Source organism: Dipteris shenzhenensis, chromosome 12, assembly GCF_047967505.1.
Source record: "Dipteris shenzhenensis isolate YYH24624 ecotype China chromosome 12, Dip_SZ_1.0, whole genome shotgun sequence".
In the NCBI taxonomy this organism is placed as follows: domain Eukaryota; kingdom Viridiplantae; phylum Streptophyta; class Polypodiopsida; order Gleicheniales; family Dipteridaceae; genus Dipteris; species Dipteris shenzhenensis.
This window is the reverse complement of record NC_141607.1, coordinates 49,207,124-49,279,212: the sequence shown is the minus strand read 5'-3', so window position 1 is coordinate 49,279,212 and position 72,089 is coordinate 49,207,124. Positions and strand designations below refer to the sequence as shown.

Below are 72,089 nucleotides of genomic sequence, written 5' to 3'. Positions count from 1 at the left end.
TTCTAAAATTTACAGAAATAAATATACATAAGGGACTATTTAAAATAGTTTTGGAAAAAATTTACAGATTTGTATAGAAAAGGGGTACATTTTATAAATGAAATTTTTTACAGATAAGGATTTTAAATATAGGCCTTGAACGCACGTGATATAGAGGGTTTATACATAGTGACCCCCCCGAGGCCTTCATTACCTCAACAAAGATGATTTACGTTCCTTTTACACATGCATGCACTTTGTTTGCTTACCACACTTAAGCCTACGTCTCTCATCGGAACACGAGACTCAAGGTCCTAAGCTACACGTATACTACAATCGACAACTCTAATATATCTGTAGGTGACAAAAAGCCTCGGAACCTTGCAAACATAGAATACCCAGCTCTTCCTACGAAAGTAGTAGGAAAGAGCCAACATTTGGCGCCGCTGCCGGGGAGACTATGTCTCAAGTAGTGAGTAAACATACGTAGGTATGTGTAAAAAACAAACTACTTCAAACTTTCATGAACATAACACTCAAGGGCAAGGAGAGTAAAATTTTTTTTCCATTTACAGCCAAACATATCTACCCCAAGCATCAACCTTGGGATACTACCTTAAGAAATTTTCTTTATTTCTTAAATAGAAGCCAGATGATAAACAATCAGGCTAGGTAGTGGACATGAATGCGTAGAGCTTGCAATTCGATCATTTCACCTGTTTGCAGAAAAGCAAATTGAGCTATCCATAAAGAGTTATGGCTTGGGAAGAGTTTAGGATTGAACCCTAAACCTAAACCCTAAATCTAAACTCAAATCCTCTATAAAACCCACTTCACCCCCTCATTCTTCATCTTTCACTTTTTGCCTCCATTCTCTTCTTCATTCCGAGCCCTACGCAAGACAATCCTCCCTTTCCATCGACCACCACCTTACTCCCATCCTCACATTGGTAGTGACTTTGAGCCCATCTCGCAGCAATAACCCAGCCATCCACCCACCGTCCATTGTTCCTCAACAATCCCGTTACATTAAGAAAGACTTGGAGAGCGTTCACGTGACCACCTCTCCCTCCCTTTTGATTTCCGTCCGTCAAATTTTTTTTTCTTCTCTTTCCCCCCCCCCATTTCACCACCCCCTCCCCCTCCCCCCTCCATTTCCACCTCCCCCTCCCCCCTCCATTTCCACCTCCCCCTCCCCCCTCCATCTCCACCACCTCCCCCTCCTCCTTCCCCCTCCATTTCCACCTCCCCCTCCCCCTGCCCCCTCCCCCTTCACCCCCTCCCCCCCCCCCTCCATTTCCACCACCCCCTCCCCCCTCCATCTTCCATTTTCACCTCCCCCTCTTTCTTCCCCCTCCCATTTCCACCACCCCCTCCCCCTTCCCCCTCCATTTTCACCTCCCCCTCCCCCCTCATCTCCATTTTCACCTCCCCCTCCCCCTTCCCCCTCCATTCCACCCCCCTCCCCCCTCCATCTCCCCTCCCCCTCCATCTCCCCTCCCACTCCCCCTTCCCCCCTCCATCTCCCCCTCCCCCACTCCCCCTCCCCCCTCCATCTCCACCACCCCCCTCCCCCTCCATCTCAACCTCCCCTCCCCCTCCCCCTCCATCCTCCACCTCCACCCCCCTTCCCCTCCAGCTCCCCCTTCCCCCCTCCCCCTCCCCTCCCCCCTCCACCTCCACCACCCCCTCCCCCTCCCCCTCCATCTCCACCTCCCCTCCCCCTTCCCCCTCCATCTCCCCCTCCCCCTCCCCCTCCCCCTCCCCCTCCCCCTCCCCTCCCCCCTCCATCTCCCCCTCCCCCCTCCCCCTCCCCTTCCCCCTCCCCCCTCCATCTCCACCACCCCCTCCCCCTTCCCCCTCCATCTCCACCACCCCCTCCCCCTCCCCCTCCATCTCCACCACCCCCTCCCCCTCCCCCCTCCATCTCCACCACCCCCCTCCCACACCACCACCTCCCCCTTTCACTTTCTCTCTTTCTCTCTCTCTATCCCTCCCCTTTCTCTCTCTATCTCTCTCTTTCCCCCCTCTCTTTCTCTCTCTCTATTTTTCTCTCTCTCACTCTCTCTAATTCTCCTTATCTCTCTCTACCTCTCTCTCTCTCTATCTCCCTCTCTTACTGTCTCTCTCTACTCTCTCTCTCTCTCTCTCTACTCTCTCTCTCTCTCCCTCACACTCTCTCTCTCTCTATCTCCCTGTCTTACTGTCTCTCTCTACTCTCTCTCTCTCTCTCTACTCTCTCTCTCTCTCTCTTCCTCACACTCTCTCTCTCTTTTCCCCCACCCTCTCTCTCTCTCTCACTCACTCTCTCTCTCTCTCTCTCTCTTTTCCCTCCCCCTCTCTCTATTTTTCTCTCTCTCACTCTCTCTAACACTCCTTATCTCTCTCTCTCTCTCTCTCTCTCTCTCTCTACTCTCTCTCTCTCTGTCCCTCACTCTCTCTCTCTCTCTCTTTTCCCCCACCCCCTCTCTCTCTCTCTCTCTCTTTTCCCCCACCCCCTCTCCCTCTCTCTCTCTCTCTCTCTCTCTACCCCTCCCCCTCACCGGCCGCTCCCTACTCTAAACTAACTCAACCTACCTACTAACTAAGCAAGGGCCCTTAGGCCCTTGCTATCGCGTGCCAGCGCCCACAGTGGCGCTGGGCGCCGCCTGCAGCATCGCCCACAGGGCAGCACGGTGCCCGCCCCACCTCCTCCATGGCACCAGCCCCCACCGCCAACCATCCCCACAGTGCTGCCCCACAGTGCCCCCACCCCCCACCTCTCACCCACCCTCACCCCCCGTCCCCCACCGCCCCGCCCCCCCACCTCTCACCCGCCCTCACCCCCCGCTCGCCACCCCGCACCCTCCCCTCTCACCCCCCCACCCCCGCCTGCATCCCGCCCCCCTCTCCCCTCCCCCCTGCTCAAAAATCCCCTCCCTTTTCCCCCGCGGCACCATCGGGCAGACCCCCCCCCACACAGTTTTTTTAAAAAAACCAAACCACACTACACTAACTCTAGGTTAGACTAACCTTGGTTAGGTTAGTTATGGTTAGGTTTGGTTAGACTACGTTAGTTAGGTTACTTAGGCTAGGTTAGGTTCGTTAACCTAGGCTAGGTTAGGTTAGTTTTAATGTAGGTTACTATTGACCTCGATTAGGTTAGTTTTGACCTTAACTCAGTTAGTAATCACCTTAGCTAGGTTAGTATAACTGCTAGTTAGTTACCCTAACTAGGTTAGTTGCACTAACTATGGTCAGTTTAACATTAACTAGGTTAGGTTAGACTAATTGTTAGGCATCTAACTAGACAACTAGGTTAGCTAACCTAACTGGATTAACTTGGTTCCAACCCCTCAGTTGGAATTCAAGTCAAATCACACCACCTTTAGGACCCCCCCCCCAAGGTCAATTTTACCTCTACATTAACCCCTCGTAACTCATCCACTTGGGACCCAAACTGAACCCCGTTTGCACCCAGATTTCACACACAGAAACATCACACTACGGGGTATTTTTCCAACCCATTGCACACCATTTTGGCATCCCTAGCACACGTTCATTCGTGCCCCCGTGTGGGCCTCACTTCGCACAAATTTGTTTGTATTTTCACGTCGTGAATTAACTATCCGTCTGCACCAGCATATTTCCCTACACACATAGGACAATCTTAGGCACTTTATTAACATGATGGTCACTACAGAAACTAACACCACTCTAACCCTCCCAACAACACTACATCCACACCCGCACTTGTGGCAGAGACACCCTTGGCAAATCTCGCCCAATCTGCATGCAACTACGTTCCGGCCACTGCCTTCGACTCTAATGCTCGCCACATCTGCATATAACTCCATTGCAAAAACCGCCCTGCCAATCCTCTACCTCGAATCCCCCCCTGAGATTCAACCACTGCCTTTAACTCCTCCACGACCCAACATGGCTGGATGCCATCATGACAATGATGGGGATATCGAGCTCGATGCAAAGGCTGATAACTTCTTTAATCGAAGAAATAACAACAATCAAGGCCGACGCCCCTTGGGAAAACTGGAACTTCCCAAATATAATGGTATGGGAGACTCAGTCTAATTCCTCCAGCATTTTGATGCTGCATGCCGCGCAGGTGGAGATCAATCCCATGAAACCAAGGTGGCTTGGTTCCAATGGCCTTAACTGATGAAGCGTCTGAATGGTACCTAGACCTTCTCATGGAAGAATGCGCCACATGGGACCTACTTCAAATAGAATTCAAATGACACTTTCAAACAGAGAGGCTACAAGATGATCTCGCTCTCCAACTAAGCAAGCTCGAACAAGGCCGGCGAGAAGATGTACGTACGTACCTGGGTAAGATGAAGAGATTAATCACCAAGTCTAACCCACGCCCAAATTCAAAGTACCTCATGGCATGGTTCATTGCAGGACTCAGAAAGAAAAGCCGAAAGGATATGAAAAAGATAAGCAGCTATGAAACGTTTAGTGCTACTCATGCGACAGCCATTGACATCGAGGATGGCATGACTGACTCAGACACTAGCAGTGATGACAACAGATCTAATACCCGAGATAAGCACTCAAAAAAAGCAAATCCAAGTCAGTTGCCGAAACATCAAATGAAGATCGCCTAGAGGCCATGACCTTGAAGCTGAAAGAAGAGATGATGCAAGCCATGGATCGAAAACTTCACTTGTCTTAGCCACCAACTCAAACATATCCACGGCGAGAGAATGTCTGGTGTCCACACTACATGGCAAATCATATAGCAAATGAGTGCCTAGTCCTAAGAGCCAGGATCATTACACAAGCAAATCCACTACCAAGGTTGTGGTGCCATATTTGCATCGTCGGTGGCCATGATGAGAACAGTTGCATCTTCAACATGCACAACAATCTACCTCGATCTCCACAGTACCAAGCGGCACCCATGCCAGTATATAGGCAACCGGCACTTGCACAAGTGCCCCCAGCTTCGAGGCTAAATCTTGTTCCCATTCGGACACAAGTCCCACAACTACTCAAGAATCTAAATCCACGTCCATATCCAAGAGCACCAAATCCTGCTCCTCACACACAGTTCCAATACATCAATTACAAGCCGAGGAAGTAGACTCGTTATTTGAGTATGAAGTAGAGTACCCAGTGTACTATGTAGAAGGTGCCGAGGGTCTAATAAAAGTTTATGCAAATCAAGTACGACCCAACACATTTCGAGCACCAATCAAGTGCTACGATTGTGGCGAAAATCACCGGATCGCAGAGTGCCCTCATCATGGTAGCCCAGCTACTTTCCAACCACTCTATTAAGATTGTGGCATAAGACATGCTTGGATGGATTGTCCCATGAAAAATAAGGTCCCAGAACAAACAGAGGTTAAGCCTGACATCCCAGTCGACATCATTGGGGTGGACCATCAAAGTCTAGGTCCGGCAAGTGTAAAGTCACAACCTGTTAATGTAATTACATGCCAATAGAAAGAGGCCACCAAGGACCCTAACATTGCAATCCAACCAAAGCAACTTCTGAAAAAGAAAGCACAAGTGCCTCCACCTCCACCAAGCAATGAGCAGCTGAGCTCATCCACATCAACTCCTGAACCTCAAATAAAAGAAGCTCCATACCCAAATGCAGAGGTGGAGAATGCTCGTTTTCAGGTACTTCAACAATGGGTCCAAAATGAACAAGCTCAATTTGAGGCTAAGAAACAAGCTCAAGACCCAATCCATGACTTGGCCCCACAAAGTATTGATACTATACTCGAGCCTTTGTTCCAACAACAGACTCCACAATAGAATGTACCGCCACGTCAACTTGAAGGAGCCACACTCTCTAGCATCTTGAGTTGCCCTGTGTCAATTCCCATCGGAATCCTCCTACGGAACTGTCCCAATCTCTAGGAGAGTTTCAAAGGATGGGTTGAACTCACAAATCCCCCTCCACCTATGAACGACATTGAAGATATCCCTGTGCGGATGGGTGAGAGAGATGACATATGCAACATTACTGTGCCTTTGATCCACAAGGCATATAATGAAGTCCAAGCCATAGTGGATGGTGGAGCACGTGTCAATGTCCTATCAAAGGAGCTCTACGAAGGATGGGGTCTCCCACCAATGCAAAAGGCTAATTTCAACATATGCCTTGTCGATGATTCACAAGCTAAACCCTTGGGAATAGTGAATGGCGTGTCCACAAAGATCGCAGGAGTTCGCTTTTCCCTTCGATTCACAATCTTGGATCTCCCCAAAAAATCCTATCAAATCTTGCTGGGATGTCCTTAGTTACGGGAAGCATCAGTCCTCCATGACTGGGGAACTGATAGACTGACAATCCAGAATTGAGACACTGCAATCAGGATGAATGTGGGGATAGGAGCTATTAAAGCAATTGTGACTAGAGCATTGGATGACACATCTTCAACAACAATCTCAAGCAAAGCAGCTCCCCTGCAACACCATGCCATAGCGGGTGACTCGCAAAACAATGTCAATAACTGGATATAAACATTGGCAACCATCGACAACTGCCATTAGACCCCATCTTCTCACAAATCGATGCTAAGGTGCTACAAGTCAATCCTTCACCGACACATGAAGAACCAATAAATCTAGAGATGCCATTCGTTGAATGACAGCAGAAGATCCCACAAGAAAGCTAAAGGAGGAAATCGCAGAAAAGCCAAGGCCGAGCACTTCAATGAATTCAAATGAGTCCAACCAAGGATTGTTGAATTGTACCTTGCAAAGTCAACTCCCTCAAAATCAAAACCACCGCCTCTTGAATGGGGTCCCCTGAGGGACTGGAAGCAATATGTGCAGCACATGAACCCTTACTTGGAAACACCTTACCAGTGGAAAAGTTACCCCACAGTTCCCAACGTAAGAAGTTTTGGAACAGGGTTGAGAGAGTTAAGTAGGAGTTCCAGGGTTCAAAGGGGGTTGTTAGGTTTAGGAGGAGTCCAAGGTTGAGGAGTGGAGAGCTAGTCTCCTTCGCGCAGATTCGAGGGGTAAGGGTTGAGGAGGAGGGAGAGAGGAGGAGGGAGGAGGGAGGAGGAGGAGAAGGGAGGAGGAGGAGGAAGGAGGAGGAGGAGGAGGGAGGAGGAGGAGATGGAGGAGAAAGGAGGAGGGAGGAGGAGGAGGAGGAGGGAGGAGGAGGAGATAGAGGAGAAGGGAGGAGGAGGAGGGAGGAGAAGGGGGAAGGAGAAGGAGGATGAGGGAGAAGGAGATGGAGGAGAAGGGAGGAGGAGGAGGGGGGAGGAGGAGAAGGGATGGAGGAAGGAGGAGATGGAGGAGGAGGAGGAGGGAGGAGGATGAGGAGGAGGAAGGAAGAGGGAGGAAGGAGGAGGAGGATGAGGGAGGAGGATGAGAAGGAGGAAGGAAGAGGGAGGAAGAAGGAGGAGGAGGGAGTTCAAGGGTAGAGAGTGCAAGGGTAAGGGCATGCTAGAACATGATAGTGTAAGAGAGCATGGATGCAATGGAGATCAATCGCATGAACACAATAGTGAGCCTGAAGACTGAATCCCAAAGAGTAGGAGCTTCATTCCATTGAGAGATATTTATACATGTTGGTCTCTCCACTTTTGGGGGGGACTTTTTGGGTCTCTACACAAAGTGGGGGGACCTTTTGGGTCTCTACACAAAGTGGAGGGACCTCCGAATGTGTAGGCTTTTAGTCTTTCTCTCTCTAGATTTAGTATTTCTCTCTCTAGATCTTGATTTTGCAAGTATGATTGGATCTTTTCTAGAGAGGATTTGGGCTATCTTCATCCTTTAAGATTAATCATACTATCTTTTAGGCTCAAGATAAGTGGAGCTTTGCCGCTACTCTACACACATGATGCTCTCATAGTTGTTGTCCTAGATTGCACTTCTGGCTCTTGTTGCCACAATGTTAATAATAAGACCACCTTCACAACCGAATGGGGTGTATATGCAGCCAAAGTGATGATATTCGGATTAACCAATGCCCCTACTACCTTCCAATGTATGATGATTTTACGGTATTCAAGGGATATCTGAGGGACTTTGTGGAAGTCTTTTTTGACGGTATCTACGTGAACTCAAAATGGGATGACCACATCAAGTATCTCAGGCTCATCCTCGAGAAAAGCCGCTTATACTGCGTATCCCTCAACCCCCTCAAGTGCCAATTTTGGGTCAAACATGGTGTCATCTTGGGCCACATAGTGTCCCGGAATGGAATCTCTATGGACCACAATAAAATCAAACTCATCTTGGAGTTACCACCCCCCACCAAGGTCTTGCCATGGTCTATGCAGTAAAGAAGTTCAGGCACTACTTGTTAGCTAACAAGTATATCTTTTTCGTGGACCATCAAGCATTGCTATACCTGGTCAAAAACCCTCCATGATGGGATGCATCACTAGGTGGATGTTGATCCTGCTAGAATTTGACTTCACAGTCACTGTGCTAAAGGGTAAAACCCACGTTCTGGTTGACTACCTATCAAATATCTCAAATGGTGAGGCTCCAACGGGAGTAGAAGATGATCTCCCCGACACTTCTTTCTTCTTCCTCGATGTCATTCCCGAATGGGCCTCCAAAATCGGCCACTACCTAGCCAACGGGCTACCCCTAGGCCAGGACCTTAAGAAGGATAGAGCCCGTAAACTCATTAAGGATGTAGCACCATATCAGTTGATAGCAAGCCAACTATACCACATGGGCAAGGATGGCATACTGCAAAGATGCATGTGCAAAGATGAATACATCAAGGTTCTTGAAGAGGCCCACTCAAGAATCGTAGGAGGTTATTTTGCCACTGATGTTACAGCATGTAAAGTGCTGCAAGCTAGTCTCTGGTGGCCAACGCTCTTTGGAGAAGTGGCATAGTTCATCAAACGATGCGATCCTTACCAACGTATCCAAAACCCGAACGGTGCAGAGGGGACCGATGCACGATACATCATCTTGGCCACCGACTACTTCACCAAGTGGGTAGAAGGAAGAGCCACGATTAAGGCTGATGTAAGATCCACCGCCAAATTCCTATATGGACACGTCATTACACGGTTTGGATGTCCGTTGGAGTTAGTTAGTGACCGAGGAATTCACTTCCTCAACGAAACCATAGTGATCCTAACGAGTGAGTTTATGACCATTGCCATACTACCCCAGAGAAAATGGCTTGGCTGATAGCTCCAACAAAACATGCTATAAGATCATCACATGTACAGTAGAAGCCAATTGTACTGATTGGGAGCATAAGCTCATAGTAGCGTTATGGGCCTACATGACCTCCTACAAAGTGACAAGACATTGTACCCCCTTCAAGTTAGCCTTTAGGGTGGATGCAGTAATGCCAATGGAGTATGTAGTGCCTAGCCTCCATCTTGCTGTAAAAGAAAGACTCACAAAAACGCGCTAGCTAAATGGCTAGTCGACCTTGAAAAGTTAGAAGAGACAAGGTTGCTACTCTCTCCGGGTAGAAAAGGCCCGACGTAAAAAGTGGTTCAACCACAACCTCAAGAACAAGGACCTAGCAAAAGGAGATTTAATGCTCCTATACAATGTTTGCAATACCAAACATAAGCTTAAGTACCAAGGTATGGGTCCTTACCGCATAGTGAGATCACTCCCCATGGATCATGCCGAATAGCCACCCTAGATGGAGCAAAAATGGATGGCTACCTAAATAGGAGCAAATTGAAAAGATACTACGGACCACTCACTCTCTCCACCCTTCAAGCTGAGCATAGAAAAAAAGAACTCAAGGCAGAGGTGGCCCAGATGAAATGCCAGGCCATCGAGGAAGCCAGAATTCATAATGCTAAGATCTAGCAGTGTAGACAAATGACTTGCTTAAGGCAATGATTGAACAAATGCAACAAACGGATGAGCTAATAATAGAGCCAGCTAGGTTGCTTATTCAACTACAGGTTTCGCACATGCGCATCAAAGCACTCATGGACCTAGGAGCGAGCCACAATTTCCTCTCTCGAGAGGTATGGGAAAATCTACAAGTATCATCGCTTCAATAAGAGCTATAAATGGCCAACTTCTACAAACCTTGGGTTATGTAAATCTAAATCTAATGGTTGTTTGCCAAGCTGTGGATATATGCTTTGTTCTCCCTACAAAAGCAACCGAAGAATAGATTATTCTATGAAGAACCCCATGCTACGCTATCAACTGTCAAATCGACTGGCGTGCCCACACTGCTTTGCTCATTGAAGCGATACAGCAAGGCCTACCAAAAGCCCCAGCCTCAACTAGCACCGCACTTAAGGTCCCAGCTCGAAGAGAGAAGAAAGCTCGCCGCAGTGGTAAACCAATGTCATTGTCTGCTCAACCGACGCCACCATCCTCCACCCAACAAATTCGAGAGCTGCAAGTACAAGATGCTATCCTCTGTGCCCAATGTCACTTCGATCGAAACCGATGCCTAGAGAATGGTAAAGCAGCAGCAACATCTCCGATTGCCCCAAGAAAGCCTCCCCCAAACCGATCCACTACCAAAAGAAAGGTGCACTACTTGTCTGTGCCCCCGCCTCATCCACTGCCACACACTGCCAACAATTCGATCAACACCACCCGCTTGGGCGGCCAAGGCAAGAAAGTTGCCTAGGTCCAAATATTGATAGTGCAAACCCTGAGGGCGTCGAAGGCAGCACCACAAGAACCTATCTTTTCGAGATACGGTACCACGAACCTGCCGACAAACTGAACGAAGTAGACCAACCTCAAGGTACCGAATATACACTAGTGCCATGGGTGGTCCGAGTTAACACAAGTATTGCCACAACCAGTCCAGGAACTCCGTAGCAACTGAATTCCACCCCATGGAGAGTTGCACAAGAACCTCTCTCTAGGGACAGACACTCGAAGGTAATGGCAAATGTACCCCCTCCAATGGCACCATCCTACTCATCATGAAAGCAAGGTTCGATCCCATAGGTAGACTCATGAAAGCTTGCTTCCCCCAACAAGATGGACCCCATAGCAACAACAAAGTCCAACGCAAATGTGCCCCTGGCATCCAAGGTAAAGAACAAGTTGGACACATACTGTACATGGCTCCTTACATGCTATGCCACAGTATAGTGCCCTCCTCCACCGCATTCATCATAATCATCGCATCCAAGTCTAGGTGAGTCAGTATGATAGGCATCTCACCCGACACACCTACAGCCCACTAGTCCCTGCCGAACACACCGTACGTGCACACACGGTCAGCACCAAGTGACTAGAGTCCATTCTTGCATGTGTTCATGATCTTGCACGCTTACCTCACTATCAAGTTGCACCACACAAGTGCACTCTACTCAGTCACCCTTTCTTCCCACCCCACACACCACTCCTTCTTTCTCTTTTTCTTTTACACAGTCAGTACCCTGTTGGTCATCACCATAATGGTACCCTGCCGACTGTCGCCAATGAAGTACCTCGCCGATTGTTGCGATCCTGATATCCCGCTGATCGATGCCAAAGACAAACACCACTGCTCATCGCCATTCCAAATCGCACCACCCCGTCATCATTGAGTACCATGCCAATTACGGCCTTGGCCACATCCCGCCAACCGCCGCCATTGAATTTCAGCACTGACTGCCGCCGTCGAATTTCAGCACCGATTGCCACCATCGAATTTCAACACCGACCGTCATCATACCTATATCCTGTCGATCGGGGGGATAGGAAATCTATATAAGCAGGCTTACCTCGGGTCATCGCTATAGCTATTGCTCCAAAACTCTTGCAAAATTTGCCTAGAAATCTGACAATTTCATGCCCCCTTCCACTCCCATCCAAACAGCAAGTTTATGTCCTCCTCTTCCTCATCCACTGACTCCCTCATCACTCAACTCCCATTCCTATTTGCAATGGATACCGAACATGAATTCTTCGAGTTCGAAGCAGACCTGGGACTCGACCCTCACCCTAACTAGAGGCCACTGGCCCATCGGAGTCCCAAAGCACTCCTTCTACTGCAATCCGCATGCCGGCCGAGATACCTGTGGAACACTTACAAGATGGAGAGACTTCCACCAGGCATGCCACTCAAGAAGATCCAGCTACGGTAGGCACACCTCCCACGAGGACACGAAAACGCACCCCAGTTCCAACCGCAGGCAAGTACAAAGTCATGCGTTCACAAGCACACTCGCCACTTGGAGAAGCATGGCTCCAAGAGCTAAATACTTGTGTGATTGACTACACCCTCCACTACCATACAGCAGTAGCATATGCCACTCTCCAAGACTCACCGACAGTCGTGGAAGCACTCAACTTTGCATGCTTGGGCAGAATAGCCATCTCCCATGCCACCTAGACATGACACTACTCTCGGAATTCCTCAAGGCATATGACAGCAACACCAACATAGGTGTCCTGTGTGATGCAGCAGGAAATCCCCACCACTACCAAATCAATCAAGACACGGTGCAGGCGACCTGGCAGTGGTCGGGGAGAAATACTCCAAGCAAAAGAAAAAGCTCGATCCCATCAAAATGGTCTGTCACTACGACTACCACAAGTGAAGGGGCCACATCCAATACACCACCATCTACAAGCTGGAAGTAGAGCGACCAACAAGAGCCTTGCAATGGCTTACTCAAGTTAAGCACACAGACCATCATCATGTAAAGATAGTGGGAGAGAGGGAAGGAGTCTCACTTGCGGCTTTCTCACATACACAATGGGGGAATACACACAAAGGTAGAGGCTGAAAACAGTTTTCCTCTTCTTAGTTGTGAAAGCCAAAAGAACTCAAGTACAAAGAAATAGAAGAACCCTATATGTGGGTCTCAAACCAAACTCAGCTAACTAAGTTGGCATACTAACTGAGCCACGAACTAGAGTAGATAAGGATAGCTATCATCCAGCTATTATTCGTGGGCGGTGTATCAACCGCATCTGCAACTAACAAGTCGGTGACATAAATGCACAACAGTCACCCTGGCATATCACAAGTGGAGCTCGATATCTCAACACTCCCCCTCGAGCTCAATCCCAATTCCTGCACACCAAGCAGGTCTCTGAACATGCGCATCTTCTCTACACCCAATGCCTTTGTGAATATGTCAGCTACCTGATCCTCTATGCTGACATAAACTAGATCAATAAGACCTAGTAAAACCTTCTCCCGCACATAGTGATAATGCACCTCAATGTGCTTTGTTCTAGCATGATAGACTGGGTTATTTGCCAAGTGTATACTGCTCATGTTGTCATAATAAATGACAACTGGCCCATCTGTAGACTGATGCATATCATAAAATAGCTTATGCAACCAAGCTACCTTACATGCAGCCATTGCTGCACCCCTGTACTCAGCCTCTGTGCTCGACAAGGCAACTGTAGGCTGTTTCTTGCTACTCCGAGTGACTACAGCACTCCCAAAAGAGAACACATATCCACTAGTAGATCGTCTATCTAAAATGCTACCAGCCCAATCAGCATCAGTGTATCCATGCAACTGTATCTGAACCCCAGCCTCATAAAATAGTCCATACTACAATGTGGACTTCACATACCTGAGTATGCGTCTAGCCGCATCCAAATGTGGTTTCCTTGGAGCCTGCATAAACTAACTTACCAATCCAATAGCATAGCTCAAATCTGGCTTGGTAATAGTCATATAAATCAAACTTCCTACTATGCATTTGTACATAGTAGGGTCTTCTAGAAGCTCACCTGCATTATGCTCAGCTTCACATTCTGCTCCAAAGGAACTGAAATAGGCTTACAGCCTGTCATCCCATATTTGGACAGCATGTCCAATCCATACTACCTCTGCAAGAGCTGTATCCCACTTGGTGATCTAATCACCTCAATGCCCAAGAAATAATGCAGCTCTCCCAAATCCTTCATCTCAAACTTCTGCTTCAATAGCATTTTCACATGAAGGATATCTTCATCACTATCACCTGTGATGATCAAATCATCAACATAAATGACAAGCAGCATAATACCTTTCTCTATTTTTCTCACAGAGTGAGATTTCTCACATAGAGTGAGAAATCTACCTTGGAAATTTGAAAGCCAATAGTGACAAGATACTGTCCTATCTTGTGAAACCATGCTCTAGGTGCTTGCTTCAAGCCATACGAGGCTTTCTTCAACCTGCAAACAAACTCAGGATGAATAGCATGAACATAACCTGGTGGCTGCTCCATAAAGACCTCTTCTTGCAAATCACCATGAAAGAAGGCATTCTTTACATCCATCTGATGTAAAGACCATCCCTTTGATGCAGCCATAGCAATGACTGCTCTTACGCTTGCCATCCTTGCAACCGGACTGAATGTTTCTTCATAATCAATGCCGTATGTCTGTGCATACCCCTTGACAACTAACCTTGTTCAAAGAACCATCTGCATTGTGCTTCACCTTATAAACCCACTTACAGCCAATTGCATTCTTGTCTTTAGGCAAAGGCACCAATTCCCATGTAGCATTTACTTCCAAGCCATCCATTTCTTCATCCATGGCTTTCTCCCATTTTTCATTTCCCATGGCTTGCTCAAAAGAAGTGGGTTCTAGTTCCTGTATCACTTTGACCATATAGGCATAGTGAATGGCTGTAAATCCATCATATTTCAGCCTATCCACAGGATACCTGGCTCTGGTAGACTTGCACAAAATAGGCTCACTTCCAGGTGCTCTCAAAACATCCCTGATCTTCCTTACTCCACTTGTAACAACAGAAGGAATACCCAACTCATTATCAATTCTCTGTTCTGAGCCGCTGGATTCACCATCCACATAAGAGTGACCTGCATTCACATCAAACATGGGCTGATCTACCTTCTCTTTTCCTTTCCGTGATACCTGTGTACCACTATCTCCATTGCTTTGAGGAGATTCTCTTGATCTCAATCTGCCTGTCCATGGTGAAGTATGTGAACCACTGCTGGAGGACACTATAGGTCCATTAATATTTTGTGATTGCTGTTGTGAATTCTGTGCAGCATTACCATTTTGTGCATCTACATCAATCATCATATTTACTGGTTTATACCAGCTGCTCATCTCATCAAAAACAACATCTCTGCTCAGTGTAAACTTACGAGTAGAAGGGTTATAGCATCTATACCCTTTCTGCTGTAGAGAATAACCAATAAAGACGCACTTCTCAGCTTTTGGATCCAACTTGGACCTCAACTCATCTGGCACATGAACATAGGCAATGCAACCAAAAATTTTCAAATGAGAAATATCTGGTTTCCTACTAGTATACATCTCCTCTGGCGTCATGCCATGTATTGCTGCAGTGGGAGTCCTGTTCATTATGTAAACTACTATAGCAACTGCTTCAGCCCAATAATAATCTGGTAGATCTTTTTCATTTAGCATGGCCCGAGATACCTCTCCAATATGCCTGTTTTTCCTTTCTGCAAGTCCATTTTGCTGTGGGGTATGACTGCATGAATATTGCTGCTTTATGCCATGCTCTTGCAGGAACCTTGCAAACTCATTTGAGAGGTACTCTCCCCCTCCATCTGACCTTAGGCATTTTATTTGCAGGCCTGTTTCTTTTTCAACCATAGCTTTAAAAGCTTTGAAATGCCCAAACACTTCACTTTTCTTTTTCATAAAATGCACCCAAAATTTTCTGCTGTAGTCATCAATAAAAGTGACAAAATAATGACAGCCTCCAATAGATGCAACTTTAGTAGTCCACACATTAGAGTGGATTGATTCCAATGGCTTCTTACTCTCTTGAACATGCCTAGGAAATGGTTTCCTTGCCTGTTTTCCAAATTGACAGGCTTCAGATACCTTATGCATTTCTGCAATCTTGAATTTAGGAAATCCTGCAACAATATTTTGGGCTTGCATTGATTTAAGTCATTGTACATTAACATGACCAATGCATTTATGCTAGATATCAATATCTGCAACTACACCGGTCCCATGTGCAAACATTGCTGCACTCAATTCAGGCATGTCCGCATCCAACGTAAACATCTTGCCCTTGTTCTTTCCTTTTGCTATCAAGCGACCGTTATTTTTCATATCCTCAACAAAGCATCCATGAGGATTAAATCTAACCGGCAAGCCCTGCTCAACCATTTGACCAACAGAAACCAGGTTCTTGGTGATATTTGGGACATGAAATACATCAGACAGGTATTTCTTTTTCCCATCCTGCATAGACAAAGGAATCTTACTAATCTACACAATAGGATGTGCAGTATCATCACCAGTCTCCACAAATCCTAGTCTTTCCATTTTCCTTTCATCCTGCATCCATTCTGCATGACCTGTCATGTGGTTTGACACACCTGAGTCAACATACCACACATCATTTCTTTCTTCTGCACTTGTCACAGAATTGGTTATGTGCTACACCATAAATAGATTCTCATTTCTGTCATCACCCTATCTACTAGAAGATGCATAATTGCCTTGCTACAATTTTCCATTCATAATGTCATTCTGCTTTTTGTAGCAGTCTTTAGCCATATGACCCATTTTACCACAGTAGTAGCATTCAACATTGATGTTTGCATTTTGGCCTCTCTACCATCCACCACGGCCTCTTTGGCTCCCCCTGCCTCTAGAGTTACCACGTCCTCCTCCAAAGGATGTTTCTTGAGTTTGCTTCATATTCTGATTTCTACCACAGCCTCTAGACGGCCTCCTCTACCTCTGCCTCTACCTCTTCCAGCATTTGAGTAGAAGACATTTTCTTTTGAAGTTCCTCTTGAAGAAGATGCACCCCCATTTCTCTGCTCTTCAAAAATTAGAAGAGCAAACAACTCCTCAAAATCAGGAAATTTTTCACGGACGGCAATGGATGTCCGGAACTGTGCATAATCCTTTCCTAGACCATTCAAGGTCACAGAAACTAGATCATCATCTTCCACTGGCGACCCAATGGAAGCAAGTGCGTTTGCAATTTTCTTCACCTTGATGTGGTAGTCATTGATGCTCATATTTTCTCTCTGCACATTGTGCAACTCCTGCTTGAGCTGCATTCCTAGCTTGCGTATTTGTGCTGTACATTTTTGCCAAAGTATCCCATGCCTCCTTTGGCATACTTGCATCCTGAATATGCACAATCATAGAATTCGAAATACTGATAGACAGCTAGTACATAAATTTTCTGGCTCTCTCATGCCATCCTTTAAATGCCTGCATTTCCTGTTGATTGGGAACATTAGGAAGAACTAGTTCTTCTTCATTTCCTGTAATGAACTCCCAATAGCCTTTTCCCATAAGGAAATTCGTCATTCTAAACTTCCATGCTTGGAAGTTGTTCTTGTCAAGCTTTTCAGTGACAATCTGTGAAAGAGAATCAGACGCCATTATAGAACACTGCAAAAAACACAGCTTTTGCCTCACACAGGTAGATCTACAAAACTGACGAAAGTGGTATTTGACCACAAAGTCACTTCCTAGTGACGATTTTGCATCAACAGGCAACAAGGATGATTCTGCAACTCCCAATATCTCTGCACACAGGCATACGATGCAATTTCTACGGTAACTTTTCACCGACCAACAGAGCAGTGGTCGCACAGCAAAAACAGGGCCTTTTTCTGAGTGCCTGTGAAGAACTTCCGCCTTCAAAACGAGCCCCGAAATGGCCTCGAATCAGAAAAATAAAGTCACCAAGGGCTTTCCCCTATCCCGCATCATATACTACCCTCTCGCCACACCGCGAAGGGCGTCTCAATCTGAGACAGTGCACTCTTGCACTTCCGGCTGTGCTACCTACAAAGATTTGCTCCCAAACTCAAAAAAGGAAAGCAACACTGGTCCTCTTACTAGGACACCGCGAACTTGGTTTGCTTTCTTGAGCTCCTTACCACGAACAAGGCTCTGATACCATGTAAAGATAGTGGGAGAGAGGGAAGGAGTCTCACTTGCGGCTTTCTCACATACACAATGGGGGAATACACACAAAGGTGGAGGCTGAAAACAGTTTTCCTCTTCTTAGTTGTAAAAGCCAAAAGAACTCAAGTACAAAGAAATAGAAGAACCCTATATGTGGGTCTCAAACCAAACTCAGCTAACTAAGTTGGCATACTAACTGAGCCACGAACTAGAGTAGATAAGGATAGTTGTCATCCAGCTATTATTCGTGGGCGGTGTATCAACCACATCTGCAGCTAACAAGTCGGTGACATAAATGCACAACGTTCACCCTGGCATATCACGAGTGGAGCTCGATATCTCAACACATCAGTCCAGTGTGCCCAATATCTTGCTGCGAATGGTGAACTTCCAAGAGACAAACTAGGCGGACTACTTCTGCAGCTAGATGCGAGATGATCTCGACACCCAGGGGGACGTTATTGGCAATCCCATGTTGTACATGCCGGTCCTCTATTACTTAAGGAGTCAAGATCTGCCAGTCGACTTCGGCCTAGCAGAGAAATCTGCCACCGGCCCAGTACAGACCGAGCAAGAAGAAACAGAGCTAAAGCCCACCAAGAGAGCAAGGAAAACGCCCAGTGTCACTTCGGTAATTCATGTGCAACCGGAAACAAGTCAGCTACTCAACCAATGTGAGGACTGTCAGTTGCACAAATTGATGCAACAACAACTGCGCCTCCAACGGGTGGATCCTCAAGATAAGGGCAAACAGGTTCAAGGAGGGCCTATTCTCATTGAAGACCTCTAGGGCGATCACACAATCGAAATCGGCCTCCATACAAGAGATGAAACTATGCTGACAACCCCCGCTGTGCCCTATGTCTCAACCTCCACCACCCCTCTAAAGACAACATCCTTCGCCACCGACACCTCTTCCACTCCATGGGCAGGCCTAGCGGAGGCCATACAAATTTGGAATGTGCCCCAGTATAAGGCATCGGGTGGCTATAGCCACATGATGACAAGGTAGTTATCATGCGCGGATGTGATGGAGCTAAACCTCTTTGAAGCCGTGGATCAACTGCCCCAGGTCACCCACAAGATCTTACAGAGGAGGCAAGAGCAAGCCTCACAATTCTCCGCCAGTCTCATCCAAGCCCAGCTCTCTGCGCATGAAAGCCAATCGACAATGGTCACAGCCCAAGCAACAAACCATGCCGCAATACATCGTGCAGAAGAATACTGGGCCAAGGTGGAAGAGCTCGAGCTCACTCTTACAAGGCTCACGGATGACCTCGGCACCCATGAATCCCTGGTCCAGACGCACATGGACCAAGTAGACAAGGCAGAGTCAACCCTACGCACAATGTTGGAGCAGCAGGCACAAGGAGAGCAGTGGTATGCCTGCTCACAGGAGTCCCATGACCAATAGATCCGCTCCTTACAGGATCTCCTAGCACACTAGAGGAACCTAACGGTCTCCCTCCAAGAAGAAATTGAAATCCAGAGCGCCATCGGCCAATCTGAGGAGTCAGGTTTGGAAGACCGTGAGCAATAGGAGTTCCAGATGTACAGGGAGGTGTCTGCAGAATCAGCCACACACACACTGGCATCATGCACCATTGCCCAAACCCTTCAAATGCACTTTGATGCACTCCGTGCACAAAATCTCATCTTCCACCTAGACCTCACTACTCCACTTCCTTCTAACTCCCTCCAGACTATTCTTCGCCGCAATCCCGACCACTACCGCCCCATCTCAGCCATGTCATATATCTCTCTTGATCTTCAACCCACTTCTCTATCTCTTCTCTGCCCCTCTAATCTCAAAACACTATCTGTCCATCCCATCCTTCTTAATTTTCAAGCCTAGTGCCGCATCATCATTAAGTCCCTTAATTATCCTACGAATGATGAAGTAATGCAACTCACAAAGGCCGAGGAATAGCAACTCCTGCAGGCACAATGTGGAGTTGGAGCCCATATCACTTGCCGATCATGATGCTCCGCCATCCCCACTAGTTTCTCCCTCTGAAGATGTCCACTGGCGATTGGACTTATAGTCCTTTCAAGAGCTACCAGATAGTGCGCTAATGCACCATTGGAAGCGCCAACTTGAGGGATCACACCTCCACCTCTACGAAATTCTTGAGGTGCGCCCCCTCACACAGTTCATCGTGTAGTCATTCGACGACTGGCGCCACGTGCATCCCAAGTGCACGAGGAGGATACAACCTTGCTCCCAACACCCCAGTCCCTGTGACTGATGCCGATGCCGGTCTGCAACCCAATTGACGACTCCCCTTCTTAAAGCTGGAGAAATTTTGGCGCTACTACCATCGCAGCATGCCCATCGATCGTCGTGTCCACCCACTCTACATGCCCATGGAATGACAATGGACTTGGGCAGCATTTCGAGACCTCCAATAGTAGGACCCAAATGTGTTGTACAATTTCCCCAAGTACAACTTTCCCAAAGAAATGACGCAAGAGGGATTTTGCTTCCGCCTCCAGTCATTCCAACGACACATACGACTCAGTGCCAGATCCTGCCATTGTCACCGCCGTCCATTTCAACCGTCTCCTCCTCTTACTCCTCCGCGATCTTCCTGCCCATAACTGCCCCATCGATGACCGCATCCACAATCTGAACAACCAGATTGTCTTCAACCCCAAAGTCGGTCCAACTCAATTCCAGGACCTCTGCCTCTACCTCCGCATCCGCAATCTCCATAGGCATCACCTCCGAACTTATGAGGATATGCATGCCACACATTTTTTCAAGTACCGCACATACCTCACTTGCCTCATATCACAACAGTTGGACCGCTACGCCATCCTACAGTCAGTACTCACCACCAACTTCCTCCGGCGCAGCTAGCCCCCCGAGGACAGATCAACAACAAGAAAGGGGGCATGTTACCATCCACAACAGAGTACAGCCACCGAATGCAGGGTAATCAGTGAGTAAAGGTGACCAAGCCGAATCATCTATCTCAACGGACAAGCTCAAGGGAGTTTGATCCCCAAATACACCAAGGTCAATGATTACAAGCAATGTGCACACGGAACGAGTATAGCTCAAACTCAAGGAGTTTGATCCCCAAATACCCAAAGTCCAAGGATTCAAGGATTCCATGCACAGATTGTATGTTCCAGCTACCACCACCAACAACAACGAGATGCACACTTCAGGTCTATGTCCACGTAAGTACAAGGAGCGCAAGCAACATGCACTTTTTAGCTCCACATCCACGAAAATAACCATGCCAAGGAAAATATCCATGAAAGGAGTACAGCTCAAACTCAGGGAGTTTGATCCCCAAATATCCTGAGACAGGGTTACCGTTGAGTGTCTTGTAGAAGCTCAGCCTCACCACTCTAAGTTTTGAGCCTCCTTCATGGGGTTCGAACCACAAATAGGTTAAGGTGTGAGGGCGCTTAGGGAGTTTGAACCCCAAATCACCTAAGCTTAGGAGGCGCGAGGCTAACAAAAGTGCTATTTGGGAGCCGGTTAGGAACACCTCCTAACGCTAGGCTTGTTGTCCCAAGCGCTTTAATATGGTTAACACAAGCGCTATTTCTGCTAGTAGGGAGAGATGGTAAGAAAAGAAATATGCCTTGGCACCCTATGGGCCCAAGAGTCCTTGGTTGTAAAGTGAGGGAGAGTGCTAAAAAGGAAAAGGGTTGGCCCTCCCGTCAAAAGGTGACTTGTATAAAAGGCCAAATGGTTGACTTTGGTCTTCATTGTTGTTTGCACCAAGTTGAATACAAGCTCCCTCTTCTCTTCCAAGAGAGTGTTTTGGGTGTTCTCTTGTTTCCTTCATAGTGCCTTTGTGGTTGTCACTCTATCCTCCTTCACTCCCTTCTCCCCCTTCCTTTCCTCCTCCCTCATTCTCTCTTCCTTCTCCCTCTCCCCTTCCCTCTTCCTCTTCCCTCTCTCTAGCATGAAACCACATTGCAACAATCCGAAGGCCCCTTGCGTGACACTTGCAGACGACTCGTGCTATGCATTGCTCCCACAAGGAGTAGCTAGGAGTGGAGACTCCGTCGGCATATCTTCAACATCCCCATGACATGTGAGTCACCGTCGAGACCCACTACATTTTCTTTTTTGATATCCAAGATTGTGGATCCCATGTATTGTATCTTTCTTAAGGATTCATATGTATAATGGCTTGAATCACCTTAATAAATCATAAGGGCCCTTTCAACTAGAGGTGTTATTGGCAAAGGTTAATCTAGATCAGCTTGTACTTTTTTTTTATTTAGTTAAGGTTGGGATTCACAATGTATATATATATATATATTATCTTAGAGGTTTATATATATGATGGCCTTAATCAACTTGATTTTCATTAGATATCCAATAGCATGTTTTTTTGTGAATCCAATAGCATGTGGAGGGGGGCGGTGGGGGGGCCAAGGGCGGGGGGGGGGGGGGGGGGGTTGAGAGAAATGGGGTTAGAGCCAATGGATGTGTGGCTTACATATGTGCTACCTTGATCACCCAGTTTTGACCCTAGTTAGTATCTTAGAATTTGTTGCTCAGTTGATATCCAAGATTATGGCTCCCATATATTGGATCTTAATTAAGGATTCAAACATATGATGTCTTGAATCACCTTAATAAATCAGAAGGACCCTCTTAACTAAATGTGTGGATGGAAAAGGTTGATCCGGATCATCTTGTACTGTTGTTTTATGTTCATAGTTTTTATTTAGTTAAGGTTGGGGTTCAGAATGTTTAAATATATCTCATCTTAGAGTTTTTCATATATCCAATAGCATGTATCATTTGTGATACCAATAGTATGTATTGTCATCAATTCCATGATGTATCTACTCCATTGCTTTTCTGCCCTGCAAGTTTGATTGATTGTTTCATTGCATAAACACGATACCTATGACCATTGCCTACATTTGATAAATCTTCAATTTTCCCACCATGGCACCCAAGGTAGCATGGAGGATGCAGATTCAAATGCTCATTCATAAGCACACCTTGCAACATATTGCAAGTCTGTGAGAGTGGAAGAGATTCACATGTGTCTAAGCGAGACTTTATAAAGCAAATGAAGGACCAGCTCTCTAAAATAGTCCGTCAAATCTTTCAAAAATTCCTAGAAGTGAAAAGGTTTGAAATGTAAGATATAGTCTATATTGTGCTTTCACGATTGGATCTATTAAGTTAGTGCAAGTTTGTTACTTTGTCAACCAAAGGAGAAGCAATATGAATGAAAGGAGATGAAAATAATAAGATACAAAAAAAGCATGAAAGTGAACGAACAGTAGGAGCCATAGTACCAAGCGCCTTGAAACATTTTTCATTGAGATAAACGTAGGCATCATAGAAGAGGGAAGTATACTTACAAGTTGGGATAAATGTAGGCCTTATAGAAGGGGGAGTAGAATTACAAGTATACTTACAAGTTGGGATAAATGTAGGCCTTATAGAAAGGGGAGTAGACTTACAACTTTGTACCCAACATACACTTTTGATATGCATTTTCCCTTGAGAGTGTTGTGAGTTCATGAACAATTGGCTAAAGAAGAGGAAGGAAAGGTCAAGTCCACGTCACGGGTGTATGGTCTTTAGACCCTCTATGTCTTATGTAGACAAGAAAAGTAGATGCTACCACGCACGGAGTCATGTGTTGTTGCAAACTGCAAGCCATGAGTCCCTATTTGAATCAAGGAAACATCCAAAACATATTCATGTATGTTCATATCTCCTTCGCGTCCTATTCTGCATGTATAAAAAATATGTCACCAATGACATACTCTTGCATGTATTGGAGATCTCCTGTAATGAAGTCGCAAGCAAACTATTCTATTGATAATCATCGCACATAGCTACAATGATTTCCAATGCATGAAAGAGGTGCACTTGTGAACCTTTCACATGCTCGATTTTGTGATGCTAATGGCGCACCAGGAACTTCTACCAAATGATGATTCGTACTCGCACAACATTAAGAGGAGGATCACCCAATGGAAGGTCCTTAGTTTGGTTCCCCAATGTCAGATCCTTAGTTTGGTCCCCAAATGCAAGATCATTAGTTTGGTTCCCCAAACAAATTTCGTTGATTTACAAAAGAGTTGTATCATACGATTGCAAGATCACATGGCACGATTGCATGATCACATGCAGGTAGCCCTTCAACAGTGGCCTTGGATTGCTATGCGATGGGTTTGTTGTTTGTGCAATGTCCAAGTTCCTTATTGAATATATAGGTGGCTTTAAAATATCTATACTTCCCAAAATCGCATGCTATGGCACCTTACATCAATTTGTGATGAGTCTAACAAATGAGGATTTGCATGAGCATGTCAACATGGAATAAATCTCAGCCTATAGGATCAATGAGGATGAAGCAATGCGACCTATGCAATAGATGCAGGAAGAAGAAATGACTTGATTTACAATTTCATGGCAATTTCATGCATTTTTCTAGGAGTTTGACAAATTTTTTCTATACACAAACATTTGACTTTATAAACTTTGTAGAGGAAATCATTTCAAACTATAAAGTCCACGTATCTTCATGCTTTAAAGTTGTTAATTTGAGTTTATGCGATTGTCTCTTTTCTATAATTTGAGAAGTGTATTACATGTATGATAACTTAGAAGCATTGGTTGTAAAGTGAATTTCAAACAATCTGAAAACTCTTCTTGCATGTTTGAAATGAGTTATACAGCACCTTATTCAAACACGTAATGTTATCATTTTTCCTTCTACGTTTGCTTTAGGTTGCATTACAATGTTTCCTACTCTGTAATCATCCATGCAAGCTGTGTCTGAGGTACCACATCATAAGAGCCATGAAGCTTTTAGAGGATGTGGCTTATGCTACCATTAGCCCATTTAGAAAGGAAACGCCAATCCTTGGAGCCTCAAACAAGGACATTTCCTTACAAAACCACATGACACGTTTGTCAAAAAATGAACATGGAAAATGAAGATGCCTCATGTATGCCTCACACGCATTTTTCATACCACGACCCCTAAGAGGAGATGGATGCACGTAGTCATGATGAGGACTCACATATAGGACCAAGGCTAATCAAATAGAATGTGTTCTCTTCATCAAGCCTCCAAGTACTTGTGAAGATATGATTGTTTAATTTTGATTCATCTCATTCCAAGCAAGAGATGCTTGGAGCCTCATATATGCAAAAAATTTCTAAACCACATCGTGGTTTTGTAATGAAATGAAAAAGGAAAATAAAGATGTCTCCTGTACGCACCAAAGTAATTATACTCCCTCCAAAAGCTGGAAAACTCCGTGTCGAAAATCTATAATGATAATCATGCAACAGTTATAAGCAGTTTAAAAACTAAAAGATAGATTTATTAACATACGTACATACATGCATACCTACCTACCTATGTACATGTGTAGGTACATGTATCCATCTTATGTATGTATCTATGTGAACACTTTTTTGGCACCTAAAAAGTTATTAATTACACAATTTATTTTATATCACAGATTTCTCCTATAAACTAAGATAATTTTCAACAGAAATTAAAAACAAGCATTCTTGATCTTGTAACGCAGAGCCATAATGAGCTCCCTTTACCCTCATATATCCCAATGAAACAAGCATGTATATAGATAGCAAACCTAATTTCCCACTCTGGAAGAGGGAAGCCTGCTTTAATGCAAAAACTGTCTGAAACTCAACTAAACTACCTAAAAGAAGGCAAAAAATACATGTTCGAACCTTGTTCATGATACAGGAGGATTTTGGACTTCCAACTCTTTCTTATAGAAATTGGAACTCAAGAACATCAAATCTGGATGGCCACATAAGTTTGCTGCAAGCCCATAGATAAATACTACTACAACTAAAAGGGAAGAGACTATTAAACTAAGCTGTACATCTGCAAGTGACTGCCCCCGCATCTCTGAGTCAGTCGTTTCACATTCAGGTCCATCAGGCTTCCAGTGGCACCCACTTGGCATCCACGGACCATAAAGTGTAAAAGCTATCTGATAAAACCAAAGCCCTTGCAATGTCACCATCATCCCGCTTCCCAAATCTACAGCGAAACTGTGAGGAAAAGCTCCACCTAGTAATGCAAACAGAATACAAAGACCTATCAAGAGGACCAACAACTCATGATAACGACCCTCTAGGCCTGCATGGCTTGTTGAATGGAAGTTAAATAGAAGGTATTCTGCAGTGAAGGCCATCGCCACAATGACATAAAGAGCACCATCAGGCAGAGGAAGAAACCTGGTGAAAAATAAAAGAACAGCTCATTAGATAAACAATCTCCAGGACATTGACTTGAATAGTGCAGGTACCTCAGGACAAAACACTCCTTAGAGCATTCATACTTTTGCAATTATTTAATCATGCCAAACTTATTTTTCCCTTTTCATAGAATATAACACCAAAAGATGGAATAAAACCTTAAATCTTTTTACCCTAGCATTGGCCACAACAGCAGGGTAGACATGTATAGAGGAAACCAATTCTTGAACTTTCTGTTCTAAAATCCCTTCAGTAGGCCTTTTCGCTTACTGAAGCATTGGCCAAGAGGAAATTTTGCATCTGCCCATAAAGACAAGAAATGATGCCATTGTTTTGAAAGTTGCAATGTCATGCCTGATAATAGGCAGGACTATAGCATTTATGTCGGCGAATCACCAAATTCTCTCTCTCTCTCTCTGAGCTGAGCTGAGCTGAGCTGAGCTGAGTAGGCCAACATGGACAGTGGCAGAACAGAACACACATTGAGTAGGAGACAATGCACATCAGAAGTGAGCTCATCCAGCTTGCACGTGCACTGGCCAAGTCACCTTCAGGCAGTCTCTGAGCGAATGAGAGTTTGTAACAGGACAAAAGGCCAAGTATCATCTCTGTACTGACCTAGAGAAGAGCAGTACAGCATCTTGGTAGAACAGTGGGAATCCTAGAGTTCAAATAAATGATTTTCTACATTAGCTACTTAGAAGTTAGTGGCTATGCATACATTGTAGCTGACTGTAAAATCAATATGTTCAAAGGCCTAGAGCACTGCATCATGTATATATATACCTTTGTAAAACTAGAATATATCCAATCTCACAAATTCATATTTTTGTTGCTCTGAAGTCCAAATTTCTACAATTAAACTAAAAGAGAAAAGGAAAAAGAGGAAAAATGAGCTAACAAAAAAATTTCAAAAAACAAAAGGTAGACATACTTAGCAAGCAAAGCAATGCTTATGTCATTGCCCAAGCATGGGAGTGGTAAAAAAGAAACATGAGGTGACGTGGCTAATTTTAAGAAAAGCATGCACGCATGCTACGTAAATGAGGACAGGATGCTTCTAGTCGACGAGCTGGACGTAGATGAAGGTGACAACTTGCAGGAGAATTCCAAAAGGAGATCGTGGGCACCTGGAGGATCATCGTGCAAAAAGGACCTGCTGGAAGAGGTTCGGGGGCGACAGAGTGTGGGCTCCGTGGTGAGCAGGAGAGGCTCGTAGTGCAGGGGGGGAGAGCCATAAGCGGGGGCAGTTCCGTACCAGTTCCTGCATCAGATTCCATACGGTTCACAGTATTGTTCCGTACACATGCATACCGTACATACCGTACAATACGGTAATCCGTACTTCTGTCGTACAATCACCGTACCAGCAGGGCCTTCTTGCTTCGTGCATCTGATGTTTTCAGTACAGACTTTTGAGCAGGGTTCTACTTGCAAGGTTCTTTGGTAGGCGCATTCTTTGCATATAACCATTGTTTGGCTCAGTTTTGTGGGAGCACAGTTGGATTTTTGGGCAAACATTGCAGTAAATCTGCAAGTGTTGAAGAAATTTGGGGCTTTTGCAATTACACTGTAGTTTTATGGTACGCAATATTCTGATTTCTCGTAATTGATGGGATTATGTGAATGGGGATGAGATCCGACCAGCAATACCCCTCCCCAGCAAGGAGGTGGAAGAGGTCGTGCACAGGGTGCAGTTGCACGACAGGTTGTTGGTGCAGCTGTAGCCACCACTCCAAAACAAAAGAGATGGGATTCACGGGATGCCTTAGCTTTGTCATGCATCTCTCTTTCAATGAAAAGATTTATCATTCCGCATATCCGGTCGTGTAAGACCTCGAAGGTAACGTGGGATATCTTAGAAAGCATGTATGCAGCCCGGAATGATGCAAGGGTATCTTTCTTGAAAAGAGAGTTAAGTAATACACATATGGAAGAGAGTGACTCCATGTCAGTCCACCTCACAAAGCTACAGGATCTCAGAGAGCAATTATTGAACATTGATGAGATTATTCCTGATTCAGAGATGATTACCACCACTCTGAACTCTCTTCCTGAGACTTATCTCAACTTTCATACCTCGCTGAACTTATCATTGAGGGGGGGTGCAAATCCTCTCACTTTTCATGAGTTGATAGGACTTATGCTTCAGGAAGAGCAGACCAAGAAAAACTTGGCTTCACGTGCAGGTGAACAAGCTATGCTCTCAAAGTTCAAGTCAAAAGGAAAGGGACAGGCAAAGACATCAGTAAATCAGCCTTCCAGTGGGTCAGGACAGCCTTCACAAAAGGCTAAGAATGATGCAAGTAAGCCCAAGAAGAAGGGTTTTTGTCATTACTGCAAAAAGCCAGGTCATCACATTGCAGAATGCAGGAAAAGACTTGCAAAAGAGAAGAAAAACAGCTCCGGTATGGCCGTTTCAGATTCAGCTCCTCATGCATCTGACAGTGGGGATGCTGCAACCAACTTTGTTGGACATGATTATGCCTTTTTATCTTGCATTTCAGATTCTAGGCTGGCTGCTCCAGATGCTCGGGATAGTACAACCACTTGTAATGATGATACATATACCTTTTTGACTTGTAGTTATGATCCTTCCACAGATGCATCAGCTTTCAGTGTCAATGAAACATTGAATACTTGGTATTTTGACAGCAGTGCCTCCAAGCATATCACTTCTAGGAAGTGTCTCTTCACTTCCTTGCATCCACCTCCCGTTGGTAAGAAAGTCACTTGTGCCAACAACTCGTCATATTCAGTACGTGGTACAGGAGAAGTTGACTTACCGCCATTGATGGCTCAGTTTTCAGATTTCAGATGTCTTGCATGTGCCTGGTATCACCAAGAATCTCCTTTCAGTGTCCACTCTTAACAGGGCTGGATTTCAGGTCATCTTTGAGGATGACAAATGTGCTGTCCGAGACAGAGAAAATGATTATGCCTTGAGATTATCTGGTACTCTACTGCATGGGCTTTTTCAGCTTGATCTTTTTGAGAAAAGAGCAGCCCATGCTCTTGCAGTTTCTACTCCTACTGCTGCCATGCACAATGCAGAGTTATGGCATGCCAGATATGGCCACATGCATTACAACAGCTTGATGACACTTCAGAAGCACTCTATGGTTGATGCATTGCCACCTCTTGAGATACCTCCTCCACGTGCCTGTGAAGGGTGCATTTTAGGCAAGATGCACAGATTCCCCTTCAAAAAGGATGGTTCAGTTAAAGCTGTCCGAAAATTACAGCTTATACACAGTGATGTCTGTGGTCCCATGAGGACTCCATCATTGGGTGGTCATCTCTACTTTGTTACTTTTATTGATGATTACTCCAATTTCACTTGGGTCTTTGGGCTGAAGCGCAAATCAGAAGTGTTCATGGTGTTTAAACACTTTTCAGCCATGGTTGAAAATGAATCTGGACTCAAGATACAGACATTGCGCACAGATAGAGGTGGGGAATACTTGTCTGCAGATTTTGATGCTTTTCTGAAAGGCAAGGGTATTGTGCATCAGCTCACAGTGAGGCTAATCCCTTAGCAAAATGGCAAAGCTGAGAGGAAAAATAGAACTCTTATGGAGATGGACAGATGTATGCTGAAAAGCAAACACATGCCTCACAAATTCTGGCTTGAAGGTCTAATGTGTGCCAACTACATCTTAAATCGGTCTCCCACTACGGCTTTGAAAACAAAAACTCCCTATGAAGTCTGGAATGGGAGAAAGCCTTCACTGGATCATTTCCGTGTCTTTGGATGCCTTGCATATGCTCATGTGCCAATTGAATTTCGGCATAAGTTGTCAGATAAGGCAATTAAGTGCATATTTGTTGGGTACAGTGCAGAAAGCAAGGGGTACCGTCTCTACAATCTTGCTACACACAAGATCATTGTCAGTAGAGATGTGATATTTGCAGAAAATTCAGCTCACACTCAGGCTGAATTTCATATGCCTTCTTCTTCAGAGGATGTTTTTGAGGGGTTGCTACCCATTGCCTTGGGTTCCCCTGCTGATATTTCTGATGCAAATGAGGATTTACAGCCACCTCCCGATGCTCCAGTTCAGCCACAGGATGTCTTGCCACCTCCACAAGCAGTGGAACAGGTGGTTTAGCGAGAAATTGCAGACATACATGCAGCAAAAACAGTCCCAAACTGGCTGTTACAGACTCTCAGGGAGAGTAAGATTGATGCTCCATTACCTGGCAGGACTCGCAATGCAGTAAGGCACATGGAAGGTGCTAATTCAGTGGAATCAGCATATGCAGGTACTCTTCTCGATGAGGAGGAGCCTGCAACATTCGAAGAAAAAAGGACAATGTGCATTGGATGAATGTCATACACGATGAATTGCAGTCCATTCAGAAAAATCAGACTTGGGATGTCGTAGACTTGCCACTAGGTAAACATGCCATTGGTACACGATGAGTTTTCAAGGTGAAACGGAAGCCAGATTGCTCCATTGACAGATACAAGGCAAGGCTGGTTGCCAAAGGCTATGCTCTGAAAAAGGGCATAGATTATGAGGAGACTTTTGCTCCTACATCCCGGATGACCACCATCCGATCTGTTATTGCAATGGCTGCACATTTTAAGTGGAATGTTCATCATTTGGACATTAAAACAGCCTTCCTAAATGGAGACTTGTTGGAAGAGGTTTATGTCAAACAACCTCCAAGCTTTGAAATTTCAGGAAATGCACTTCAAGTATGCAAGCTGAATAAAGCTTTGTATGGACTGAAACAGGCCCCTCGTGCACCTACTGAGAGCACCCTCTACATCAAGAAGGATGGGGGGAAAATTTTAGTCATCATTCTTTATGTCAATGACATACTGCTCACAGGGTCCAATGAAGATAATATTGCAGATTTCAAAGCTAATTTGCAGACCAACTTTGACATGTCAGATTTGGGGCTGCTTCACTTTTATTTGGGGATCCAATTCTCTCAAGAGAGACGTGGCACTGTCATGTCTCAGTCCAAGTATGTACAGAAACTCTTGGACAGATTTAACATGCATGATTGTAAGCCCATAGCCACTCCCATGGAGCCGGGGCTGAAACTCACAATGCATGATGCAAGAGAATCAGTTGATGCCACATTTTACAGTCAGGCTGTTGGATGCCTCATTTATCTCTGCAACACTAGACCTGATATTCAGTTTGCAGTATCTCAAGTGAGCAGGTATATGCACAGCCCAAAAACTATGCATTGGCAGGCAGTTAAGCGCATCTTCCGTTATTTGCAGGGCACGAAGTCTTTTGGCTTTTTATTTCCCAAGGGGGGTGACTTGCAGATGCATGCCTACAGTGATTCAGATTGGGCTGGTGATTATGACACTAGGCAGTCCACTAGTGGCAATTGTTTCTTTTTGGGTAAAGCTTGCATTTCCTGGCTAAGCAAGAAACAATCTACAGTGGCTACCTCATCATGTGAAGCTGAGTACAGGGCAGCTTTCACAGCAACAGTTGAATGTGTCTGGCTGCGTCGTCTATTTGCTGATCTTCATCTGTCATTGGAGGGTCCTTCTCCAATTCTCACTGATAGTCAGAGTGCCATTGCAGTGGCAAAGAATCCAGTGTTTCATGCTCGCACGAAGCACATTGAGGTTCACTATCACTACGTCAGAGAGAAGTTGCATGCAGGAGAGATCAGTATGATCTTTGTGTCCACACATGACAATGTTGCAGATATTTTCACCAAAGCACTTCCACATGAAAAGTTTGAGGTATTTCGCAGTGCCCTGAACTTATATCTGTTTGGTGATTAATCATCCTTGTACATGACATTGGCACTGCAGGGGGGTGTTAGAATTATAGATATAATTCAGCAGTGACCAATGTAATTTAATAAGCTAGTTAGGGGCACTTTTCCCTCTTTAAGAGGTTTTTCCCCCTAACCGCAGTTAGTCCACTAACTATGGTTAGTGACTACTAAGGTTTTGTCACTAGGACAAAACCGTATCTCACTCCTTCAGTTGTATCACTCTCACACTCATTTTTGCAACTAAGCTTTCAGCTCTCTCTCTCTCCCGTTTCTTGCTCTCACTGTTGCTCTCTCCCTTTCTCACAATGCAATGATTACGGGTTGCTTGCTTTTAATGTAGGCGGGTTTGGCTGGTGCATGACAAGTGCGGACCTTTACTTGACCGGGAGCTTCTACATAGGGCTTTGGGCATCTATACTATGAAGGCTAGGGAATCGGAGGACCTTGGGCAACGAGCTGTGTGTGTGCGCAGGAGTTGTAGGAGAGAAGCTGCATAAAGGAAGCTATCACTGCATGAAGTAGAAGGGTGACGGGAGCTCGGTGTGCTCTGAGAGCAAGAAAATAGTTGCTGGATATGATCACATGAAGGAGAAAGGCATCGCGGATGCTCTGTGAGCAGTAGGAGAGGAGGTTGTAGTAGTTGGTTGTGGCTGGAGGTTCATGGCGACGTGGATATCGTGAAGGGCACTCAGGCTGGGGTCTGCTGGATGGAAGTGAAGCATTGCTAGTGCATGCGTTGGAAGAGCCATGGAAGAGCTCGGTGAGTTTTGCATGCTAGAGAGAGCTGTCAAGTGGATGCAAGAGAGAAGCTGCAGCACTTGAGTATCTTGACAAAAGGCCATGAGCTCGGTGACTAGGAGGGTGACCTTTAGCGAGGGACCTTGACAGTGATGAGCTTCAATGATGGTGAGCTATGTTGGGCTGTGTAGTCCACTGGTTTTTTTAAAGAGTTGTTTGGCTTCCAGAAGAAATGTGACCAGAGTGTGAGATGTGTCCGGAGATGTGTAGAGACAAGGATGTGGAATGAATGCCTTTTACCTTGTGATTGTGTTGTTCGGTTGTTTTAAACGTGGATGAGGGTGGCTGTGAAGGCGGATTAGGCTCTACTACTTTTGTCCATCCACGTTTTGGTGCCTCCATGGAGGACTGTGCACTTCAGTTGACAAGTGTGAAGCTGTGCAGTCAGTTGTAGTGTTGAAGAGCTGAGAGAGATGGCAGAGGACTTTCCAGAGTTTTGGGGGATGCCATATGAGAACGTAGTGAGATTCCTGGAAAAGATGGAATTTACAGCACTTATGAAAGATAGGGCAACCCCTGAGATTTTGTTTCAGATCTTGAATTATTGTTTGCAGGGAGATGCAAAAGCATGGTTGCAGACTCAAGTTGCTACCTTTAGGACTACTCATCCTCAACATCAAAATCCGGAGTATACATTGGTGAGAGCAGCTTTCCTTGCACGGTTTGCACAATCCAGGAGCCCTAATGAAGTATGGAAAGAGCTGTGCAAAGTGAGACAGGAGGAGCAGCAGGAGGTTGACCAGTACCTGATTCAGTTTGGGAGGTTATGGAGTTTATGGTGTGAAGCTCTTGTGCCGGAGGTGCCTCCTCAGATGATTAAGAGAGACCGCTTCATTTCAGGCTTGAAGCCTTCACGGTGGAGCTGAGGAATATCGATAGTTTCGAGAATGCACTCAGAGTGGCCAGGGAGAAGGAGTGGAAAGTCAAGAGGTTGAGGCAGCTTGGCATGCAGGAAGAGCCTAGGAATTTGATTGGAAGTCCAGAAATGATAAAGGCTTATGCAGAAAGAGAGCTAGTGGCTGTTCCTCTGCAGCATAATTCCCTGAAAAAGGATTTGCATGAAGCTGTGGAGCTCATGAAAACACTTAGCCTAAATTGGATGGCGACTGCAGGAAGAGGCAGATGCCATAATAATAGAAGAGAAGCTATGGCTGGAGGAGAAGGAAGTTCAACTGGTGCAAGGAGAGTACCAGGTTATATGAGCAATGTCCAATGCTGGAATTGTGGGGAGTGGGGACATATCAGCCCTCACTATGATAAGCCAGCCAGGGCAGGAGGAGATGTCTATTCTGAGCAGTAGAGAACAAATGATAGACCAAGTGACTACAGTATGGAAGTAAAAGATCTAAATAAGCTCTCTACCAGTGGAGTCGAGTGGGAAGATAAGGGGAAAGGAAAGGTAATTAGCCTGATCAGAATGGAGACAATATGAGCTGTAGGTTGGAATTGGAAGAGGAACCTGAGGAGACAGTCACAGACAAAAATACAGAGAGTGAGGCAGAGGAAGAGAGTCAGTTGTCTTCACTGTTGAAGGAACCGGATGCATATAGAGTTGATGATGTAGGGGAGCTGGAGATCATTACACTTAGTATGAATGGAGGCTTGTCAGTTGCTATGGAGGAGGGTGTTGCTCAACCAAATCTGTGTGAGGTGGCAGAGGAGAGTCCGAGTGAAGGGGTTGCTGCCATAGATGGCAGAAAGGTTGAGAGCCCATTAAAGGCAGCTAAGGATAAGTCTGTGTGTGTAGATGATGATCATGCTCCAGTGTTATGTGATGATGTGCATATGATGGCTGAATGCAATCAGTTTGTGATTGACACTATGATTGTGCATACCGAAGAGGCTGAGGTTTCAGATTCAACAAGTGAGGAAGAAAGAGGTGAAACTAGCAATGAGGATGAGAGCTCAATCATGTGTGACAGAGATGAAGCTGATGTGGCTATTACTGATAAAGTGAAAGACCTACATTTAAAACTCTTAGTTTGGGTGGGGCCAGCAAGTGTTGATTGTGTGCATGTAGACTTTGATGTGGATGATGAGGTTAAGATTCAGTGTTTACAAGATGATGGTGATTCAGAGGATGAGCTGGATTGTGTTCTTGATAATGCACTGGATGATATGTGATCTCTTCGAAAAAGAATGTAAACACCAGTATGCATGTTGAGCAGGATGGTAGTGATAGTGTGGTTTATGATCAGCTAGATGCTTTACTTGATGATACCCTTGTGGATTTTGCACCTGTGGTTGGTAATGACAAGAAAATATGTACTTCTTATGATTGTTCAAAAAATGAGGATATCAGTGAGGACAGGATGCATAGCAAAGAGTGCTTGTATGTTTGAGCATTCTTCAAGTGGAAAGGATGTTTGTTTGCTTCTCGATGATCTTGATAATTCATGTGATGGATTAAGTTTTGTAGCTTACAACGTTGAGGCAATAGGGTATGTTGAGAAGTCCCTAATCACAAATTATGAGCTGGTTGTTCCCATGAGATCTATGTGTGAGGTAGTGACCTCAAAAGATGTGGCTCATGAGAAGAGGAGCAAGACTCATAATACAAGTGTGATGGCTAATAGCCAGTGGACTTGTGTGATGTCTTGGCAGGATAAGCTATGGGATCCTGGAGGCTTAGTGAGGATGTGGGTATATGGAAGGAGCTGGTGGCTACATCAATTTGATGTGTTGTTGATTCCTTTTGATCCAAGGGGATGGTGGATTATGCATATCTGGCAATGGAGGGTTCAAAGTTTTCCTTTTGATCCAGGAAAAAAAAAGCAGAGACATAGAGTACAAGCTTGCTTTGTTTTTTATCCAGGTGGTTTGCCGATGTTTTTCTTTAGCTGCTGGACATGAATGTCACAGCAGAAGAGTGGGGTTGCTAAAGGTGTGTGAAGATTTTTGAAAACCCCAAACTCAACTTCTACATGTGTACATGAGTGATGTTCCGTATTGTGGTAAAGACATGGGAGCACTCATTGACTCAGTGTGGGCGTCATGGATGTGTGGTTATATGTGGCAATCAAGCTTTAGGCTTTGCTGGAAGGTTATGTGAAAGGGTGTGCTTTGAGACTAAGGTTGGAATATGTGCTTTAAGTGCCTTGGTGTATGAATTTGTGGGAATCCTTGGGAGTGGTAAAAAAGAAACATCAGGCGATGTGGCTAATTTTAAGAAAAGCATGCATGCATGCTACGTAAATGAGGAAAGGATGCTTCTAGTCAACGAGCTGGCCGTAGATGAAGGTGACAACTTGCAGGAGAACTCCAGTCTCCAGAAGGAGATCGTGGGCACCTGGAGGATCATCGTGCAAAAAGGACTTGCTGGAAGAGGTTCCGGGGCGACAGAGTGTGGGCTCCGTGGTGAGCAGGAGAGGCTCGTAGTGCAGGGGGGGAGAGCCATAAGCAAGGAGCCTTTCGGGTTCTCGGAGCTGAAGGACCTTGGAAATGTCGAGGTGAAGGAGGGCATGGAGTGATTCTGGGCTGGCAGAGAGGTGTCGCTACTACACAGGCCAGGGAGTGCCTTGGACGAAGGAGGCATGAGTCTGTAAGTAGGGGAGAAGCTACGAGGTAGCTATCGACGTGTGAAGGCATAGACACACGACGGGGAGGCTGCTATAATCACGTGAAGGAGAGGCGATGGACTGTGGCAGGCAAGTAATCGCGTAGACTAAAGGAAGTTAGCTTTTGCTTTGGAAGCTTCTAGATGGTGGAGGTGTCGCCACTTTGCAGGCTGAAAGGGCTTTGGAGGAAGATACGTGAGTTTTGGGAGTGTGCAGAAGAGCAACTACAATGGCTCATGGATTTGGCTGGGAGAGCTTCTTGTGCGAGCATGGAGAATATCTTGGTCTTTAGATAAGCCATGAGCAGGAGGTTGTGAGTTTTGGTCGTAGGATTTCCATTTCTGGCGCTTCTCTGCTTGGTGACAGTTCTCTTGGGAGGCGTTTTTACTATGGAGGCTATGACTCTTGTTGGAGGCTGCTGGAATGAGGCCTCGAACTAGTCTCGAAGAATATCCCATGCTCAGACATGGTTACTGCCATTTGAACAAATGGTACTACGCTGTCCGCTACCGTCATGCCGATGATAACCAGCCCTTGCGCAACTTTCTCCTCCCATTTAGAGATTTTCTTCAATGGAGCTTGAGAATGGAGATTTTTCCAAGCCAGTCATAATCCTCCATAGTTTCCTTGCTAGGAGTTGGGTCTTCACCTTAAACTTTCACATTAGATAGTTAGTCCCATCAAGCTTGCATGTTTCAGTAAAATGCAGATCTAAAAGTGTCGTCCTCATACCTGCCAAACACACTATCCTATACTCCTCAAGGAGGTTCAGGATGAGAGAGAGAGAGAGAAAGAGAGAGAGAATACTAATGTCCACAGGAGACCAACAGGTCTATGGGATAGTAAAAAGACCCATCTAGTACATCTGCTTAGGGAGCACACATGGCAGCTCCCCAAGAGTGCAAAAAAAGCAGCTCCAATTATTTGGAGTACCTACATAGTATAGTAGAAAAAACATAATCAGCCATACATCAGTTTAAGACCGAGAGTCTATTTGTTTGGATTTAAACTCTTTGTATATACCTTTGTAATACTAGAATATATCCAATCATATATATTCAGAATTTTTGGGTTTGGATATGAACTCTTTGATAATTGCTATGCTTTCATGGTATACTGCCCATTTTCCTTCCTTCTTAGGAGCCTTGACCTTGGCTAATTCTGTTGCGTTATTCTTCAGTTGAGCTCAAGTGAGTTTATCGATACCTTGGTCCCTTTCAACTTGTAGGATTGGCGGAGAATCTTGACAGTGATTTGAGCATAGCAACAGCATGTCCTCTAGAGTGTCGAATATTGGTTGCTCACCAGCATCATCGTCATCATCATCATCAACCTCCATTTAATGTTGGGCATGGCTGCTTTGACATGTGCTAAAGTCTCATTAAAAGAGTCCTCCTCTTTATACCAACCTTTAGGGAGTCACGTCTGGCTTCATGTTCCTTGATCTCTTCTTGAATGTCACTTTTGTTGCCTTTGTGTCAACCTCCATGTCACTTCTTTCTTAATTGTTTTTACTTCAGTGTGCACAAGGTCTTTAACTAAAGAGACTAGCTGAGGGGTAGGACAAGAAACCTTGCAAGCTTTCACTACCTCATCTATTACTGCCTGCTTTGCCAAATCCTTCAAGAACCTGAAGTTTACCTATCACAGCTGCCAATTGCATCTTTAACTCTTTCACCTCTTAAAATAATCTGCTCATGTGTACCAATGATGGGATGATTCATACCTCCTCAGTAGAATGTATGCACATATGGAGAGGGCGTCTTAGCTGCAATTGTGGAAAACTGAATTCTGCTGCTTGAAGTCACTGGGGTAAAGGGGGATTTCGAGGAGAGGATAGGCCACTCTAACGAACCCTTAGGCTGAAGCTGACCCCCGGGCTAGGCTAGGGGTTTCAGCCCAATCCGGAGTTGAAGCTGAAGACAAACTGAGCTAAGAGGCAAAGTATAGACTGAAAGAAACGAAGTTGCTTAGCGTCGCAACCTAAAATGGGACAAGACTGTTTGGCGGAGCTGCACCTACAAAATGAGCTGAAGCTAAGGCAAATCGACAGATTGAGGGCAACACGCGACCTGTAGTTCTCCCCCGCGCTTTGCTCTGTGGACCCACAACCGGTGTGGTGAGGCAAAAGCTGCTAGGTGGGAGGTGCTGAGGCGGAGCTGCTAGGTGAGAGAGAAGGTGCTGAGCGGAAGCTGCTAGGCAAGAGAGAAGGTGGTGAGGCGAAAGGTGCTGAGAGAGAGAAAGGAAGAAAGAAAGGTGTATTAAAGTCTTCAAGAGACCTCGTGGGTCTATGAGACAAGATACAAGATATATGTAACCCATACAAGCCACTATGGGCTGAAGCAAAGGGCTCACTAAGGCCCTTGCTGAGTGTTGAGTGCTAAATGCTAAGAATGCAAAAAACCTGGTACAACAAGTACAAAACATAGTAGGAAAAAGAGGGCAATCAACTGCTCAGAACCAGAGCTCCAAGTACATGTGGAGGCTCTATATAGCCCATCTCCCTGATGGCCCTCTGATGTGATGCAAAGAGCTCACGTATCTATGTCTGTCAGGCTGTCTTCCGCGGTGGCGTGGGGCACGCTCTCCTGGGTTTCTATATCCGATGGGCTATATCGAGAGTAATGCCTCGTCTATGGCGGTCCCCTCTGAGGAGGGCTGAGATAGGTCAAACCTCAATCGTGCGTGCTCTGGTCGCCCCACGTGTCGTGGGTGGTCTCCGCGTCTCTCGTCCAACCATATTGTGGTGATGACGGATCTCGCTGCTGATTCATAGCGCTCTCGTCTCCTCAAGCTCCTCCCTCTCGATCACATTTCGCACTGGCTTGGATGCGTAAAAATCAGTGATGCATGTTTGTGCTCGGTCTAGCTCGGTGTCCTGAGGCATCGACTGTAGCTGATCTCTCTCCTACCGCACAAGGGAATCTTTGTGTCTCCGCATCTCAATCAGGTAGCGCACAATGCAGACTTGATCGGGGAAATGTATCAGCCGTGTGAGTCGAGACCCTCCTGAAAGAGACAGTAGAATCGCCCTCGGATTTCATAGTAGGCCGGACAAACACACACAAAATGCTCCTCTATCTCAACCTCCTCCATCGTGCATAGTCTACAAACCCGCTGCTCTCTAGGTATGCCGGCCGCTCTCCCAGCCTCAATCCGCAGCTGATGGTGTTGGAATGGTCACCTCCCCATCTGTGAGCCCCCAAATAAGGAGAGCATGGGGGAGGTAGACCGAGGAATGATTAGGCTGCTACATGGGCAGCACAAAGAAGACCTTGTGCAGGAAAGATGGCGAGGGCATGTAGCCCTGGATCTGGCCTGACAAGACAAAGCTTCATGGCAGGCGTACAGATCCCTATGAAAGGCGCGATGACTCAGCAGGATGTACAGAGCTGTACGGCGCTGAAGAAGGGGCTGGCAAAAGCCCAACATGGCGGGGGTTACCAGCAGTTTGGTTGGCCAGGTGTAGGGCTGGTTCCAGCCAGCCTACCATGCCTAGAAAATGGCAGGGCAGAAGGCGGCTGGACCCTGCATATGTAAGAGGGCATCAGCCCTTGAAGTGAGGGCCAAAGCCCTAGTTTTGTGGACCAGGGGCCCTGGTTAAGTGAGCCCTTTAAGGGTGGTGCCTGGTCGGCCTGTTTGGGTCGGCCAGATTGAGGCTGCTGGTCGGTTTTTGTGGAGCAGGACTTGGGCCTATATAAAGAGGCCATTGGGCCTTCATCACTTGGAGCAGCAGTTGGGGAGCAGACAGCAGCAGCCACAAGACCACCCTTGGATCTACACACAGGAGCAGAAGGAGGCTCACATAGGGCTGCAGACTGAGCTCAAGGTGCGGCCCACCTAGGCTGGCTTCCGGATAGCAAGGTGGAACGGATCTAGACAAAGAGTCTACATATGCTCGAGGTGGAGCACGCGGGCTCAGAGATCTAGAAGTGCCAGGCTTGTGGTATTGTATCCTATCCTAGTTTCTAGACGGACGGAAATATAAAGTGTTGCTTCTATATTTGTCTCTAAGCATTGTCTATTTACTGGCTTGCACATCTATGCACATAAGTTAAGAAGTTTGTGATTACACACCCACACCACACTGTGTGAGCTCCTGGGCAATTCTATCAGTCTTCCGTTGTGTGCACCCTCTGTTGGGTCATTTCTAACAGATGGGACGAGACTCTTATCTATCCAAAAGCAATCCGCAAGGCGTGTGAGACTCTCTTATCCTCCACGTACTGGGGCCTGATGATGAGACCATGCTCGAATATCCTCAGAAAGTGGTCATGATAGAGCTGGGTCTTGGTGGGCAACTCTTGATCCCCCTCCCAAGCCCGAGATGTGTGAAGCTGGAGAAGGTCTAACCGTATGATACAGTTAATCTCACCATGTGCAAGGAGCTCCGGTGGTGCATCCATGCTGTACTGAAAGGGGGGTGACAAAATATGAAGAGGGGAGAGGAGAAGAGGGGAGAGGAGGAGAGAAGGCATAGCTAGAGAGCACACTACAGATGACTAACTGTACACTAGATTTAGTTGAAAATGTAGAATATATACAAATCAATTTAGGGTTAGGGTTAGGGTTAGGGTTAGGGCATCTAACCCTTTCCTTTATAGCACTCTATTGGGTTAGTGCTATGCACATATGATCACATGATGTTGAGCATGAACTCTCAACACTTTCCCTCAAGATCAATATCTTGAAGCAGGCCTTCCCTCAAGATGATGATTCTGGGGAATCAAAGAAGAACTGAGCATTAGATTCCATCACACCTCTTTGATGGGAATGTCCTCCCACTATGTCAAACCAAGAGCTAGTCGGTATTTCTCGAAAAGCTCTTTATCGAGTAGTTTGGTAAAGATATCTGCAACATTCTCTTTGCTATCACAATGCTACAGTGTAATATCACCAAGTAACACTCTTTCTCTGATGAAGCGCTCTCTGACATCAATGTGCTTTATCCTGGAGTGGTATACTGGATTCTTGGCCAATGCTTGAGCCAATTGATTATCATAGTATATTGTTGTTATCTTTGATTCATCAAAGTAATCCATTTTTTACAATAGTCTTCTGAGCCATATAGCGTCACATGCACCTATAGTGAGTGCTCTATATTCTGCTTCAGTCGAAGACAAAGAAACAGTTGACTGTTTGTTTGACAACCATGATATAGCACCTTGACTAAGGAAAAATGCATATCCCTATGTCGATCTCTTAGTCTCATGATCTCCAGCATAGTCACTGTCACAGTATCTATGTAACCGTGGATGACTTCCTCTGTATTCTATCACAAACTGTCTTGTACCTCTGATGTATCTCAAGATACTTTTGGCTGTATTCCAATGAGACTGTTTTGGATTTGCCATAAAATGTGCTAGTGAACATACTACATAATAAATATCTGGCCGTGTGATAGTCAGATATATAAGAAATCCGATGAGCTGCCTGTAGTACCTGTCATTGACTGTACACTTTTCTGAATCTTTAGTAAGTTTCAAACTCTGTTCCATGGAAGTGGCTGCAATCTTGCAATCTGCCATATGAAACTTCTTCAGGACACTGTCAACAAACTTGAGCTGACTCATAAAGGTGCTGTCTGAATCCCTCTAGAACTCAATTCCAAGACAATAGTGCATAAGTCCAAGATCTTTCATGTCGAACTTTACCGATAAGTCTTTTTTTAGCTTTTTGATGAAGCTATCCTTGCTTCCAGTCACAATCAGATCATCTACGTACAAAAGTGCAAGAGTAATGTCTTCTCCTTGAACTTTATAGTAGAGAGTATGATCTGCATTGGACTTCATTCATGTATACCAGATCTACAGTGTCGATTCTGCTGTACCAACTTCTGGGTGCTTGCTTTAAGCCGTAGAGACTTTTCTTGAAATGGCAAACCTTATTCTCCTTTCCTGGTTCAACATAACCTGCTGATTGTTGCATATAGACTTCCTCGTATAGGTAACCATTGAGAAATGCATTCTTGACATCGAGCTGGTATACATTCCATTTGATGAGTATCGCTAGTGATATCAAGAACCGTATGGAATCCATCTTTGCTACTGGAGCATAAGTCTCATCATAGTCTTGACCATTTTGCTGTCCAAATCCTTTTGCAACTAGTCTGGCATTGTATCTTTGAATACTATCATTTGGATTGTACTTCACTTTGTATACCCATTTGTTTGCTATGGCCTTCTTTCTTGGTGGAAGGTCACATAATTCCCAAGTATTATTCTTATACAAAGCACCCATTTCTTCATTCATAGCAATTTGCCATTCTAGCTTGTCTACTGCATCTTTGAAGTACACTGGCTCTTCTGTAGCCATGATGGTAGTCATAAGAGCATAGTTGGTGGTTTCAACCTGAATTGCTTTGCCATTCTGAGCATATGTCAATTTGGCTGGTGGTCTGCTTTCTCTAGTAGATCGTCTAAGCTGCTGTGGCTCTGCTTGGAGTATTTCTGGCAATTCTTACTCTTCTTTATCAATCTTTTCTGTAGATGACTGTGATATGCTTTGCTTTCTTCATTGTAGCCAACCATGATACATTTGCATGACTTTGCATCCAATTTCTTGCGATGATCATCATGTATGTAGGCATATGCTATGCAACCAAATATGCGAAGATGCCCAATGTGTGGCTTGTATCCAGTGAATGCTTCATAAGGTGTCATACCCTGTATCGTATTTGTAGGAGTTTGCTGTGGCTATTGCTTCTACCCAATACTGATTTGGAAGATGCTTCTCACTAAGCATTGCTCTAGCATTGGCTGCTAAAGTCTCATTCTTCCTTTCAGCTCTTGCATTCTGCTGAGGAGTATCTGCACAAGTAAATTGTCTTCGAATGCCGTGACTTCTACAAAAGTTCATGAATCCTGAAGACATGTATTCAGCTTCTCTATCCGATCTCATGACTTTGATCTTTCTGCCTGTTTGGTTTTCTACCATGGCTTTGAATTCTTAAATCTGAAAAACACTTCAGATTTCTCTTTCAGAAAATAGACTCAACAATATCTATTGTAGTCATCAATGAAAGTCAAGTAGTAAAGTGAACCATTGATGTTGCAGGTCTAGGCATAACCCCATATATCTGTATGTATCGAATCAAGAATGCCTCGTGCTCGAGAGGTGCTTCTGCTGAAGTTGGCTTGCTTTTGTTTGCCGAAGCAACATGCTTCGCAAACTTTTCCAAGAAACTGTAGCTTTGGAATCCCAATTGCCATATTCTGATTCCTGAGATCTAGCAAGCTATTGAAATTGACATGACCATATCTCTTGTGCCATTTTGCATATAGTGGCATCTGGTGCGGTTGTGCTAACATGGCATGCAAATATGGTACTGTAGCTAGCTTTCTGTACAAGTGTCCTTCCTTGACACCTTTGCCTACTAGCTGAAATCTTTTGGATTTATCTCTAATAGTGCATTCATCTCCCTCGAAGATGACTCGGTAGTTCTGTTCCCTCATTTGACCTACTGACAAAAGGTTCTAGCTGAGCTTTGGAACGTAGAGTACATCTTTCACCAATCCTTTCGTACGAGTGAAATTGTTCATAGGGATAATGCATGTCCCTTGAACTGGATTCGGTGTATTATCTGCTGTGTAGATGACATTCTTTTGACCTTCTAATGGTTTCATCTCTGTGAACCATTCCTGATGATTTGTCATGTGAGATGATGCACCGCTGTCGATATGCCAAGGATCTTGTTCTGCTTGGTCGACTTGATAGCTGAAATCCTCTTTTGGATTGCAATCCATGTCTAGATACACTATATCAGTTTGCTGCGTTTCCTCATTTGCAAGAAACATATTCCCATGTTCATTTGCAAAATGACTGTGACTAGAATGTCCACCACGATGATTTCCTCTGACGCAGAAATTCTCTCGATTGCTACTGGATTGTCCGCCTTGGTCGTACTGCTTCTTGCAATAATCTCTTTCATAGTGTCCAAACTTACGACAGTAGTTGCACTAGATGTTTGACACGTTGGTGGATGCATTCCCTTGTCCTTGAAATCTTCCTCGGTTGGAATGATTTCCTCTTTGTTGATTCTGATGTTGCTGAGGATGATGCTGATGCTGATGCTGATCACTTTTCTGGAATGATCTACCTCTGCCTTTGCCTCTGTCTCTGCTTCTATCTGAAGCTGTGAATGCCTCATCATTAGAATGATCTTTGCGTACATGAATGGCTTGAAAACTGAGTTCTTCACCAAGTAAGACTAACAAGAGCTCTTCTAGTGTCGGAATTTGCCGTTGAATGGCAATACTCTGGACTAGATTCTCGTATCCCTCTCCTAGTCCATTCAGGATGACTTGAACCATTTCTACTGGATTCATAGTCTCTCCTTCTGCTACCAGTTGATTGTTGCAGTCTTTGATCCGGAGTACATAACTATGACCGGTTTCGCTACTATTGTGGAAACTCTGGTTGATTTAGTTTCTCAGTGTTAGAATCCTGGAAGTGTTCTTGGACTCATAGAGAGCTGCGAACATATCCCATGCTTCTTTCGATGTCTTGACGGTGTTGAGCTGTCCTAGCATGACATCTTGCACATTCTGCTTGATCATATGATATGCGTACTATTCTTATCCCATTCTGCCTGTGCTCGGGCAATGGCAGGATCTGCTACAAGTGCGAAAACTGATTGTGTAGCTGGAGATCCCGGTGTAGATTCCGGTGCTGGTGCTGTGACAATAGGTGGAGTAGAAAGAAAAAAAGAAAGAAAGAAAGTTTATTAAAGTCTTCGGAAGACCGATGGGTCTATGAGACTGTGAAAATCCTGATACAACGAGCTGTGGTAGTGGAGCTACTAAACGAGCGTCCATACCAATGCAAAATGCAAAATGCGAAAAATGCAAAAAATGCAGAATGGCAGTACTAAGTCCTAAGTACAACATAGAGCTACTGCTGGCTGGATTGTCCAATAATCTAGGTGTAGATCCATCGACATACTCCCATTTGTCATGAAGTACAAGAATGGTCTCCATTCGGTGTTTCCATGTACCGTAATTGGAGTTGTCTAGCTTAGCAGATGCCTCCAGATTGAGGTTGCTAGTCGTAGACATGGTGCAAGAAATATACTCAAAGTGTCGTAAAAATCATTGTCTGAATCAACTGCAAAACACTGACTGTGGCAAGTGAAATCTGAACTGTCGGTGAAGGTAGAACTGCAATATATAATCCGATCTGAATTACAAGGCTTGTGGCAAATGATGCCAAAAATAGCCAAGAGGCTTTACAAGGTTGAAACGATGTGTACAATGCCGTGAAATAGCCGAATAGGCTTTACAATGATGGCATGTGTGTGTGAAATCAAATAATGTGCTATTTGCCCACTGATCAATCGGCACTACCTTTGAACACTCTGAAGTCTGCTCACTGAACTGATGAACGTCAGGTTTCAGGTAATGTGATGATGTGAAATCGTATGTGAGCGTAGGGACTGACTCCGAGTAGGTACTAGTCAAAAATTTTGGGCATGGCTTAGATTGGCAACTTAGGAAAATTTAGCGCGTCCCCTCTATGGCGATCTAGTCTACTCTGATCTAGATCTATACCAACCGTCGATCGATGAAAGAACAGCAAATAATTTCTTTTCTTTGGTTCTTTTTATGTGCTGGGTCAGATGCGTCGATGTAGGGGCTGATGTGCATGTAGAAAGTGGATTTGTCGGCAAGGCTCAAAAGTAAGTGATACTTGCGCCGAAATGTGCGCGTGATGTGACAAGTGCGTAGAGCACGAAAAATCGAGCGATTTTCCTTTTTGAAGCGCTCTCAAACTCTTCCTGGATCAAGAGATACGACTTGATCTAGGTGAAGGAGCTAAAGGAGTGCAAATGTGCTCAATGATGATGTGGCAGTCAAGGATCACATGCAGTGACTGTGCCTAGCAAGGACTGTGCCTGTGGAGCCCTGTGTGAGGTGGCACCTGGGTACACATGCAGTGTGTTGTATGTGCCTGGTAGGAGGTCAGTGTGCCTGGCAGAGGGTCAGAGTGCCACGTGGCACTAATGAGGTGACAGATGAAGATGTCAGCAAAGATGACATGGTAGATGACGTGGCAACTAACATGGCCGCTGATGTGATTAATGACATGGCCTAGGGATGCTGACGTGGACCTGCTAATGTGGCTGATGGCATGACAGCTAAGGTGGACCTACTGATGTGGCATCGTTGACGTGGCATCCACCGGGTACTGATGACGTGGCTCCCACCGTGGCAGATGACATGGCAGGAGTCCAGTTAGGTCTACCCAGGGTTAGATAACCCTAGGTGACGTGGTAGATAAGGTCTGCCACGTGTCAACTTTGTGGCCAAGCCCCAAGGATGGCTTTACCCTGCCACTTGTCACAAAACGGATGATCGAAATCTGTGAAGATTCTGTCCATCGGTGTTCTTCTGTGGTGATTCCGTCCATTCGGTGGACGTTGTGTGCCATTTGGAGCTTCGTTGTAGGGATGCAGCCCGTGGCTGTTGGCGAAGGCATGAAGATACTTTGTGCTGCGTTGGTCGACGCACGGAGCTAGCTGAAGGGAGCTTGGATGCTAAGCCGAGGCGATGCAGCAATGCTAGCTTCTAAGGCATCGCGTTGCACGTTGAAGCTTGGGAGGTCATATGGTCGTGCGTTGTTGGGCATGAGAAGCTCTTGGATGGAGCTAGCGTTGATGTCGCCTCATTTGCTGTTATCCGTGGATGGTGTCTCATTTGCTCTGGTTGGAGCCTGCTGTACCACTTACCTGCGTGCGTTGTTTGGCTGGTGGAGCTTTTGGAGCTTGTGAGGAGCCGGCTCGAGCGAAGGCGTTCGCTTGCTAAGCTGGTGAAGTCGTGGCTGGAGTCGTTGGAGCGCTGGGCTGCTCAGGCGGGAGTGCGTTGGACGTGTCTTCTGCTATAGGGTCGTTGGTGCGGTGGCTGGTAGCCCGGCTTGGAGGCGACGTAAGGTGGAGCTGTTGATTGAGTCGTTAGGCGAGGCACGGCGGCATTGGGCCGCGACTAGATACTATAGAGCTGCCCGTTGGTGGAGCTATTCCTTGAGCTTGTCAGTCAGATATAGTCATCTCGTTGATGATGCTTGGGTCGCCGTTTGGAGGAAGAAGTGCTTGAGGTCGTTGGAGACTAGGGAGCCGCAGGTAGAGGTCCGTTGTCTCCCTTTGGAGCTTGCAGGGCCGTCTCGCTGTGGTCACTCCCTTAGTTGGATCTTGCCTTAAGAGTCAAGGCTTGTATTGCCTTGTGGTTGAAGTAGAGCGTTTGGAGAATCGCCTCTCATTTCTACTGTGTATAGCTGAGCCTGTGAGGGGTCTCAGTCTTCTCTCTGCAAGTAGTTTGTAAAGCCGAGTCATCTTCCTTCCCTTGCTATTCTTGCATGGAGTCAGCCAAGTCTTGCTATAGTTACTCTCTCTTACTGTCTCTAAAAAAAAAACAAATCTCTCCCTATATCTCTCTCGATTCTTTCTCAAACAAAAATCTTTCTTTCTTTCTCTCCCTATCTCTCACACTCAATATCTCTTTCTCACACCTTAAGAATAGTGGACAGAAACTTTCTCTCTATTTCTCTCAATAGGAGAACTCATAAGGAATCTCTCTCTCTCTCTCAATGGACAGAAATTCCTCACATGAAAGGAATTTTTCAAGAATGAATGAACGGAATTTTCTATCAAAGGATGGATGAAGATCTCTCACCGGACATGGACTCTCACGGAGAACACTCTAGAGAACTCTCAATCTCTCAATCACTCTCTCACACTCTCAAGGATCGCAATGCCTCAACATAAGGCAAGGGAGCTCTGATACCATGAAAAAATATAAAGAGGGGAGAGAAGAGTGGAGATGAGAAGAGAGGGCATAGCTAGAGAGCACACCACAAATGACTAACTGTACACTAGATTTAGTTGAAAATGTAGAATATATACAAACCCATTTAGGGTTAGGGTTAGGGCATCTAACCCTTTCCTTTATAGCACCCTATTGGTTTAATGCTATGCACATATGATCACATGATGGCACTCGCGCATACCATGCTGTATCAAAGCCTCTCTCTGCCTGGCGTCCAGATGACTCCAGTGCCAATCTCAGTAATCTCCACTGAGGTAGGGCCCAAACTCTGTGGAGAAACGTCATAGTCTGGAAGAGGGCGTCCACCTGGAGCAGTGTCACGGCGAACTCTGCATGTATGATCTAATGGGGAGCTGAAGGCTTACTCCGAATCATCCTCGATCCCATGATCACCTGTAGCCTCTCAAATCCGTTCCAGTCCGTTCCCGTAGCTGAAAGGTCACTCCCTCAAAAAGGTGCTGCATACATGGCAGTCAGTCTCACGGGCGTGTCAAAAAGCCAGCCCTTCGTCGATGGATCTTGGAAATGCGCCTGGAAGCACTCTCTCTAATCCCTCGTATGAGTCGCGCTCTTGCGGCATGGGTCATCGTGAAGCCTGGTCCCGTGAATACCGCCCCTAGGTACGTGTAGGACTGCACTATCTCCAATTATGAACCCTCCATCAAATTATTTGACTTATGAATTCTGAGTTCAATCTTTTTACATTCAATGAAGCGGCGTAATAGCATGACTCCGGGAATTCTGATGTTACTAACGAGAGAGAGAGAGAGAGAGAGAGAGAGAGAGACTATAGCTCTAAGAGGCTGGCTGGTCTGAGTGCTACGTGAACACCTTGGGCTTTGATACCATGTGGAAATTTTTTTAAAAAAATTGCCCAAGAAATAGTTCACACTCATAAGCACATGAATATAGAGTCAACTTGAAACAAAACGGAATAAACACAGTGGTCTAGAGCTGTACATTTATTGCAGCACCAAATTAGTGAACCTGACAACCATGTAGCCATCCCCCAGGTGAAGTCACGCTGCATCCTCTGTGTGTTGGCAACAATCTGAAGGGCACCCAACCAAATCCTCAGTACTTGTCACGATCTGTGACGTATTCCTTTCTCTATATCTAGACTTATGGATGGTTTGATGAATGGACACTTGTGGAAGGGTATGCCTTTTCGACGGGACACTTCCTATGAGGCACAACCCTTCACAAGAGACATTCTATGGAAGAGACACTCCTATTGTAATGTACCCTCTCATCAAGGGCCACACCCTTCAAAGGGGGTACACACCTCTTCATGCACATACACTTTGGAGTACACACCTTTTCATGTGTGATTTTTCACTCTCTATATAAGAGAGGCACAACTGTATGGATGACACACGATAGATACTATAGACACTCAAGCAATACATATATTCCTTGTTCTCTGCTATTTCAGTCTCTTTTCTGTTCCTTCGCACATTTCTAAATATAGTAAATCTAGGATTTCTTATAGTGGTATCAGAGCAAATTTCGCTCCTGTCTGTAGGAAATGCCCCCGACCTTCTAGCACCTACCTGATACATCTCTTTGCGCTAGAAGGATATCCGTGCACATTGTGCATGGAAGAGATGGAGAGAATGAGCGTAAAAATTTTTAGCGCCAACCCTGCCTAAAGTCATCATTGGCCTCTCCATCTCCCACACATCACGAGTTGATGTGAATGGACACGACAAAAATCGTGTCTTTTCATGTGCTTGGGCTGTCCCAAAACCAAGGGACGCACCTTTTCCACCATCGGACACACCTTTTGATGAAGAGTTTTGACGACTCACCCAAGGGACACACTCCATCGTGGAAAAAAGGACACACCTCTTCATGTGGGGACACCCCTTTTAAAAACAGGGTCACACCCCTTCATGAAAAGGTACACCTATTCCAAGGGTCACACCCCTTCGAATAGGCACACCTTTTGGCACCAAGCACTTATAAAAAAAAGGGTACCTAGAGGGGCTAAAAAGGAAAAACCCAGCCCCATACCTTAGGTCTAACCCTAGACTACCCAAGGGTTAGTTAAACCCACACATTAATCTTGGGCAACCACCCAACCTAGGCAGCCACAAACGAAAAAAGGACGATCCATTTGACGCCTGTACGGATTTCTGTCACGCAGGCTCGCCTCCCTTGACCGTACGGATTCTGGTCACGCAGGATCCGCCATGTCTCCACACCATATGCAGCCCCCCCTGGCCGGTTTGCTGCCCTGGGTTCCTGCCAGTCCCTTCCAGCCTGCCAGCGCTAGATCAGCGCCAGTTTCCATGCCCATGCTGCCGCGAATGAAAGACACTTCCTTAAAGCATGGAAACCCCTGGTAATTCACCCGTCCCTTCAAGGACACCTCAGACATCATCTACCACACAATATCGTGTTCAGATTGCACAACCAGCCCATTTCGGAGCTTTGGCATCGTGGGTCTTCTGTGTCACGTGCCCTCCTAGTGATTTGGACCACATCCTATACCTTCTGCGTGAGGCACCTCAGTTACATTACTTCTTCAGCACAGTCCAGGTTGTGTTCCACTAGACACGTAGATACCCAGAACCCGATATTCCTCACGAGTTTTCTGTCCATCTTTGGAGAGACTTTTACCCCTCAGCTTCAGCATCTCGAGGGTACTCTCCACCTCCTTCAGCTCCCAGATATCCTCCTATACAGGTTGTACCTTCCCCAAGACAGTATTTACACTCTGAAGGCACTCCTTCTCCTGGATATCCTCCACTTCCGACAGCAGCTCCTTATCCCTTCTCAGATCCGTGGACTCTGCAACCTACTCCTGTACTTTCACGAGCAGTAACACCCATTTTGGCATCACCAGTGTTACCTCAGACAAGACCTCCTTTACCAGATTTCCACGCGTGGTTCCATCCTGCCTCGCCTGGCCCCCCCTCCAACATGAGCAACCTCAGGGAGCAGCCCGAATATTCTTCCAGGAATGGTACAAACTAGAGCGCAGGTTCGTGCTTTTCGCATGGGGACCTTAGATATGTCGCAACGCTTGCGTGCAGCCTCTCCGGAGATAAGCGACTCAAGTCCAAAAAAGACCCCTGAAGTCAACTTACAAGGCGAAGCACTACTGCAACTTCAAATTTTCCAGCTTCAGGACAGCATCTCCGACTTGGTCCAGAAAGTCCAACTCCAAGATTCTCGCAGTACCACACATACAGAGGATGACGTGATGCAACCAAACGACTATGTGGACTCATTACCACCAGAGGTAGAAAACACTGAGCTTCGTGCCCTCTACCGTTTACTCCAAGCTTCCAAAACTAAAAGACTTGACATTAAACTTCCGGAAGCCTACACTGGTCAACGAAATCGCCGAACAGTTGACCAATGGTTCGCAAAATTGCGCATGTACTTTGATACTGTTGACCTCACTGAAGGCAAAAAGATTGCCTTGGCAGCCTCCCTCCTCAAGGATATAGCTTTTCTATGGTGGCAACGACGCTTAAAGGACGGCAAAAGTGTGTTAACTTAGGAACGTTTTGAACACGTGCTCCGTAAGCAGTTCATACTTGCCAATGCGGACTTCCAAGCACGTTCAAAACTCCGACAGTTGGAGCAAACCGGCTCCCTGTCTTCCTACATCTCTCAGTTCACCACATTGGTGCTAGAGATTGATGGTTTAACTGAGGATGATCGCCTTCATGCTTTCATCTCAGGCCTAAATCCCTCGTTACGCATTGATGTCCTTAAAGCAAACATCACCACCACAGCTGGCGCTATTGCTTACGCAGAGCGCATTACAAATTTTCAAAACATAGGGAAGCAGAGTGCTAATCGAACACAGAACTCTACTATGGCCAAAAGTGCTCGCCCTCAAGATAACCCCAGGTTTAGAAAAAACTCGGGTAATCAAGGTCAGCGACAATCTCAAGATCCCCAGCAATCTCAGAAGTCGTACAACCAACCTTTTTTCCAGCCCTACCTGGATATTTTTCCACAGGAATTGCCAAAGCAGTTACCACCTCGACGACCAGTGGATCACCCAATCAAACTTATTCCCGGAAGTAATCCACCGTCGAAACCTCCTTATCGGGTTTCTTACACTCAAAATGAAGAAATCCAAAGACAGGTGACCGAACTACTTGACAACGGTCACATTCGGCCCAGTCGCAGCCCTTTCGGATCTCCTGTACTACTTGTGGAAAAAAAGAATAAGTCAATGCGCCTCTGCATCGACTACCGAGCCCTCAACAAGCTCACTATAAAAAACAAGTATCCATTGCCTCGCATCGATGACCTCTTCGATCAACTTCTACACGCAACACAATTCTCAAAGATTGATCTTCGTTCAGGTTATCATCAAATTCGCATACGAGAAGGCGATGAGTACAAGACATCTTTTCGAACAAAGTATGGACACTATGAATGTTTCGTCATGCCCCGGCCACATTCATGACACTAATGAACGACATCTTCAGGCCTTTCCTCGATAAGTTCGTCATCGTTTACCTCGATGACATCCTCGTTTTCAACAGATCCCTACATGAGCACAAACAACATCTTCACCAAATTTTTGAAGTTCTCCGCGCAAATTCTCTCTACATCAACATTGAGAAGAGTGAGTTCTTCAAGACCCAACTCGAATATTTGGGACATGTTATTTCAGCTCAAGGCATCTCTGTGGACCCAAGAAGGTCGAGGTAATCCAAAACTGGCCTACTCCTAAGACTGTTCATGACGTCCGCTCTTTTCTCGGACTGGCAAACTTCTACCATACAAAAATCTATCAGTTTTCCGAAATCGCAGCTCCTATGTCCGAATTATTGAAAAGCACAACAGTTTTTCAATGGCTTCCCGAAACAGAGTATAGTTTCCAACAACTCAAGCAAGCACTCACTACCACACCAGTTATGGCTATTGCTGACCCAAACCTTCCATTTGAGGTCATGACCGACGCTTCCGACATCGCTACAGGAGCAGTCTTGATGCAAGAAGGCAAAGTTATTGCTTTTGACAGCCATAAACATTCTGATATCCAAACTCGATACCCGGTTTATGATAAGGAGTTTCTTGCCATTGTACATGCTTATCGCTCTTGGAAACATTATCTCATGGGAGCCGACTCTATGGTCAAGACAAACCATCACTCTCTAAAGTATATCTTTACTCAGCCAATATGAACGCTCAACAAGCACGCTGGGTTGAGTTTCTGGCTAACTTTCACATGACCATTGAGTACATTCCAGAACTACGCAATGTAGTTGCAGATGCTCTCAACAGGTTAACTCTAGCATCAACTATGGTAATCTCTACATTATCTATGGATGTTCCGAATTCATTCAAAGGGAAGTATTTCAATGATAAAGACTTCGGCACAGCAGTACAAGTTCTTTCAAAAGATCAACCTTCGACTTCCGAACAGAAGATTTTCTCATCCTATTCTTATACGGACGACCTTCTGTATTATCAAGATCGCGTCTGTGTACCACATGACAAGGATGTTCGACGTCTTTTGTTAAAAGAGCATCATGTAGTTCCTTATGCTGCCCATCCAGGCATCAACAAGACTTATAGGTTACTCAGTGCAACATACTACTGGCCTCAGACGAAAAGCGACGTCATCAAAATGGTTACATCTTGCTTATCTTGTCAACGAATGAAAGCAAGCCAACGACTTCCAGCAGGACTTCTTCAACCTCTTCCAGTTCCAACTGAAAGGTGGGAAAGTATTTCCATGGATTTCATTACGACACTACCACGATCCTCCAGAGGTAACACTCAGATTATGGTAATTGTTGATCGATTGTCCAAAATGGCACACTTTGTTGCTTGCAAAAGCAGTGCGCAGGCTCCGAACATAGCCAAACTCTTCATACAACACATCTTCCGACACCATGGATTGCCCAAGAATATCATATCCGACAGAGATCCTAAGTTTACCAGTCACTTTTGGATTTCACTGTTCGAATCTTTGGGAACAACTCTACTATTCAGTTCAGCCTACCACCCAGAATCAGATGGCCAGACTGAAAGAGTCAACCAAGTTCTGGAAGAAATGCTTCGACATTATATTCAGTCACGCCTAGCAGTTTGGGAGAGTTTGCTTATAATAACTCTTTCCATAGTGCCATCAGCATGACTCCATTTCAAGCAGCTTATGGACACACTCCGATCGTACCAATGAATTTTGTACTTCAACATCGAGTGGCCCTAGCTGATCAACTGGTTCAAGAAATGCAAGACATTCTACTCCAAGTCAGGGATCATATGCGAAAAGCGCAAGAGCGGTATCAACGGTCTGCCAACAAACATAGACGTCACCTGGAATTTGACACTGGTGACATGGTGCTATTATTTGTAGCCCCACATCGCTATAAGACGGTTAAGTCTGTGTTTCCTAAATTGCGACCAAGATACTATGGACCTTTCCGGATCATCAAGAAAAATTCACCTTTCAGTTACAAATTGGAATTACCACCATCATGGGGTAAAATCCATCCGACATTTCATATTTCTTGGCTAAAGACGTACATTCCAGGCGATGAAGCAGTTCCTCCTGCAGGTGATTATGTCCCAGAAATCGAAAACGATTATGTTCTCCTTATTTCTGAGCGTATTCTGGACCATCGACAGCGAGAGACTCGACATCGACTTATCACAGAATTCCTTGCTCTTTGGCGAGATCTGGACGACTCCGACGCTACTTGGCAATCTGATGAAGACTTACAACAGTACCCTGACATTTTACAGCAGTATTTTCAGAATTTACCGTGATATTTTCTACATCACTTCATTATCTCCACCAGGGTCTTATTTTGAGTGGGAGGGGATGTCACGATTTGTGACGTATTCCTTTCTCTATATCTAGACTTATGGATGGCTTGATGAATGGACACTTGTGGAAGGGTATGCCTTTTCGACGGGACACTTCCTATGAGGCACAACCCTTCACAAGAGACATTCTATGGAAGACACTCCTATTGTAATGTACCCTCTCATCAAGGGTCACACCCTTCACAAGGGGTACAAATCTTCATGAAGGGTCACACCCTTCACAAGGGGTACAAATCTTGTGAAGGGTCACACCCTTCACAAGGGGTACAAATCTTCATGCACATACACTTTGGAGTACACACCTTTTCATGTGACTTTTCACTCTCTATATAAGAGAGGCCCGATTGTATGGATGACACACGACAGATACTACAGACACTCGAGCAATACAAATATTCCTTGTTCTCTGCTATTTCAGTCTCTTTTCTGTTCCTTAGCACATTTCTAGATATAGTAAATCTAGGATTTCTTACAGTACTACTAGGCCTCCCCATAGAGAATGCGAGATCATCTCCAAAACATTGTCTATGCAACAATGACACCTACGATCTAACCGCATGTGCTCCAGCCATGGGCCAAACCTCAATCTGACACCATCCAGAAGATATATGCGATCTTCCATGGCCCGTGGCTGGTCTAAGATGTGACCAACGCGAAAGATAACCTCTTGGAACCTGCTGCTCCACCCAATGATGCTCCCTCGAGGAGGTGGGATCTAGGCTTCTGTCTCCAGCTGAAGTCGTCGGCCAATGCTTGTCACATAGGTCCTCCTCAATCCTGTCCGAGTGCCCTACTTGTATGGGCACTCAAATAGGATCCCACTAAATCTCCCGAAGAGGCTGGCTCTCTATAACCGGCCTTTGATCACAAAGGGCAGTGTAACTGTCTCTACTATCTCACAAAACTCAAAATACAGCCAACTTGAAACATTGACATTGTCCACAAACAAAACTCAGAGCATATCACTTCACTGCATAGCATCATTGAACCATTGAAGACAAGGGAGGCTAGGATGCCCCTACTCAAAAACATGAAGAGTGACACCTATTGGCCCCAACACTTAGCGCCCCTTGCGGTATTTATTTAATTACTGGTTAGCTCAAAATATAAAGGGACTCCCTTCAAGAGCTCACCCGCAGGTGCAACCCAATACAATGCCAACACGTGGCTGTGCTAGTGACCAACTCCCAGTGCTATTCCTTTGGTTCCTTTCAGTAGTCATGCATGACACAAGTAGAACAACCTGACAGCATGCCAAGCAATGCATTCACACATATCCAAGCCATTACTGAGCCCAAGGCTAGCCACTGCACTCCTAGGAAGAGAGTATCACAACCAGTGCCCCAATCCTCTCCCGGGCTAACGGCAGGGCATCAAACCTTGCAGAAACTCAGTAAGAATGGCAGCAGCATGGAGTAGGAAGAGAAGATGAGAATTCAGCCAACAGAAAGAGCTTGTTTCAGCCCGGAACAGCTCCAGAAGTAGGTTGAATAAACTCTGGTAGGAGGGAGCTGCCTATGAGTGTCTTCCAGCACCAGAAAAGATCTGAAAAGAGAGCCTCCAGCAAGCTGTAGCAAATCTGCCATGAATGCGTCCACCAGAATGGAGTTTTCAGCCCACAAACATCTCAGAACTCAATGCGCCTTGCACCAGACGAAGGCCAAGAGTAAGGCGTCCAAGAATATGGCCTCAAATGCAGGAAAGAAGAACTTTCGTCGCAAAGAAAGTCGGGAAAAGCTTCAAAAATGGCCCAGAATGGAGGCGTCCAGGTCCAAGAAGCATGCCAGCAGCAGAGAGCACCAAGGGGAGGAGAACTGTCACGAAGAAAGCTCGAAAATCCACTTCAGCCAACAAGAGGGAGGCTGCAAAAATCCACCATGTTGAGAATGAAGCTGCCCTGGTAGGGGAGAAGACTGAAAACAGCATGGAAAGGCAAGGAAGGGCACCAGGGGCTTCCAGGGGTGACACCTAGGTGCCACAAGGCAAGCAAAGAGGCCACACACAGACACATGTACAAAATGAGGCATGGGATTTGAATGCCCCTAGGGGGGTCAGATGGCACACCATGACCCTAATGCTTGGTAACCAATGACCCTAGTTTGTAGGGTCTCTAGGGGGTCAATTTTTAAAGAATGACCCCACTGAACCAAACCAATGACCTTAGAAATTGAAACCACTTATTGCACATGATATCATAGGTACCTTTTGGGCATTAACTAAGGCCCCTAGCCTGGTACCCTAGGCTAAATTCAGTGACAGTTAGTTTAGACACTTCACCATCACCACCACGTCCCCGTGACACCCTCCCACAACCATTTCTCTATAGCTCCTGTGTGTTCTATAATCCCTTAAAGACAACACCTGTGAAATCCTTTTGAGAGCTCTCCTCTTTTCCAACCGAGACAACTATGGGTTTCTTGAGCATTTGCAAAGTTTTGTTTGGCTAAGGTTCAAAGTCACATATTTGCTGACTTGTGGCAGCATAGTTTCAGCCTTGGCTAAATCTTTTTTTCCTTAAGGCTATTTGGCTAGTCAACCTTCAAGTTTTCTTGGTATTGGCCACTGAACCATTTATTGGTAGCATTTTTTCTGTTAATTTTTGGGCTTCAATGGCTCAAGCGATTTTCATTGGCAAGCATTTTCAATCATGGCAAACATTAATTCAAAATCTCTTGATGATCAAGAGTTTGTTGTCATGTATTTTTGGGAGTGCCTTTGATCCTGAGAGAGTGCAGAGGAAGATAAGCGAGCTCATGCTTATGGTGCTTCATTTAGATAATAGACTTCTTGTCCATTGTTGTAGCAAGGTTTCAACAGCAAAAAAGTTATGGGAGTATTTGGAGAAATCACTACTCTAAAAGTGATTATTTGGACTCCGTCCAGAGTACTTCAGCCATACCATGGACGGGGAGTTTGTTAGATCTAGACCCTATATGGCCTTGTAAGCCTAGTACAATCAGCTCCAGCTGGTTTGGGACAATTAGGCTAGTTTGTCAGCGTATGTATATTTGAAAGGATATTTAGATAATAGACTTCTTGTCCATTGTTTTAGCAAGGTGTCAACACCAAAAAGGTTATGGGAGTATTTGGAGAAATCACTACTCTAAAAGTGATTATTTGGACTCCGTCCAGAGTTCTTCAGCCATACCATCGATGGGAAGGCTGTTAGATCTAGACCCTATATGGCCTTGCAAGCAATCAGCTCCAGCTGGTTTGGGACATTTAGGCTAGTTTGTCAGCGTATGTATATTTGAAAGGATATTTAGATAATAGACTTCTTGTCCATTGTTTTAGCAAGGTTTCAACAGCAAAAAAGTTATGGGAGTATTTGGAGAAATCACTACTCTAAAAGTAATTATTTGGACTCTGTCCAGAGTACTTCAGCCATACCATGGACGGGAGTTTGTTAGATCTAGACCCTCTATGGCCTTGTAAACCTAGTACAATCAGCTCCAGCTGGTTTAGGACAATTAGGCTAGTTGGTCAGCATATGTATATTTGGAAGGATAGTATGTATGTATGTATGTATACACATATATATACTGACTAGTTAATCAGAGTATATATATTTGGAAACAATTAGTTCCAAGGACCAAGCACATTGAAGTTCAGTTTCTCCTTATCGGGGGAAAGGTTGGTGGCTGAAAGAGGATCTATCTCCGCCAAGCCACAGGAGGGTTCAAGAAATTTGAGTGCTGCACGGACATGTTCAAACCTCAAGTTGCAAGATACAAAAATGAGGGTTAAGGGGAAATATTAAGAGCTATCACAGTGTTAGTTTGGACCAGCCACTGGTCGTTTTCAAATTGTGATATCAGTTAAGTTGAGCTAGGGCAGCTATGAACAAGATGGATCAATAAAAAGCATTGACCTGCCTGGTATAGCCACATAATCAAGGGCAGGTGGAAACCCTATTTTTGTAATACAAAGGTCTAATTGTGTCTGGCCGTGTGTGTTCCTTTCACACTGTGTACATGCTATCCCTTACCGAATTGTGAGAGAAGCTAATCAAAACCAGCTGATTTTTCCATTCTCTTGCTTCCTTCTGTTACCAATTGACCCATTCAAAGAGAATAAGTGATAAAGATACGGAGTATACAACCTCTACCCTAACCTCACCCTCAAGCTGGTAGACCGGCCATGTTTGCATCAGAAACAGGCTCAAAACTCAAATAGCTGGCAACACATGCTTATATACATATGAGCATCCTACAGATCCAAACATCTAGTTTCTGTCTGAACTGGGCAAGTCAGCCATGAATGAAGACCAAAGCTTCCTAATAACAAAAGTAAATCCCAACTGAACACCATTTTATCAGCTCAACCTGTTGTAAAAAGAGGGTGTACAAGAAGAGCACAATCTTCCGAAGGACAGACAGCAATAATGCATCTTCCACCATAATTGAGTGGTAGAAAAGCCCCTACCTACACGTCAGACCTTCCGTATTGCAATGCAACAAGATTCCAATGCCACAAAGCGTCGACAGATGCTGTTCAGTGCCCAAGACACAATTCTCATCAAAATGTGCATAAGTAGCTTGGCCAAAACACGTTCTGTCCCTATATTGAAGAGACATGGCAAACGTGTCCCAAAGGGTTGCATCACCGTGCTATTGTAGATCATAAACAAGTTAGATCACCAAAATTGTCCCCTACACAAAAAGCATACGAACCCAATTTTCATCTTTGTCTGTGTTATTTCAAGCACTTGCTCCTGGCCACGTTTCGCTTTTGAATCAAAGTGGCCTTAGCACAATGTGGACCCACCCTGGAAACCAGTCATAGATTGGCAATATAACTTTAGATTACCATTTTGAGACCCAGATGTGAAACGCTCCAGCCACTTTGAGAGACCTAGGCACAAGACGTTTCTTGCCCCATCGAAAGTCTCTAGCTTCTAGAAGTGAAATTCAACCTTCAATTGAGTAAAGCCTTTGCAGAGGATCTTCCTTACGTGCCAAAATGACTCGACTTTTGCCTCTCAAGCTTTTGATTCTACATCATAAGTGACTCTCTCTCTCTCTCTTTCTCTCTCTCTCTCCCCTCTCGCTGCAAGCCAAAAAAAAAGGGTCAACCACGTTCTCTTACACACCTATGACAATTTGCTCAGCTGTGGGTCCCTAAAGATCTACTCAGCTACACTAATTGACAATGAGCCATGCCGTGAAATTTGCGACATTTTAAAAGACCAATTTTAAGCCAATTTCCACACAACGAGGATTACGAAAAGATCATTTTTTATAAAACACACGGTCTTCGGAGAGGCTACGGTAGGAAAAATACGCGAACCTTGTTGTCTCGCTCACAAGCGCTGCCATTCCATAAAGAAAGAACATCAACAGCATGGCGGCATGCTCAAAGTCGTTCATGTGGGCGGAATTCAGACCGCCATCGACGACAAAACGCATATGAGTAGAGTAAAAGAATTCTAGGCACATGTCAATGAATGCTCCTGCACAGATGACGTAGAGTTCCAAGTACTTTAAGTGACCACGAATGGTGGGCACGGAATGCCAAATGTTGCCTTTGAAAGCCTTTGGATCGGCGACGAATTTGAAGATGCTGTTCACGGTATGCCATAGACCGACAAGGAGGAAAAGTGTTCCAGGAAGGAGGTGGCCGGCGAAAGAACCCATCTTTCAGAATATCAAAATGACCCACAAGAAGCGTGTAACGTCCTTAATCTGTATGGACCTGAATCAGAAGCAAAACATGCTGCCGAATGTATGATCGAATACCACAAGCTTCATTCCTCGGGATTTATGTGCCCTCTATCTTTTGCGCAATCGGGCAATACTCCTAGAGTTGATCCTTTTCGGAATTGTGATTCTAGCGCCAACTGCACAGAAAATTTCCGTCCGGTAGTTTCTTCCTCGATTTCTGTAACTCTGTTAGTCTCCCGGATCAAGATCAAGATGAGCATCTTCATGCTGCAACGAATTGCTCTACCAAAGGTCAATCGTTGAACGTGTTGTACAAATTGACCGCTTTGACCTTTTCTTACATAAATTCACACGTTTAATAATTACTAGTAGGAGTTCCAAGTTGAACCAACCTCAATGCAACTCCAAGGAGCCACATACCTATGTGCATTGCATGTTCCTCTCTCGGGCGCGGCGGGCTCGCGGTGGGAGCGTGTTGACAAGGGAAGTGCCACATGGCAAGCCCCTTGAAGGTCTTCTTGCATTGTTTCTTCATTTTTTTTAAACCTCATTTTTGGGAGCTTTGTGAAGGTGACACGTATAGAGAGAGAGCGTTGAGTTTTCGAGACAAAACATCAACTATATATAGTATATAATAGAAAACGTTCATCAAGTCCTCCTAATTTTCAAATATGGCAGCTCTTGAACTATGGTTAAGCCTTAGCAAATGGTTTTATTTAGGATAGAAATAGAATGGGTTTGAAACTCTCACTCTAAACCCATTCTAATGCATGAGCTCAGCTATAATTGGAATAAGCCCCAAGGTATAGGCTGGATTTATGAAATATGGGAGAAAAAGTGGTTATTTCCATCTCACGTGCTAAGAGCCTTAGCTACTCCTTTCAATGTGCCTACCAAGGTGATGGATATATTTCAAGTCTTCCATAGTTAAGCATGTTATCAATAGTGAAGTACATTAAAGAAGTCTTTTGACATAAGCTTTCCATTGGTAAACTTGCATTGTTGAAGCAATCCTTGAATACAATGGAGATAATCCTTCTAGCAAAGAAGAATCCATATTGCAATCAGTCTTTCACATAAGCCTCCACCAATGAGCACTAAATTTTACTCGCAGATTCTATTTTCCTTCTATGGGAATTAGATTAGGCAAGCCTTTGTAAGAGTAGCGCAAAGTCTCTAATGTAAGAATTATGTCCAAATGATTCTTGGATATGCCAATGCCTTTCGAGGATATTATGTTCAATAGTATTAGATGCACCATGGCATGTTAGAACTGATTCAAGAGAGTTGAATTTCTATTTTGCTTTAAGTGCCTCATATTGAGGGCTTGACTACTCAGAGAATTCTGAAGTGCCTTCTCATTGAGTATAGTCATTATTTGCCTTGTTTGATTCTATAACATGGTTGTCATTGATGTCAAAAAATGTTGTTGATGTTGCCTTTATCAACTACGGAATTAGGCTTGTTGGAATTGATGCACTTCTATTTGTGCTATCTTCTAGCTTTAGAATGTTGAGATATCGAGCTCCACTCGCGATATGCCAGGGTGACCGTTGTGCATTTATGTCACCGACTTGTTAGCTGGAAATGCGGTTGGTACACCACCCACGAATAATAGCTGGATGACAGCTATCCTTATCTACACTAGTTCGTGGCTCAGTTAGTATGCCACCTTAGTTAGTTGAGTTTGGTTTGAGACCCACATATAGGGTTCTTCTATTTCTTTGTACTAGAGTTCTTTTGGCTTTCACAACTAAGAAGAGGAAAACTGTTTTCAGCCTCCACCTTTGTGTGTATTCCCCCATTGTGCTTGTGAGAAAGCCTCAAGTGAGACTCCTTCCCTCTCTCCCACTATCTTCACATGGTATCAGAGCCTTGTTCATGGTAAGGAGCTCAAGAAAGCAAACCAAGTTCGCAGTGTCCTGGTAAGAGGACCAGTGTTGCTTTCCTTTTTCCAGTTTGGGAGCAAATCTCTGCAGGTAGCACAGCCGGAAGTGCAAGAGTGCACTGTCTCAGATTGAGACGCCCTTTGCGGTGTGGCGAGAGGGCATTATATGCTACGGGTAGGGGCGAAGCCTTCGATGACTTTATTTTTCTGATTCGAGGTCATTTCGGGGCCCGTTTTGAAGGCGGAAGTTCTTCGCAGGCACTCAAAAAAAGACCCTGTTTTGGCTGTGCGACCACTGCTCGGCTAGTCGTTGAAAAGTTACCGTAGAAATTGCATCGTATGCCTATGCGTAGAGATATTGGGAGTTGCAGAATCATGCTTGTTGCCTGTTGATGCAAAATCGTCACTAGGAAGTGACTGTGTGGTGAAATACCACTTTCGTCAGTTTTGCAAATCTGCCCGTGTGAGGCAAAAGCTGTGTTTTTTGCAGTGATAGAATATTTTGCAGTGTTCTGTAATGGCATCTGATTCTCTTTCACAGATTGTCACTGAAAAGCTTGACAAGAACAACTTCCAGGCATGGAAGTTTAGAATGACGAATTTCTTGATGGGAAAAGGCTATTGGGAGTTCATTACAGGAAATGAAGAAGAACCTGTTCTTCCTAATGTTCCCAATCAACAGGAAATGTAGGCATTCAAAGGATGGCATGAGAGAGCCAGGAAAGTTATGTACTGGCTGTCTATCAGTATTTCGGACTCCATGATTGTGCATATTTAGGATGCAAGTATGCCAAAGGAGGCATGGGATACTCTGGCAAAAATGTACAGCACAAATACGCAAGCCAGGAAAATGCAGCTCAAACAGGAGTTGCACAATGTGCAGAGAGAAAATTTGAGCATAAACGACTACTACATGAAGGTGAAGAAAATTGCAGATGCACTTGCTTCCATTGGGTCGCCAGTGGAAGATGATGATCTAGTTTCTGTGACCTTGAATGGTTTAGGAAAGGATTATGCACAGTTCCGGACATACATTGCCGTCCGTGAAAAATTTCCTAATTTTGAAGAGTTGTTTGCTCTTCTAATTTCTGAAGAGCAGAGAAATGGGGGTGCATCTTCTTTAGCAGGAACTTCAAAAGAAACTGTCTTCTACTCAAATGCTGGCAGAGGTAGAGGCAGAGGTAGAGGAGGCCGATCTGCAGGCCGTGGTAGAAATCAGAATATGCAGCAAATGCAAGAAAACCAGTCCTATGCAGGAGGACGTGGTAACTCTAGAGGCAGGGGGAGCCAAAGAGGTCGTGGTGGATGGCAGAGAGGCCAAAATGCAAACAGCAATGTTGAATGCTACTACTATGGTAAAATGGGGCATATGGCTAAAGAGTGCTACAAAAAGCAGAATGACATTATGAATGGAAAATTGCAGCAAGGCAATTATGCATCCTCTAGTAGACAGGGTGATGATAGAAATGAGCATTTGTTTATGGTACAGCATATGACAAATTCTGTGACAAGTGCAGAAGAATGCAATGATGTGTGGTATGTTGACTCAGGTGCATCAAACCACATGACAGGTCATGCTGAATGGATGCAAGATGCAAGGAAAATGGAAAAACTAGGATTTGTGGAGACTAGTGATGATACTGCACATCCTATTGTGCAGATTGGCAAAATTCCTTTGTCTATGCAGGATGGGAAAAAGAAATACTTGTCTGATGTATTTCCTATCCCGAACATCACCAAGAACCTGGTTTCTGTTGGTCAAATGGTTGAGCAGGGCTTGCAGGTCATATTCAATCCTCATGGATGCTTTGTTGAGGATATGAAAAATAATGGTCGCTTGATAGCAAAAGGAAAGAAGAAAGGCAGGATGTTTACGCTGGATGCGGACATGCCTGAATTGAGTGCAGCAATGTTTGCACATGGGACCGGTGTACTTGCAGATATTGATATTTGGCATAAACGCATTGGTCATGTTAATGTACAGCGACTTAAATCAATGCAGGCCCAAAATATTGTTGCAGGATTGCCTAAATTCAAGGTTGCAGAAATGCATAAGGTGTGTGAAGCCTGTCAATTTGGAAAACAGGCAAGGAAACCATTTCCTAAGCATGTTCAAGAGAGTAAAAAGCCATTGGAATTAATCCACTCTGATGTGTGGACTACTAAAGCTGCATCTATTGGAGGCTGTCACTATTTTGTCACATTTATTGATGACTTCTGCAGAAAACTTTGGGTGTACTTTATGAAAAAGAAAAGTGAAGTGTTTGGGCACTTCAAAGCTTTTAAAGCTATGGTTGAAAAAGAAACAGGCCTGCAAATAAAATGCCTAAGGTCAGATGGAGGGGGAGAGTACCTCTCAAATGAGTTTGCAAGGTTCGTGCAGGAGCATGGCATAAAGCAACAATATTCATGCAGTCATACCCCACAGCAAAATGGAATTGCAGAAAGGAAAAACAGGCATATTGGAGAGGTATCTCGGGCCATGCTAAATGAAAAAGATCTACCAGATTATTATTGGGCTAAAGCAGTTGCTACAACAGTTTATATAATGAACAGGACTCCCACTGTAGCAATACATGGCATGACGCCAGAGGAGATGTATACTGGTAGGAACCAGATATTTCTCATTTAAAAATTTTTGGTTGCATTGCCTATGTCCATGTGCTAGATGAGTTGAGGTCCAAGTTGGATCCAAAAGCTGAGAAGTGCGTCTTTATTGGTTATTCTCTGCAGCAAAAAGGGTATAGATGCTATAACCCTTCTACTCGTAAGTTTACAGTGAGCAGAGATGTTGTTTTTGATGAGATGAGCAGCTGGTATAAACCAGTAAATGTGATGATTGATGTAGATGCACAAAATGGTAATGCTGCATAGAATTCATAGCAGCAATCACAAAATATCAGTGGACCTACAGTGTCGTCTAGCAGTGGTTCACATACTTCACCATGGACATGCAGATTGAGATCAAGAGAATCTCCTCAAAGCAATGCAGAGAGTGGTATACAGGTATCACGAAAAGGAAAAGAGAAGGTAGATCAGCCCATGTTTGATGTGAATGCAGGTCACTCTTGTGTGGATGGTGAATCCAGTGGCTCAGAACAGAGCATTGATGATGAGTTGGGTATTCCTTCTGTTGTTACACCTAGAGTAAGGAAGACAAGGGATGTTTTGAGAGCACCTGGAAGTGAGCCTATTTTGCGCAGTCTACCAGGGTTAGGTATCCTGTGGATAGGCTAAAATATGATGGATTTACAGCCATTCACTATGCCTATATGGTCAAAGTGATACAAGAACCAGAACCCACTTCTTTTGAGTAAGCCATGGGAAATGAAAAATGGGAGAAAGCCATGAATGAAGAAATGGATGCCTTGGATGCAAATGCTACATGGGAATTGGTGCCTTTGCCTAAAGACAAGAATGCAATTGGCTGTAAGTGGGTTTATAAGATCAAGCACAATGCAGATGGTTCTGTGAATAGATACAAGGCAAGATTAGTTGTCAAGGGGTATGCACAGACATATGGCATTGATTATGAAGAAACTTTCAGCCCGGTTGCAAGGATGGCAACCGTAAGAGCAGCCATTGCTATGGCCGCATCAAAGGGATGGTCTTTACATCAGATGGATGTAAAGAATGCCTTCTTGCATGGTGATTTGCAAGAAGAGGTCTTTATGGAGCAGCCAGCAGGTTATGTTCATGCTATTCATCCTGAGTTTGTTTGCAGGTTAAAGAAAGCCTTGTATGGCTTGAAGCAAGCACCTAGAGCATGGTCTGACAAGATAGGACAGTATATTGTCACTATTGGCTTTCAGATTTCCAAGGCAGATTTCTCACTCTATGTGAGAAAAAAAGAGAAAGGGATTATGCTGCTTGTCATTTATGTTGATGATTTGATCATCACAGGTGATAGTGATGAAGATATCCTTCATGTGAAAATGCTATTGAGGCAGAAGTTTGAGATGAAGGATTTGGGAGAGCTGCGTTATTTCTTGGGCATTGAGGTGATTAGATCACCAAGTGGGATACAGCTCTTGCAGAGGCAGTATGGATTGGACATGCTGTCCAAATATGGGATGAGAGGCTGTAAGCCTATTTCAGTTCCTTTGGAGCAGAATGTGAAGCTGAGCACAGATGCAGGTGAGCTTTTGGAAGACCCTTCTATGTACAGATGCATAGTAGGAAGTTTGATTTATATGACCATTACCAGGCCAGATCTAAGCTATGCTGTTGGATTGGTAAGTCAGTTTATGCAGGCTCCAAGGAAACCGCATTTGGATGCGGCTAGACGCATACTCAGGTATGTGAAGTCCACATTGTAGTATGGACTATTTTATGAGGCTGGGGTTCAGATACAGTTGCATGGATACACTGATGCTGATTGGGCTGGTAGTATTTCTGATAGACGATCTACCAGTGGATATGTGTTCTCTTTTGGGAGTGCTGCAGTCACTTGGAGCAGCAAGAAACAGCCTACAATTGCCTTGTCGAGCACAAAGGCTGAGTACAAGGGTGCAGCAATGGCTGCATGTGAGGTAGCTTGGTTGCATAAGCTACTCTATGATATGCATCAGTCTACAGATGGGCCAGTTGTCATTTATTGTGACAACATGAGCAGTATACACTTGGCAAATAACCCAGTCTATCATGTTAGAACAAAGCACATTGAGGTGCATTATCACTATGTGCGGGAGAAGGTTTTACTAGGCCTTATTGATCTAGTTTATGTCAGCACAGAGGATCAAGTAGCTGACATATTCACGAAGGCATTGGGCACAGAGAAGCTGCGCAAGTTCAGAGACCTGCTTGGTGTGCAGGAATTGGGATTGAGCTCGAGGGGGAGTGTTGAGATATCGAGATCCACTCGCGATATGCCAAGGTGACCATTGTGCATTTATGTCACCGCCTTGTTAGCTAGAGATGCGGTTGGTACACCACCCACGAATAATAGCTGGATGACAGCTATCCTTATCTACACTAGTTCGTGGCTCAGTTAGTATGCCACCTTAGTTAGTTGAGTTTGGTTTGAGACCCACATATAGGGTTCTTCTATTTCTTTGTACTAGAGTTCTTTTGGCTTTCACAACTAAGAAGAGGAAAACTGTTTTCAGCCTCCATCTTTGTGTGTATTCCCCCATTGTGCTTGTGAGAAAGCCTCAAGTGAGACTCCTTCCCTCTCTCCCACTATCTTCACATAGAATTGGGATGAGCATTTGGATACTCCAATCACATTGTGGAAGAACAATAGTTGGCAAGCATATGTTAGAGAGCCCATGCTAACAACATTGATGAACTACTTGAAACTTCACTCAACCTCCACCTACCCAAGAAATAGAGATCAGAATCATATGTTAGAGAGCCCATCATTGATAGAGCAATTAAATAGTCACTCAACCTCTACTTAACCAAAGAATAGAGAGCAAACATACCATTAGCAACAATTGGAAGGAGTAGCATCAACCAGTTTGATTTGTTGCCCGGTAACAATATGTATTGATAGGGTAAGTCTCAAAGCATGGGTTTGAGTAGGGGTTCAACCTTTTATGATGAATGGGGATTTCTACCTATTAGGGAAAGCACAAATTCTTCACACAATATTTGTAGAGCATCCTTGAAGGAAGCCACTGGGAATTGTGGACATTGTGGCTGTCAAAATTGTCGCTAGTTAGATTTACCCTACAATTCACCATATTGGCCCTATCCAGGGCATCAACAAACATACCAAATACTAGTAGGGAGGCCATGAATTAAGAGATGGATCAATATTTCATGAGTGGAATCCAATAGGCTTACCACACAAAAAAGGGACATAAACGTTAGAGTGAATTTTGGTATATGGGAAATCAAGCCTGTTAATCCAAGAAACATTGATGGGACCTCTTCCACTACAACTGTAAGTAGACTAGATTTTCTAACAAAAAGGAAACCAAAAGTACCAGAACTGAAAAATAGTATAAATTACACTATTGCATATAGGACTATAAGGGCATAAGGACACTCCTTAACCCTAACCCTAATGGGCTATGCATATATGCTCCATTATGTTCATAATACAAGTAGTATATAGTTAACATATTGTGTGCACTCCTCCCTCCCCTACTTCCTCAACATGGTATCAAGCCCATGTTTGATCATGCTTGCTTCAATTGCAACCTCACTTGTTCTCATCTTGTAGCTTAGCGAGAGAGCTACACTATTGCTTCTTATAGCATGGCCATCTGAGCTTCCTAGCTCAAGTTATCTCAGTTTGAAGCACTCAGTTGCAATGTTCCCATATGTCCATGGTTGATCATGCTCGTTTCAATTGCCTCACTTGTTCTTATCTTGTAGCTTAGGGTGAGTAGTGTCTCAAGCTCAGAAGTGTACAAGGCCTCAAGTTCCATCCAAAGGCACTAATTTCATAGCTAGAAGACAAGGAAGAGGGTCCCATAGAGGAAAAGGCAAGAACTCTTGTGATCACCCAAACAATCAAGGAAAAGGACACAATCAAGGGCAAAAGGCTCAATCTTCATCAGATTAGAAAGAGGATGAAACTAGGAAATTACTCCTAAAAGAGAGGGCAATTTCAATTACTATGGCATTGGAGAGAATAATACAAAAACAAACATAGAGTTTTAGCCAATATAGATGACTACTCTAGGAAGAGGTGGATCTATTTCCTAAAGTAGAAGTTGACACACTCAATAATTTCAAAGACTTCAAAGCCTTGGTTGAGAAGTAGATTGAGAGGTATATTATAGTTTTCTATTGTGATAATTGAGGAGTATACAAGTCCATAGGGTTTTATTCCTTTTGTAGGCATTAGGGAATCAAACCCTAGTTACATGCAGATACATTAGAGAAAAATGAGTCTCTTGGCATGAGAACAGAGAGTCATCCAAATTCATACTTGATGAGAAGAAGGTCCCAATACAATATTGGGCCGAAGCGTGTGACACATGTGTGTATTTGATGAATAGAAGCCCCACTACTGTATTACATAACATGACGCCAAAAGAGGTATTCACAAGGCTAAGCCCTTTGTTAATCAATTGAGAGTATTTGTCTCTCTTTCTTATGTTCATGTTCTTGATGCACTCAAAAATAAAATTGATGTTTATTCAATCAATTGCATCTTCAAAGGTACGCTAAAGAATCAACGTAATACAACCTCTATGATCTAGCCAAGTAGCAATTGATCATATCTAGGGATGTTGTTTGGATGTTATTAGTGGTGGGGCTTCACCATATTTTGACACCCCAACTATATTTTTTTTCCCTTCTTAGTTTGTATTGCCAATGATACAGTGGATTTCTTTGATTGTGTCATCCAATAGAGCACAATCTATAGTGACCTATTAAAGGCAAAGAGAAAGCTTTTAACATAGTGGATATATCCACTATCATCACTAACATCCCAAAGACTTCCACCTCCAATCTCAAAAGATCTACTTGAGCCCAAAAGACACCCATTGTGGAGTTACTCAATTCCTAGGACAATTGAGATGCAAAAATACAAAGATTCAATTACTGAAAACTCCGGTAACCTGTACAATGGGACAATTTTTCCTTTAAATAAGCGTTCCTGCCAATGATCATCCACATCTTGTGATGATGTCGGGTGTTCCAACTAGCTAGACATTCAAACTATACTAACATACACTTGCTTGGGGTGGCAGCTACAGAACTACTTCGCTAAAGTGATGATGGATGGCCTTAAAGGTGTGCTAGGTGCATTCTACAATAGGGGGTTGGACGGTGCCTAGCCCCGGCGCCTAGCCCAGAGTTGGACAAGATGGAGGTCAGATGAGCTAGACTTGTAACACTATGGTAATCCCAAGGGATGGATGAAAATCCCTAAACTCCTACAAGGCCTAATGGGGTATTCAGACATTATGAATTAATATGCACAAAATATACTAATATATAATCAGGCTAGGACAATTCCAAGATAAGAACCCATAAATATATACTAATATATACATCCATTTAGGACCTTCTAGACTAATAACTCATAAATGACTCAAACAATGCTAAATTTGAGTTGCAAATGACTCAAATGATGCTTCAAAGGATCAAGAGTGTGGATGGAATGTGAGGATGGCGATGGAGATGGAGAGGGAAGAGCTTATGAGGGTGATGACGGCCATGCAAGTCACCCTCACTTCCCATCATCTCCACATTCTTACTCCACTACATTTCGTTTGCATGCTTCGAGTGAGCTTCTGATTGTTGTAACAAAGGGTCTTAGTGACATGTGAGCAAAGACAGATATTTCTACGCCACATTCCTTCACCAAGTTTGAGAGTCTAGACAAATGCCTCTTCCCTTCATCACTGACCAAAAATCTGATGGATTTGCACTTTCCCGCTCCGCTACGAAATGGATCCTTTGCTAGCACCCAAGGAGGTAGAGGAGAGGAGTGGTTCAACCCTCCTACTCCCATGTAGCTCAGAAGCCATAGGGGGGCTTCTTTAACCTCCCCCCAAGAACGGGTTCTCTACTCTTAGCCTTACCAATTGTTGTCTCTATGCCAACATGGACTTAGGTAGTACAGAATGTGTGTATAGAGTAGCGACAAAGCTCCGCTTGTACTTGCATAAGGCTAGGAATAATCTCTCTTAGAAATCCTCAACATGCAAGTTCTACTTGCGATTCCTACATGTGATTCCTACATGCATGTTCGACTTGCAACTTCTACATGCAACTCCTACATGCAAGTCCTACATGCAAGTCCTACATGCGATTCCTACATGCATGTTCTACTTGCAACTTCTACATGCAACTCCTACATGCGAGTTCTACATGCAAGTCCTACATGCGATTCCTACATGCATGTTCTACATGCGAGTTCTACATGCAACTCCTACATGCAACATGCGAGTTCTACATGCAACTCCTACATGCAACTTCTATATGCAAGTTCTACATGTAGAGAGAGAATGTCTTACAATTCCTACATGCAGAGAGAGAAGCTCTCCTTGTATAGATACCCCATAATGGAATAAAGCCCACACTCTTTGGGGCATTGTGTTGAGTTCTACTTTGGTATTCCAAGCAATTGTCTCAAGTGTCCATGCTTCCTTGCACTCCACGTCCAAAAGTATGTCCTAACCTTACAACTCCTCCTCCCCTCTCCAACCTTGCAACCCATCCTCATACTCTCCTCCTCCCTCCTCCTCCTCCCTTCTCCTCCTCCTCCTCCCTCCTCCTCCCTTCTCCTCTTCCCTCCTCCTCTCTCTTCTTTCTCCCATGCTCTTACACCTTCTTCCTCTCCCACTCCTATGCTCCCCCTAAACCCTTAACCTCCATGATCTACGAGGGAGATGAGTTCTCCACCATGTACTCTTCCTTGAACCTTGGATTCTCCTTCTAACCCTGGAACCTCTTTTAAACTCTAGAACCTCTTCTAAACTTTGGAACCTCCTTCTAAACCTTGGAACCTCTCTCTAAACCTTGGAACCTCCTTCTAAACCATGAACTTCCCTCTAACCCTTAAACTCCTCCTAAAACCCTCAACCCCCAATGAAGGCGAAAGCCTTCATTACCTCAACCATGATGATACATGTTCCTTTTACACATGCATGCACTATGTTTGCTTACCACACTTAAGCCTACGTCTCTCACTGGAATATGACTCGAGGTCCTAAGCTACACGTATACTACAAACAACAACCCCGATATATCTGTAGGTGACAAAAAGCCTCGGAACCCTGCATACTGAGAACACCGTGCTCTTCCTGTGGAAGCCGTGGGAAAGAGCCAACATTTGGCACTGCTACCAAGGAGACT

General features: G+C 44.8%; 1 protein-coding gene across 1 annotated transcript; it reads right to left on the bottom strand.

The window, feature by feature from the left end:
- Window positions 1-25,281: 25,281 nt before the first annotated feature.
- On the bottom strand, window positions 25,282-60,715 carry LOC147896335 (plant viral-response family protein). The gene is made up of 2 exons (XM_087382652.1): window positions 60,060-60,715; window positions 25,282-25,996 (listed from the first exon to the last, which is right to left on the bottom strand). Exons 1-2 carry the CDS (start codon window positions 60,404-60,406, stop codon window positions 25,486-25,488), a joined length of 858 nt encoding a protein of 285 aa, XP_087238778.1. The 5' UTR covers window positions 60,407-60,715; the 3' UTR covers window positions 25,282-25,485.
- Window positions 60,716-72,089: the final 11,374 nt, after the last annotated feature.

What these genes read in the sequence shown, in the direction of transcription:
- LOC147896335 (XM_087382652.1), bottom strand. Translation starts at nt 60,406, where the DNA reads ATGGGTTCTTTCGCCGGCCACCTCCTTCCTGGAACACTTTTCCTCCTT. An exon ending in CTTGTGAGCGAGACAACAAG is followed by an intron (nt 25,997 to 60,059) that starts GTTCGCGTATTT and finishes ATTTTTCACCAG; the next exon opens with GTTTCTTCCTCTGCCTGATG.